The sequence below is a fragment of the Anabrus simplex genome, chromosome 8 (assembly GCF_040414725.1).
Source record: "Anabrus simplex isolate iqAnaSimp1 chromosome 8, ASM4041472v1, whole genome shotgun sequence".
NCBI classification, from domain to species: Eukaryota; Metazoa; Arthropoda; class Insecta; order Orthoptera; family Tettigoniidae; genus Anabrus; species Anabrus simplex.
In genome coordinates, this window is record NC_090272.1 from 107,132,309 (window position 1) to 107,204,397 (window position 72,089).

Genomic DNA, 72,089 nt, shown 5'->3' on the forward strand with positions numbered 1-72,089 from the left:
TTATTTATTTACTTATTTATTTATTTATTTATTTATTTATTTATTATCGTCTTGTTTTCTATGGCGTAGCTCAGGTTATAGATCCTGCTATTATGCCCAACCATAATACACTATTTAATTTATGTTAAATTCTACAACATACTAGAACTGTGCAACTTATAGACTAACTGGTAAAGCTCATGGCATAGCCCATAGATCCTACGGTTAATATTTACAGGAAGAAAGTAAATTATCTTAGATATGTTCTATAAATTATGTTCTGATATATAAGTAATGTTTGCAACAACATTCTTTTGAACAGCTGAGTACTAGGAATGTTTCTAATTTCAGCCGGCAGGGAATTCCACAGGTGGATAGTAGCGGGGAAGAATGAATCACTGTAGTGTGGTGAGTAGGAAAACTTAGCAAGGAGTTAGCTAATGACGTTGTTTGGCGATTATTTCTGGATGATAGGTACTGAAGGTCATCTCTCAAGTAAACCGGTGTATTGCTCCGTAGAACGCTATGAATAACTGTCACAGAAATAAAAGGAGTGCACGTAGGGTTATACAGTAGGTTGTTATAGGACTTGTCTTAGTTTCAGAGTCATTAATATAATATTGATAATATGATTAAATAGCTTTAAAAATATCTGTCTACCCAGTTATTTAGCTCACGCTTCGCCACTGGTTATATTAAGGAAAAGGCATGCTGACTCCTATCTAATTACCGTTGTACTGGTACTAATTCTTCCTTCCTCCCGCTAGTTTTAGCGTTTCTGGTCTGTAGCTCATTTTGCAGCTGTTCAAGACTTAAACGCTAAAAATCGTCCGTAATATACCAGGGGATATACCTATACAATTAATTAATATAGTCTTGTAGTAAAACTAGAGAAGATACAATCGGCTTTAGCTCAGAAAAGTCGGTCACATTCTATACATTATTCGCAGCTGACTGGGAGAAACATAAGACGATCGCCTTGCGCTTACCCAGTAGTACACGAGGGCTATCTGGCGCGAACTTTCTCTGCCTACATCCCTATTGTGATCAAACCCCATAGGACCGGAAAGTTTCGAAAATCACTAACGTTGTAGATGACCAGAATGTAGATGGATTGCCGCTTGCTAGTATCCGATTGAAGACTTTAATTTCACTGAGGTAAATCTAACTGTAGCTTAGTCCCTCAGCGGAGGATATGAATACCATTCTGTCCTCCCGCACATTTCTCGATTAAGGCGGTCAATAATCGTGTTCATTGATCCCTGACACCCCACATCAGCGCTATCTTGACCCTTACATCAGCATCAAACACGTGAGGGCTCTTCAACACGTGTCGAGGCATGCGTTAGTGCGAAGAGAATCCTCAGCGTAAGATTGTGATGAACAGAGAATGACGCCATAATGATAAAGATCAGTACCCAGAAGCTACCAGCGGTTAACCGACTTTGCACTCATGAGGATAAACCCTATAAGGCACTTCCAGCTCACATTCTTACGTGATTCGTAAGGTTTTGTGATAGCAGATGCAACTTTTATTTAATTGGTGAAAGTCTTTGTGCTGTACTACTAATTAACAAATTGATCGGAAATAAATGGTCGTTATGGAACTTCTCAGTAAATGAGCTCTCGTTATCTCCAGTAGATACACCAGATGTGATGCTCTACACCAGGGTTTCCCGAACTTTTTGTGACTCAGGCCTCCTTAGGATACCGCACGCATGTCAAAGGACCCTCCAGCCACAGAATATAATACTGAATTCATTAAGCAAAACACAGAATTTTCGAATGTTACCATGATTGCTTTTATTCGTATAATCATTTAGGCCTCCCCTGCGGACCATGTGACCTTGGCGCGGTGGGGAGGCTTGCGTGTCCTAATGAAGCAGATAGCCGATCCGCAGGTGCAACCATATCGGATGGGTACCTGTTGAGAGACCAGACTAACGAATGGTTCATCGAAAGGGGGGTAGCAGCCTTTCGGAAGTTGCAAGGGCGGCAGTCTAGATGATTGACTGATATGGCCTTGTAATAATACTCAACATGGCTTAGCTAAGTTGATACTGCTACACGGCTGAAAGCAACGGGAAACTACAGCCGTAACTAACTCCAGAGGACATTCAACTCTCTCAGTATGAATGATGTACTGATGATGGCTTCCTCCCGGGTAAAATATTCCGGAGGTAAACTAGTCCCCCATTTGTATCTCCGGGTGGGGACTACACGAGAGGGGGCGATAATCAGGAAGACGGATACTGACATTCTGCGAGTCGGAGCGTCGAATGTTAGAAGTTTGAATCGTTGTGGTAGGTTAGAGAATCTGAAAAGGGAGATGGATAGACTAAAGCTAGATGTAGTTGGTGTAAATGAAGTACGTTGGTAGGAAGAACAGGATTTTTGGTCAGGCGACTACCGAATCGTCAACACAAAGTACAACAGGGGAAATGTAGTAGTTGGTTTAATAATGAATAAGAAAATATGACAGCGAGTAAGCTACTACGACCAGCATAGTTGAAAGAATTATTGTCGTCAAGATAGACACCAAACCAATGCCCACCATAATAGTGCAGGTCTATATGCCTACTAGTTCAGCGGATGATGAGGAAATCGAAAGAATATATGAAGAGATAGAAGACGTAATACAATACGTAAAAGGTGACGAGAATCTAATTGTGATGGGAGACTGGAATGCAGTGGTAGGCCAAGGGAGAGAAGGTAATGCAGTAGGAGAATTCGGATTGGGACAAAGGAACGAAAGAGGAAGTCGGCTGGTTGAATTCTGCACTGATCATAATTTAGTCCTTGTCAATACTTAGTTCAAACGTGGAGGAGACCTGGAGACACTGGAAAGTATCAAATAGACTTCATTATGATTAGGCAGAGATTCAGAAACCAGGTGTTGGATTGCAAAACTTTCCCAGGAGCAGACGTGGACACTGACCACAACTTGCTGGTCATGAAATGCAATCTGAAGTTAAAGAAAATGAGGAAAGGAAAAAATGCAAGGAGATGGGATCTAGACAAGTTGAAAAAAAAGAGTGTGAGGGATCGTTTTGAGGAACATGTTGCACAAGGACTAAATGAAAAGGCTAAAGTAAACACAATAGAGGAAGAGTGGATAGTAATAAAAAATGAAGTGACCGAGCTCGATAGCTGCAGTCGTTTAAGTGAGGCCAGTATCCAGTATTCGTGAGATAGTAGGTTAGAACCCCACTGTCGGCAGCCCTGAAAATGGTTTTCCGTGGTTTCCCACTTTCACACCAGGCAAATGCTGGAGCTGTACCTTAATTAAGGCCACGGCCGCTTCCTTCCCACTCCTAGCCCTTTCCCGTCCCATCGTCGCCATAACACCTATCTGTGTCGGTGCGACGTAAAGCACTAGCAAAAAAAAAAAATGAAGTGAGTGGGACTGCTGAAGAAATGAAGGAGATCAACTAAGGATCAGTGCATAACTCAGGAGATACTAGACCTGATTGATGAACGACGAAAATGCAAGAATGCTAGAAATGAAGAGGGTAGAAAAGAATACAGATGACTAAGGAATGAAGTGGATATAAAGTGCAAGGTAGTTAAGGAAGAATGGCTGAAGGAGAAGTGCAAGGATGTCGAAGGTTGTACGGTCCTAGGAAAGGTAGATGCTGCATACAGGAAAATAAAGAAAACCTCCGGAGAAAGGAAAACTAGGTTGTTTTTTTTTTGCTAGGGGCTTTACGTCGCACCGACACAGATAGGTCTTATGGCGACGATGGGATAGGAAAGGCCTAGGATTTGGAAGGAAGCGGCCGTGGCCTTAGTTAAGGTACAGCCCCAGCATTTGCCTGGTGTGAAAATGGGAAACCACGGAAAACCATTTTCAGGGCTGCCGACAGTGGGATTCGAACCTACTATCTCCCGGATGCAAGCTCACAGCCGCGCGCCTCTACGCGCACGGCCAACTCGCCCGGTGAAATCTAGGTTTATGAATATAAAGAGCTCAGATGTATGATCATGATGATGCTTGTTGTTTAAAGGGACCTAACATCTAGGTCATCGGCCCCAGCTCAGACGGAAAGCCACTTTTAGGGAAAGGAGAAAAAAAAGCAGAAATATAGCAGGAACATATCCAACAGTTTTATCAAGGTAAAGATAAAGATGATTTGGTTCTGGAACAGGAAGTGGCTGTTAATGCTGATGAAATGGGAGACCACATTTTGAGGTAAGAGTTTGACAGAGCTGTGAGAGACGTAAATAGGAACAAGGCACCTGGAATTGATTATATTCCCTCTGAATTACTGACTGTCTTAGGAGAAACCAGCATGGCCATGTTATTCCATTTAGTGTGCAAGATGAATGAGACAGGAGAAGTGCCATCTGATTTTCGGAAGAATGTTGTTATACCTATTCCCAAGAAAGCCGGTGCTGACAAGTGTGAAAACTGCCACACCATTAGTTTAGTATCTCATGCTTGCAAAATTTTAACTCGTATTATTTGTAGAAGAATGGAAAGACAAGTTGAAGCTGAGTTGGGAGAAGATCAATTTGGCTTCAGAAGAAATGTAGGAACACGTGAAGCAATCCTGACTTTAAATCTCATCTTAGAGGGTCGAATTAAGAAGGAAAAGCCCATGTACATGGCATTCGTGGACCTAGAAAAGGCATTCGATAATGTTGATTGGTCCAAGCTATTTAACATTCTGAAGGTGATTGGGATCAGATACCGAAAACGGAGAATTATCCACAATCAGTATAAAAATCAGTCTGCAGTGATAAGAATCAAGGGCTTTGAAAAAGAAGCAGCAATCCAGAAAGGAGTGAGGCAAGGCTGCAGTTTGTCCCTCCTTCTTTTCAATATTTACAGAGAACAGGCAGTAAAGGAAATCAAAGAAGAATTTGGAAAGGGAATCACAATCCAAGGAGAGGAAATCAAAACCTTGAGATTTGCCTATGATATTGTTATTTTATCTGAGTCTGCAAAAGATCTCGAGAAGCTGCGGAATGATATGGACGAAGTCTTGGGTAAGGAGTACAAGATAAAAATAAATAAGTCCAAGTAATAAGTAATGAAGCGCAGTCGAACGAAGGCAGGTGATGCAGGAAATATTAAATTAGGAAATGAAGTCTTAAAGGAAGTAGATGAATATTGTTACTTGGGTAGTAAAATAACTAACGATGGCAGAAATAAGGAGGACATACAATGAAGACTAGCACAAGCAATGAAGATCTTTCTTAAGAGAAGGAATTTGCTCACTTCAAACATTGATACAGGAATTAGAAAGATGTTTCTGAAGACTTTCATCTGCAGCGTGGCATTGTATGGAAGTGAAACGTGGGCGATAACCAGCTCAGAAAGAAAATAGAAGCTTTTGAAATGTGGTGTTACAGAAGAATGCTGAAAGTGAGATGTTCGATGGAATCACGAATGAAGAGATACTGAATCGAATTTGTGAGAGGAGATCGATTTGGCTAAATTTGGCGAGAAGAAGAGATAGAGTGATAGAGCACATCTTAAGACACCCAGGACTTGTTCAGTTGGTTTTTGAAGGAAGTGTAGGCGGTAGGAACGGCAGGGGTCGACCGAGGTATGAATATGAGAAGCAGATTAGAGCAGATGTAGGATGCAATAGTTACGTAGAAATGTAAAGGTTAGCACAGGATAGGGTGGCATGGAAGGCTGCATCAAACCAGTCTATGGCCTGATGTCTCGAACGACACAATAATTTAGAGCTAATACTTACTTTCCTTTGAAATTAATTTACAAAAAGATACTTAATATATGCATAGAAATTATAAAACAGTGTGACACTTGGCTAACAATTAGAACAGTCTGGATATGGAAACTTACATGAGAAAAATCACTTGGTTCGGTTGTTGGATCAATGGGATGGATGGTGCAGTTTTCCAAAGACCAATCGTTTTACAAGCGCAGTCACTCGAACCGAACACCATCCTCGGCATTGGCTCTATTTCTGTGCTTGGTTTTCATTGGTGTGAGAGCAGAAAATGCACACTCACACAGGTATGTTGTCATGACATTAAAGGCAACGCAGTGTTTTCTTTCTGAAATGTAGGGTATAGGCGATGTCATGTATCCTAAAGTCGAATAGAGACGTGGAGTTGTGATACAGCGCCTTCAAAGGAGATTCACACGATACTACAATCACTTTCACAATTGTAAAGCTAGGGATGATATGAAAGTGACATTATTATTCCGGACCCCTTGGATTATAGTCGCGGCCCTCCAGAGGTCCGCAGACCACAGTTTGGGAATGAAGCTCTACACTACTTAATAGTTACAAGAAAGGTCTTGTCACTTGTAGCGGACACAACGGATAAAATGCTCTATACCACTAAATTATAAGGGAGGTCTCGTCACTTCTATCAGGAACAACGGATACAATGCTCTATATCACCAAAGATTTATAAGGGAGATCTCGTCACTTCTAGCAGACACAACGGATACAATGCTCTATACCACTAAATTATAAGGGAGGTCTCGTCACTTCTATCAGACACAACGGATACAATGCTCTATACCACCAAATATTTATAAGGGAGGTCTCGTCACTTGTAGCAGACACAACGGATACAATGCTCCATACCACTAAATTATAAGGGAGGTCTCGTCACTTCTATCAGACACAACGGATACAATGCTCTATACCACCAAATATTTATAAGGGAGGTCTCGTCACTTGTAGCAGACACAACGGATACAATGCTCTATACCACCAAAGATTTATAAGGGAGGTCTCTTCATTTCTATCAGACACAACGGATACAATGCTCTATACCACCAAATATTTATAAGGGAGGTCTCGTCACTTGTAGCAGACACAACGGATACAATGCTCCATACCACTAAATTATAAGGGAGGTCTCGTCACTTCTATCAGACACAACGGATACAATGCTCTATACCACCAGAGATTTATAAGGGAGGTCTCGTCACTTGTAGCAGACACAACGGATACAATGCTCTATACCACCAAAGATTTATAAGGGAGGTCTCGTCACTTGTAGCAGACACAACGGAAACAATGCTCTATACCACCAGAGATTTATAAGGGAGGTCTCGTCACTTGTAGCAGACACAACGGATACAATGCTCTATACCACCAAAGATTTATAAGGGAGGTCTCGTCACTTGTAGCAGACACAACGGATACAATGCTCTATACCACCAAAGATTTATAAGGGAGGTCTCTTCATTTCTATCAGACACAACGGATACAATGCTCTATACCACCAAAGATTTATAAGGGAGGTCTCGTCACTTGTAGCAGACACAACGGATACAATGCTCTATACCACTAAATTATAAGGGAGGTATCTTCATTTCTATCAGACACAACGGATACAATGCTCTATACCACCAAAGATTTATAAGGGAGGTCTCGTCACTTGTAGCAGACACAACGGATACAATGCTCTATACCACTAAATTATAAGGGAGGTATCTTCATTTCTATCAGACACAACGGATACAATGCTCTATACCACCAGAGATTTATAAGGGAGGTCTCGTCACTTGTAGCAGACACAACGGATACAATGCTCTATACCACTAAAGAAGTGAGGTCTCGTCACTTCTAGGAGACACAACGGATGCAATAAAGGATATGATTTTGCCAAATTTCAGTTTTCTGGCTCGTCTGGCAGATTGTGCCGTATCTTGATTTTGGGGTAGGGGGTAAAAATCAGGACTTTCAGGAAGCTAAAGCTAAAAAAATATGCATATGGTCATTATTACCCCTTAAATGGATAGCTGTACGAAAATTACACAAAAATAATCAATGCACAGACACATGGGCGTTAATTCTTTTATAGATGGATAAGGAATCTGCTCCACATATTACACCTTTTGGGCTATGTCCGCTGGACTCAAAACGGACCGTTCATGATATCTCTGTTATTAATCCTCCTGTCGAAATGATGCACATGAGTAAAACTGTTTTGGAAATGGATTTCCATCAAGGTTGGCCGATTTCCAGTCAGGTTGGTCTTGTATATATTGTGGGAGAGTAAAATCACTGTTGCGCTTCCCATTCCATTCCGGGAATTTGAAATAGTATGGACCTTAAAACGTACCTTTGGACAGGTGGATGCTAGATATAAAGTTTGGTTGAAATACCTTCAGTAGTTTTCAAGTTGTAAGAAATACGTTTTACATGCATCCGCTTTAAAGTTAAATCCGTTGGGACTTGTGCTGAAAAACCACCGGTTAATTATATCTCCGTTCTTAATCCTCCTATCGAAATGATGTAGCCTACATGAGAAAAAGTTCTAGAAATTGATTTTCATTAAGGATGGTAGATTTCCATTAAATTTGGCTGTACATATTTTGTGGGAGTGCAAAATCATGGTTTCGATTTCGGATTAACCCCCAGTAAATGCAGGCATTCAGAAATAATATTGGACCTAAAACCTACCCAAGGGCAGGTGGATTCTAAATATAAAATTTGGTAGAAATATATCGCGTAGTTTTCAAGTTATAAGAACTCAGACAAACAAACAAACAAACGGACACAACAGCTGAAATATATGCAGATGGTCATTATTACACCTGAAATGGATACCTGTACGGAAATTTCACCAAAATAGTCAATGTACAGACACACGGTCGTAACGATTTTATTTATATAGATATTTATAATAGGATTAATTCCATTGGTAATATGGATAATATGCATTTATGCTTGTACATTTTCCTTAAGCGAAAGATATTTCGTTCTTCTTAGTGAAATAACATTGTTCTTTAGTTAGCGATTTAACAGAGAAAACTAGATATCCCATGCCAAACAGGTAGATGTGGCCCTCAATAAGCATGCAGGCTAGTGACTGGTTGCTTAAAGTCTACACCAGTTGACAAACTCTATTGTCTTGTAGGGATTGCTCCACCTTGTATTCGAAGGAAGGTAGCTGCAGACAAGGAGAGGACTAGAGTGGAGCAACAAAAAACTCCTCCCCTGCATGGCCATACACCTCCAGCCAAGAGACTGAAGTCAAGAAAAAGTTTCCTACGAACGTCTGAGGAACTAACTGGATCACCTGACACTATAAGAGTACAGTTTTGGAAAGCCAAGGTCCGCGTCATTCCAGGGCAGATAACAGTTGCATAACGTTTGCCGCCTGTTGGAAAGACAAGGTCCCCGTCATCCCAATGCAGATGACAGTTGCATAACGTTTGCCGCCTGTTGGAAAGACAAGGTCCCCGTCATCCCAGGGCAGATGACAGTTGCAGAACGTTTGACGCCTGTTGGAAAGCCAAGGTCCCCGTCATCCCAATGCAGATGACAGTTCAGAACGTTTGCCGCCTGTTGGAAAGCCAAGGTCCCCGACATCCCAATGCAGATGACAGTTGCATAACGTTTGCCACCTGTTGGAAAGCCAAGGTCCCCGTCATCCCAGGGCAGATGACAGTTGCAGAACGTTTGACGCCTGGATGTCATGAAGATTGGTCTGTCTGGAAGTCCTTGAACAGACTGAGGTCAGGAGTGGGCAGATCCAAAGTCAACCTAGCAAAATGGGGCTACGTCGATGCTATCAACATCAAATGTGATTGTGGCGAAGAACGAACTATGAAGCATATGTTCCAGTGTTTATTGCGTCCATCTTCCTGCACTGAAGATGATCTTTTTCATGCAACACGGAATGCACTTCATGTTGCTAGATTCTGGTCGAGATTGGTGCGAAGTGCTTTGATTGTTATCTGTGCTATAGTTTGTTATGTTACGTTTGTTGTGCATAACTGAACTGTGTAAATTATATTTCTGATACCATAATCTAACTTTATTTTGCTTTTTACCAAACCTTCAATTTGACATGTTGAATTTCATTCCGTTGAACTTTAAAAACCATAATGTCATTTTGTCCTATGATATTCCGTTCAACTTTACAGAACTTTTATCCTAATTTACAGCTATATTGGAAAACCTGTTTATAGAATATTTGATCGCAGGATTTCTTTCAGTTAGAAGGGATCGTTGGCTATATCCTAAATGTTGGTACAATTCGGAATTCATTTTTAAATATAAAATATCTACCAATATTTTTAAAATGTAAGATATCTAGGACCGAGGGAGTTGACCTAGAGGTTAGGGTCGCGCAGCTGTAAGCTGGTGGGTTCGAATCCCATCGCCGGTAGTCCTGAAGATGGCTTTCCGTGGATGCCCATTTTCAAACCGGGCTGTACCTCAATTAAGGCCATGGCCGCTTCCTTCTCTGTCTCAACCCTTTCCCATCCTTGCGTCGCCGGAAACCTTCAATATGTTAGTGCGACGTTAAACCAATAGCAAAAAAGTAATAATAATAATAATAATAATAATAATAATAATACCGGGCTCGGTAGCTGCAGTCGCTTAAGTGCGGCCAGTATCCAGTATTCGGAAGATAGTGGGTTCGAACCCCACTGTCGACAGCCCTGAAGATGGTTTTGCGCGGGTTTCCCATTTTCACACCAGGCAAATGCCGAGGCCGTACCTTAATTAAGGCCACGGCCGCTTCCTTCCACTCCTAGCCCTTTCCTATCCCATCGTCGCCATAAGACCTATCTGTGTCGGTGCGACGTAAAGCAAATAGCAATAATAATAATAATAATAATAATAATAATAATAATAATAATAATAATAATAATAATAATAATAATAATAATAATAATAATAATAATAATAATAATAATAATAATCTACGAATATAAATTGAATACAGAAAAATCAATACATTTTGTTTTCAGAATGTGTTATCTACTCATAGATTTATAATTTTCAAAAGGTCGTTATTTTTCGCGGAGTACTTACAATTATTTATATGCAGTAGGTTCTACAATTACCTATCTATTATCTAGGGGCGTAACGTTACGGCCCGCAGGGCCTGCATTGCAGGTGCTCCCGGGTCTGTAACGGGCCCCACAGACTCCTCACAAAGGAAAAAATTATATACATAGGCCTATCTAGCCTAATGTCACTTTGCATGGAACTGGTCAGGGCGGTCTTGTAGATTCAGTCGAAACAGTTTGTTTTACAATTCGGAAATAGAGGAATAATTGCCGCTAGGTTGCATCTGGCAGCAGTTATTATAATATTGTACAGCTTGTAGGCAGTACTTACTCTTGCCGTCTCTCGCAACACAGCGACAGGCTCCTCAAAAAAGACCCATGCCAAATTGTTAAAAAAATAATCACAGAAATGAAAATTGATACCATAATATTACATATTAGAAAAAGACACGTATTTGATGTGATATGCATCTGAGCTCGTATTAGTATATGCCTAAATTTTGCTGAACATTTAACTTTTATCACACACATCAGTCAGTTCTTTGTGCGAAGGTAATAACAGGCTTATCATTTGTGCGGTTTTATATTTTTCCAACTTTATCTGAACAGCTTTTCATTTCATTTTATTCCTACATTTCTCTGTGTTGTCTTTATTTTTTCTTTCGTTTTTAGTCTGTTTACCCTCCAGGGTTGGTTTTTCCCTCGGACTCAGCGAGGGATCTCACCTCTACCGCCTCAAGGGCAGTGTCTTGGAGCTTCAGAATCTGGGTCGGGGGAGGAGGACCAGTACTTCGCCCAGGTGGCCTCACCCGCTATGCTGAACAGGGGCCCTGTAGGGGGATGGTAAGATTGGACGGGATAGACAAGGAAGAGGGAAGGAAGTGGCCGTGGCATTAAGTTAGGAACCATCCCGGAATTTGCCTGGAGGAGAAGTGGGAAACCACGGAAAACCACTTCCAGGATGGCTGAGGTGGGAATCGAACCCACCTCTACACAGTTGACCTCCCGAGGCTGAGTGGGCCCCGTTCCAGCCCTCGTACCACTTTTTAAATTTCGTGGCAGAGCCGGGAATCGAACCCGGGCCTCCGGGGGGTGGCAGCTAATCACGCTAACCACTACACCACAGGGGTGGACTATTCTGTGTTGTAATCGAATACATTACTATAACTAAGACTTCTGTATCCGTTACAGAGTGTAGTTTATACAGTTTTACAATACAGTATATTGCATTATTTCTAGACTACTTGCTGTAATTAAATGTTTTACTCATAGGTTTTACATTTTATTTGAGGGGGCCCGAATCTTTATTTTGGCAGGCGGGCTCGGATCACATTCGTTACGCCTATTTAGAAGACATTTTTCGAAAATTTAATAAAAATCCATACATAAAGTAAAAGTATCTGTTTATCTCCAGATGGTCCCCTTAAAACTCACTGCGACTTGCTTGTGTATTATTTACTAGGAGGAAAAACGTGCCATGTTGATCTTGTGCCAGAGAACGTGACTGACGATTAGGGTACAGTTATGATGATGGAACTCCTTCTGCACACAATCTATACTCGAAATGCGATTGGTTCGTCTACCAAGTTACGCCCTTCTCGGATACACTTTAGCACTCTGTTAGCATAGCCTTACTCACGTTTACGAATGACGCAAACCAGAGCAAGATCAAGAACGCCGTTAATTAGCGTCACTTCATACAATTTTCGCGAGCAACACCAGTAATAATTAAGAGAAAAATATTTCGCAACGTCAGTCTACGCAGTATTTTACAGAAGACACGTTAACTCACTCCATGATCTGAGCTTCCCTCTTCCGTCGATCACCGAAAAGTTTGAGAATGAATACTGTACCGTTCGCCTCTGTGCTGTAGTGGTTAGCGTGATTAGCTGCCACCTCCAGGAGCACGGTTTCGATTCCCGTTTCTGCCACGAAATTTGAAAAGTGGTATGAGGGCTGGAACGGGGTCCATTCGGCCTCGGGATGTCAATTGAGTAGAGGATGGTTCGATTCCCACTTCAGCCATCCCCGAAGTGGTTTTCCGTGGTTTCTCGCTTCTCCTCCAGGCAAACGCCGGAATGGTACCTAACTTAAGGCACGGCCGCTTTCTTCCCTCTGCCTTGTCTATCCCTTCCGATCTTCCCATCCGCCCACAGGGCCCCTGTTCAGCGGAGCAGGTGAGGCCGCCTGGGCGAGGTACTGGTCCTCCTCCCAAGCTGTATGCTCTGGCCGAAAATCACAAGCTCCATTACTCTGCCTTTGAGGTGGTAGAGGTGGGATCCCTCGCTAAGTCCGAGGGAAAAACCAACCCTGGAGGGCAAACAGATTAAGAAAGAAAGAAAGAAAGAAAGAAAGAAAGAAAGAAAGAAAGAAGAGTACTGTACCAGCACTCGACAATAAGTAGCAATATGAAGGCATGAGGACTAAATTTTATTCAAGAGCTTAACTTCGCCTTCTAAGGATTTACTGTTGGCACTAATTTTATTGTAATAAGAGACTGATCCATATCTTAACAAAATCAAAGTATATTACCCGAAATCCGTCAAAACATGGCGGTCAATAGAGTAAATATTTGGTGAAGGATTTTCATATGTAAAACATTCTTTGTTCAATTACTTTTAGACAGTACTGCAACTTTAAGGATGTCAAAAGTTCACACTCTTTACATTGTAACATATGCCATGGCTAAAAATTGGATAAGGTAAATGAAACCTGCACGTATCAGTGTTTCTCCTTGAGCTTTATTGATCGCGATAAAAAATGCCAAGCGAATTGGAAATTGGTGCCACTTAAAAGAAAATGGAAGTGTTTTATCTGATGGAGTTAAATCATCTCGAGGGATTATAGCTTTCTGTCTATATATAATGTACAGTACAGTGGGCTCCTAGTTTGCTATGAGCACAATGTCGGCCCAATCAGAACTGAAAATTGGCATATTAGCAGTTCGCTCGTAGAAAAGGTACAATTCTTTTGGTTTCCATGCCAGTAAATTATGACACGGAGGTTCAACTCACTTCCTAACTACTGGAGTGGAAGAAAATTCACAGCTTTAGTGTTAACATTACAACATGGAGATAATGACTTTTACATTTCTCCGACACCATTTCTAGCTATTCTCCAGACCACCTTTTGAGCAGACTAAAGCGGAAGTGATGTATAGACCAGGGGATGGCGCGGGCGACAGGGGCAGTGCCTTCGGTGTTGTCACACGGTAGGTGAGGGGGCAAGGGGGGTGCGCTACTCAAGGCGAGTTTTGGCAATCGTGCAGTCAATGCGGAGCTGCCATACTTACTCACTCAGTAAGAACACGTGGTTGCAGTTTCAGTCACAGTCTATTTAAAAAATTAGTGAGAGAATTTTATCAGTGTGCTTCGCTTTTACAAAAACAGTGTATGTGCGTATTGTGTGCTAATTCATAATTCTTGTAGTCTTTTGTACGTTTGTATGTTTCTTCTTACTCGTTATTGGATATTACTGTGCAATGGATCCTAAGAAAAATTCACCAGACTGTTATCAGTTGAAGAAGAAACGCAAGATTTTTACTTCCGGCGAGAGAAATATGATTCTGTCTGTTTATGAGCATTTCCGAGCGAATAGTATTGACGGCGGGATTAGTTTACCTCGTGTGCTGACCCCGGTTCTGATTCCGACTTGGGTGTGCAGCCACTCGATAGTGACACAGATTAATTACTGCGGCACAAGCTAAGCTGACGCTGAAACCTCCTGAATAATAATAATAATAATAATAATAATAATAATAATAATAATAATAATAATAATAATAATAATAATAATAATAATAATAATAATAAAAATAATAAAAATAATATGTAATAACATTTTTATAAAAATATATTTGTAATAACTAATTTATTGAAATTGTACTGGACAAAGTGGAGGTGGGACAGGTTTTCGCCTGGATCCTCAACTTCATATGTCAGTTCCAAGTTAATTCCAGTACGAGTAGGCCCATATATAATCCTCACTTTTCTCCCTTTTTCATAAATCGCCCGTGAGTAGCAGCTCATTTCAATAAGAAATCAGGTCATATATTTAGATAATAATAGTCAATAATAAATAATAAAATGTTATATATATACTGTATATTAATAATAATAATAATAATATTTTTATAGTTCGCCTCTGTGGTGTAGTGGTTAGCGTGATTCCCGGCTCTGTCACGAAATTTGAAAACTGGTACGAGGGCTGGAGCGGGATCCACTCAACCTCGGAAGGTCAACTGAGTAGAGTTGGGTTCGATTCCCACCTCAGCCATCCTCGAAGTGGTTTTCCGTGGTTTCCCACTTCTCCTCCAGGCAAATGCCGGGATAGTACCTCACTTAAGGCCACGGCAGCTTCCTTCCCTCTTCCTTGTCTGTCCCATCCAATCTTCCCATCCCTCCACAAGGCCCCTGTTCAGCATAGCAGGAGAGGCCGCCTGGGCGAGGTACTGGTCATTCTCCCCTGTTGTATCCCCCGACTCAAAGTCTGAAACTCCAGAACACTGCCCTTGAGGCGGTAGAGGTGAGATCCCTCGCTGAGTCCAAGGGAAAAGCGAACCCTGGAGGGTAAACAGATTAAGAAGAAAAATAATATTTTTATAAAAATATATTTGTAATAACTAATTTATTGAAATTGTACTGTGAAATTGTAGTTAGTATATTAAAAGCCTCTGTGGCTCAGGTGGCAGCGCGTCGGCCTCTCAATGCTGGGTTCCGTGGTTCAAATCCCGGTCACTCCATGTGAGATTTGTGCTGGACAAAACGGAGGCGGGACAGGTCTTTCTCCGGGTACTCCGGTTTTCCCTGTCATCTTTCATTCCAGCATCACTCTCCAGTATCATTTAATTTCATCTGTTATTCATTAATCATTGCCCCAGAGGAGTGAAACAGGCTTCGGCAGCCGGCTCAATTCCCGTCCTCGCTGCAAGATGGGGCTTTATTTACTCCATCCCTGACCCGGTCATTGACTGGAAAGCAGATTGTAGGTTTTCACATTAAAATGTAATTCAGTAAATTAATTGTTTAAAGATGTAAGCCGTTAAAAAACTGTATGGGATTCTAACACGCATACGTTAATGTATAAATTATTTTTAATTCATTCGATGTTCAATCCGTGAGCTGTGCTGTATTATAGTGGTGGAGTACAACTTTGAATCGCGCGCCGGCTCATTTGGCAACCACGGCGAGTGTGACGAGACAATGACGTCGCTTCCGCTTTAGTCTGCTCAAAAGGTGGTCCGCAGAATAGCAAGGTCTCGACTAAGCGACTCTCTGCAACACAATACAGACTGTGAACAAATGACCACGAAGACGCCCGGGTGCTCATGCGTGCTTGCCTCCCCTCCACCTCCCATCTCGTATGTCTCAGCGCTCAGCCCTCTCACAGTCCAGGTGTCCTTTAAGTACTGTCGAGCGCTTTGGCCAATCAGAATGCTACATTTTCTTTAATCATTTAACAATATACGTCCGCCTCTGTGGTGTAATGGTTAGTGGGATTAGCTGCCACCCCTGGAGGCACGGGTTCGATTCCAGGCTCTCCCACGAAATTTGAAAAGTGGTACGAGGGCTGGAACGGGGTCCACTCCGCCTCGAGAGGTCAACTGAGTACAGGTGGGTTCGATTCCCACCTCAGCCATCTTGGAAGTGGTTTTCCGTGGTTTTCCACTTCTCCTCTAGGCAAATGCCGGGATGGTACCTAACTTAAGGCCACGGCCGCTTCCTTCCCTCTTCCTTGTATATCCCTTACAATCTTTCCATTCCCCGCAATGCCCCTGTTCAGCATAGCAGGTGAGGCCACCTGGGCGAGGTACTGGTCATCCTCCACAGTTGTATCCCCCGACCAAGAGTCTGAAGCTCCAGGACACTGCCCTTGAAGTGGTAGAGGTGGGATCCCTCGCTGAGTCCGAGGGAAAAACCGACCCTGTAGTGTAAGCAGATTAAGAAAGAGATTTAACAATATACGCCAATGTTAAATCTTATAATGCGGGTTTGTTAACAGCTTTATCAAATCGAATTGGGGATGTGGCGTTGTTGAATTTATTTTATTCCTACTCCATTAATTACCATTAAATATTAATATGAAAGGGAGATTCGTGTATTTTGTGATACGGATCAACTTTCTTCATAGCAACATGATTTCATGGTTTACATGTATTTATTAAAACAACATTCCTTTTAACTTGTTTATTGCGAAATTTAATGTGCCATTTTTCTATTAATCATTTTGTTTCGAAGCTGCCGCATGGTATTGACACTTTGTTGACGTAGTATGATTATTCTTATATATTTCTATGTACTACCTGTAATACTAAAAAAAAAAAAATAATAAATTCAATGCACTTCTCTGCCAAGGTAGTATTAATGTTTATTATTCCAATTAAATATTATTTTGAATATTTGGTCCTTTCGTACTAAAATATTCATCCACTATAGAGAATGCAAGCTCACAGCTGCACGCCCCTAACCGCACGGCCAACTCACCCGGTAAGTAATTTCTCATAATGCCCTTGTATGTAGTTACAGGGTTAGGCAAGGCTGTAAATTTAATCAAATTCCTGGATAGTTGTTGCAATCCTTCTTGTTGCCTTGCTTGTAATTAAGTGTAATTACTGTTTTCGTCCAATCAGAAGTATCTTACATTCCATACTAATCCGCTTCTTCATTCTATCATCATCAATTCTGCGATACAAACACGTAAAATAAAATATTGTACTACATTTCTTTTATTTAGTCAATTTACCGTCCAGGTTTGGTTTCTTCCCCGGACTCAGATAGAGATCCAACCTCTACCGCCTCAAGAGCAGTGTCCTGAAGTGTTAGACATTTGGTTTGGGATACAAGTGGGGTGGAGGCCTAGAACCCCATCCCAAGCGGCCTCACCTGCTATGCTGAACAGGGCTCTTATGGAAGATGGGAAGATTGGAAGGGATATGGGCAAGGAAGATGCAAGTTAGGTACCATCCCGGCATTTGCTTGGACAAGAAGTGGGAAAACTACTTCGAGGATGGCTGACGTGGGAATTGAACACCCTCTACTCGGTTGACTTCATGAGGCTAAGTGGACCCAGTTTCAGTCCTCTAACCACTTTTCAAATTTCGTGGCAGAGCCGGGAGTTGAATCTAGGCCTCCGGAGGTGGCAGCTAATCACACTAACCTTCTTACACCACAGAGGCGGTTTACATTTTTTTTAATCCATCTCAAAACACTAATTCTTAGAAGAACGTTCACTTGTCCCAAGTATCAGCTACGACGGAATTAAGCTTTGACGATACCGTTTTACTAATATTACATAATTATTTACTTTTAAGAAAATGCTCGCGACCTCAAGAGAATGATTTTCTTTTACATTAAAAAGATTTTCAAAGTATTCCTTCCATCTGTCGAGTGATTCTCTGGAATACATTACGAGTTCACCTAATTTACCCAAAATACTATTCATTTCTTTTCCCTCCCTTTCTAAGATTCTTTATTAGGCCTACTGTCCAGAAATGTCTGACTAGGCCTTTCCAGGTTATTACCGAAAATTTCCCATGATTTCTTCCTGGACTGTACAATGATTTGTTTCGCTCTGTCTCCTTCATCTACATACTGCATCAGTTCTTGTCTGTAGTCATTTTTGATACGCCTTCTTTTTACGTTTACAAGCTGCCCTGTCTTCATCATTCCACCAAGATGTACGCTTTTTCCCGTCTTTACACCCAGTTGTTCATAGGCATTCCCTTGCTGTTTCTACTTCAGCATTCCTGTATGCTGCTCACTCTACTATTATTATTATTATTATTATTATTATTATTATTATTATTATTATTATTATTATTATTATTATTATTATTATTATTGAGCCTCCGTGGCTTAGGTGGCAGCGCGTCGGCCTCTCACCGCTGGGTTCCGTGGTTCAAATCCCGGCCACTCCTTGTGAGATTTGTGCTGGACAAAGCGGGGGCGGGATAGGTTTTAGAGGCTGCCTGGCCGAGGACGCGGGTTCGAATCCTCGTCAGGAAGTCGTACAATTTAAGAAATGAGATTTCCACTTCGGGAGGTGCATGTGGCCCTGAAGTTCACTCAGCCTATACCAAAAATGAGTACCAGGTTAATTCCTGGGGGCAAAGGCGGCCGGGCGTAGAGCTAACCACTCCACCCCACCAAGTGCCGAGGTTACGGATAGTGGAAGCCTTTACCTTCCACCCCTCCAAGGGCCTCCATAACCTGTACGGAGAAGACTTTGCTTTTACTTTGCTATTATTATTATTATTATTATTATTATTATTATTATTATTATTATTATTATTATTATTAGTGGCTTGCGGTGAACATATTCATTACCCCAGCCGCAAAAAGATTTTTTAAATATAAACAATCGTAGCTCCACTACACTCTCTAAAGTCAACATTATCATTTTATAACGCTGCACTTTTCGTGGAAAGGTCTTCCTGAGAAAGATCTTTCAAGAATATTTTCAACCACACGCTCGCACATGCTTCCAAATTGATATTCACAGCAGGGACGACACCATCATAAATTAATCTATAGCAGATTTTAAACAATGTTCTTACAGTTTCATCCGGTGACGCTTCGTGATAGTACAGTCATGGTTTTCACAAAAATACACTGGGAATATTTGTTTTTTACTTAAAAAGCCTAATCTAAATTAATCAGCAAAATTCAACTGGTATTTTACCGTCGTTGAAGTTTTATAGTTTCACTCGCATACTGAGTGTACGTGCATCAACGACAAACGGGGGAAAATATTTGTCACGACGTATAACACAAATTATATTCATGAAGAATGCCACAGAACTCGCGAAACCTTCACCTATAATCCAAGAGGAACACTACGAAAATTCGCTATATACCACCATCAGAGACAACCGTTCGCGCTTAACTCTGTGTTCATGTTGGGTCACCTGAATATTTTTCTGCGGCTATCGTAACACATACTCTACACCTGCCATCAATGAATTGCTCGAAAAAACTGTATACATGCCGAAACCCAAGACTAAAATATATTCTTCTATATTACAATTGATTTCATATAGTGGCTCTATTTGAATTAGCAAGACGATGTGCAAGTGGCTATAGTGTTAAGATGTTGATATTTTTCTTGTCGTGGTTTCCCATTTTCACACCAGGCAAATGCTGGGGCTGTACCTTAATTAAGGCCACGGCCGCTTCCTTCCAACTCCTACGCCTTTCCTATCCCATCGTCGCCATAAGACGTATCTGTGTCGGTGCGACGTAAAGCCCCTAGCAAAAAAAAAAATTCTTGCAGTCTCTAGTGTGTGGCGCTGAAGACTTTCAGCATCAAGTATTAAAACTAACACCCCTTACCTAAGCTAGCTGGCTTGTCGTCGTAAATTGCTGTCGGGGGAGGGGCCACATCTTCGCCTCGAGGAAGCTTCAAGTGCATGCGTCACCCACGCGACCTTAAATTTTGCTGGGAGTAGCTCTCTATCGCGCTGGCAAGGAAACCCAGCTCGCTGGAGAAGCTGAACTGCGGTAGTGCGAGCGAATTGTCGAGACAGCTGTACTTGGCTTAGCGTAGATGTTCGCAATTGTTTAAAAATTATAAAAAGCGTTCTAAGCAATAATTAGAAAATGTTAATAGAAAGTTCACCCCTGTGGCGATCGTTGTATTTATTAAGTCGGAAACAAATAGCTATTCCTACGAAAGAGGGGAAAGGATGACATACACTAAAGCGTATTAATAGTGCCACACAACAAGCAGAGCGCAAGGAAGTGGTATAAGATATTTGGCGTCGAATTATCGAGACCGAACAATCATGAGCTGTAAAGGTAAGATAGCAAGACCTCAACTGAGTAGCGTACAAATAATTTTTGGGCCCTATTTTCCCAGAGGATTTCCGTAGTAGGTACACGTAGTATAATGAGGGGGTATGAAAAAATGAGAACTCCCAAAACAACAGGTTTCAATAACAGATATATTGTAACGACAACAGAATGGTAACAAGAAGCATTATACAACAACGAGTAAAAATAGATATCTTTGGCTTACACAGGTACTGAAATAACCGGAGTAATATAAGTGATGATAATGGTTATCCAGTTAAATTTCAAAGGACTCGATTTGGACAGGTTTTTGCATGAATTGAAGTCATTCACACTAACGTACCAAAACTTTGAAAAGGCATACTCAATCTTTCACAAATAGAATGGAACATTCCGGAAATTAACATAAGTGCAAGTAAAAACAATGACTAATCCACCAAGGTCAACCAGGCTTGCTTCAAATAAGAAAGATGACAGAACATTTCAAAGACCAGAGAAAATACACTATTCGATTTCGCAGACCACAATTTCACAGTGATTAGTTTTCAAAATCTTCATAATTAGAGGTAGAAAGGATGGAAAGAGGAAAGGACAAGGGAAAACACGAGAAAGAAAAATATGTTAGGAAGCGAAACAAGGAGGATGAACATTTAAGTAGGGATCAGGCTGCAAGTCCCAGTTGGAAATAATGACGTTGTTTACACCACACGCAAAGTTCAAAGTCACTGATAAGGTTGGCAGTCCACCACTCCCTTCTTACACACTCGGAGAAGAAGTCTGAGAACGAAAATTTGTGCACCATAATAGTATTTTGACGTTGAGTCCTGAAGGGACTAGAGTTCAGAATCAAATAGTAGTAAAGCCTCTCAAGGCAAGGGAAAGGCAAGTATTGAAAACATAATGTAAAATACTAGTCTGCTCACCCGGTCTGAAGAGGAAGAAGAAGAAGAAAGTTAACAGCGCACGGTCCAGCCGTGCGGAATGCAGGAGCTCCCACTGCCTATTACAAAACACGAAGCACACCTGATCCCTGGTCGAAGGAAAGCGGCGAGTATATATACGCCAGGGAAGGCAAGTCTAGAAAATGCTGGAGCCAGATGACGTCAGGTGGTGGCGTGGGGAGAAGCGACAGCGCAAGCAGTAGTGAGGCAGACTAGCAAGGAGACGGACGAAAACAGAGCAGTAAAATGTGTAGCAGAACGGAGCGGAGAAATATGCTTAAGGTAAGAAAAATGTTGAGATCGGGAGCTCGTAACACCCCACGAGCGCTGGGGTAGATGGGGTTCAGTGCACGCCACTGATTTTTATTATTACTATTAATAAAACACTGTCTGTTTACCCATCTATTTTATATCTAAGATGACCCTGTCAATAGAGCGTTTCCTTACAGCTTTCCAAAAGTTTACAATTCGTAGAGGCTTCCACGCACGATTTAAAGATAATACCAAAACGTTTCCGCTTGTATGCGAAGACTTGAAGGAACTGCCTTCTGTCATTGGTTCTTCCAAGCCACACTAGTATTTTGCTATCGATGGCATCACCTAGAAATTCATTGCTCCACGGGCAGCTTGGTAGGGAAGATGGTGGGAGCGGATGGTAAGCAGAACACAACGTTGTCTAAGAACAGACATGGGGAAAAGACAAGTTGATGAAGAAGCCCTAATCACTACTTTATTTGAAATAGAATACGCAATTAATTCCCGATCGTTCATACAGAATGAAAATGGTGAAACCGAGCGAGCTGAACAAGAATTTATGGTCGCGTAGCTGTAAGCTTGCATTCGGGAGAAAGTTGGTTTGGCACCCATTGTCGGCAGACCTGAACATGGTTTTCCGTGGTTCCCCATTTTAATTAAGGCCATGGTAGCTTCCTCCCCACTCCTAGCTCTTTTCTATCCCATCGTCGCCGTAAGATTTATCTGTGTCGGCGTGACGTAAAGCAAAATTGAAAATGGTGAAAATTTGATACCAGCACATTTCCTTCATGGGACAGCTGACCACTATTTCTATTGGTCCTAGACCACACAGTATGGAAGCAGCACATAGCCTGTCAACAAATCATGCAAGATTTCTAGAAGGAATGGTCCAGAGAATATCTGCTACATCTTCGCAGCTTTCACGAGGTCCATTTGTCCCCTGGAAGAAGACGAGGGCCAAGAAATGGGGACTTAATTCTCCTTTATGAAGACATGCGTCTAAGACGTACGTGGAAACGGGCACTCGTAGATACTCTCCACCAAGGCAGTGACGGGAAGACGAGATGTTACGCTCTGCACCCCAGAAGGAAAACATCTGGCAAGACCTGTCCAACTGATCACCCCCTCGGTGAGAGACCGGGGCGGGTTGGTGAGGGTTTGGGGGGAAGGAGGATGGTATGGACCGATATATACTCTTTGCCTTGATTTAGATGCTCTTTGACTTTGCCTGATTATTTTGTTGTCAGAGTTATTGCACATAACAATCAACGTTACAGCATTAAAGTTTATGTTACGTGACCGTTTATATGTGACTTTCACTTTAAATCCCCTGCAGGCTCAATTAATACACACACATATATATATATTTATATATATTTATATATTTTATATATTTATATATTTTATATATTTACCGTATGCATAAGCTTATTTCCGAATTTGGCCAACTAAGAACGCAAGGAACTTAAGGTTCCTTGGCCTTTCTTCTCATCTCTTCCCAAAACCTCTTCATTCTTTCGCTTCTCATATTTCTTTCATCTTCGGTAGTGATCCGTTCGGGCCTCCATCTTAGTGGTTTCTCTCCAAATGATTTTAGACTGTCGACTCTTCTTCTGAACTCTCTTCTGTTGTGGATCATCTGCAGTATAATTCCAATTTCTTCTGCATCCCTCTGGCTCTCCACTATCCACCTGGAGGTGGCCTTTAACACCATGATGTATTTGAAGATAATTTTGGTCAGCCGTTTCTTACTAGCTGTCCGTAGAATTTCAGCTATCGTTTCCGCATTGTGTCCGCAATCTTTTCAGTGTACTTGTAGAGTTCCTAATTTCTACTATTCTTCCAAGTCCCTCAGTAATCTTCTGTGGTCCCAGAATTTTTCTCAGAATCTTCCTTTTCTTCTCGATTTCTTGCAGCTCCGCAACTCCCCCCCCTCCCCCCACCAATTTCATTAATAAGGCACTCTGAAGCTTACAATTATTCCGGTTTTATTACTGAGCTTTAATGTCGAATTTTGGCCTTGTAGGATATTACCCAATTGTTATACCTAGTTTGTGCTAGCTTGCCTCTTTATCCAGTCCGTTGAGTTGGATCAATACTGTATTTATATATCCACACACACAGTACGTATGACCACGCTCCACTAATTGCTATCTGTGTACAAGTCTTTCACAGCAGGACTCCAGCTTGGCATTCCTCACCTGGAACGGGCTATAATCCTTTTCGATAAGCTTCACTTTTCATTTTCACTCTGCACGCTCAGTCACTGCACACACAACAGCTGCATTTAGACAGGTCTGAACACAGGGCAAGGTTACAATTCGTACTGCGTAGCCAACTCGTTAGTTATATTATTAGCGAAATGCTTGTAGAAAAGTCAACGTCATTATTTATTTATTTATTTATTTATTTATTTATTTATTTATTTATTTATTTATTTATTTATTTATTTATTTATTTATTTATTTAGTGATTTTGCCGGGATGAGTGGCTCAGTCGGTTGATTCGCTGGCCTTCTGACCCCAACTTGGCAGTTTGATCCTGGCTCATTCCGGTGTTATTCGAAGGTGCTCAAATACGACAGCCTCTTGTCGGTAGATTTACTGACACGTAAAAAACACCTGAGGGATGAAATTCCGGCTCTTCAGCATCTCTGAAAACCGTAATTGTAATTATTGGGACGTAAAACCAACGATATGATTACAGTACTATTATTATTATTAAGTTATTATTATAGACTGCCTCTGTAGTGTAGTGGTTAGCGTGATTAGCTGCCACCCCTAGAGGCCCGGGTTCGATTCCCGGCTCTGCCATGAAATTTGGAAAGTAGTAAGAGAGCTGGAACGAGGTTCACTCAGCCTCGGGAGGTCAACTGACTAGAGGGGGCTTCGCTTCCAACCTCAGCCATCCTCGAAGTGGTTTTCCGTGGTTCGCCACTTCTCCTAACTTAAAGCCACGTCCGCTTCCTTCCCTCTTCCCTGTCTATCCCTTCCGATCTTCCCCCCCCCCCCCCAACAAGGCTGTTCAGCATAGCAGGTGAGGCCGCCTGGGCGAGGTTCTGGTACTTCTCCACAGCTGTATCCCCCCACCCAAAGTCTGTCGCTGAGTCTCAGGAAAACACCAACCCTGGAGGGTAAACGGATTAAGAAAGAATTATTATTATTATTATTATTATTATTATTATTATTATTATTATTATTATTATTATTATTATTATTTTGCTAGTTGCTTTACGTCGCACCGACACAGATAGGTCTTATGGCGACGGTGGGAAAGGGAAGGGCTGGGAGTGGGAAGGAAGCGGCCGTGGCCTTAATTAAGGTACAGCCCCAGCATTTGCCTGGTGTGAAAATGGGAAACCACGGAAAACCATCTTCAGGGCTGCCGACAGTGGGGTTCGAACATACTATCTCCCGAATACTGGATACTGGCGGCACTTAAACGACTGCAGCTATCGAGCTCGGTATTATTATTATTATTATTATTATTATTATTATTATTATTATTATTATTATTATTATTATTATTATTATTGATTTAAGCCCACTAAGGAGCGCTGATGACTAGTTCTTCCTCGATGCTCTTCTTCGTTCCCAATATCTCTTGAGCCCTGCTGATAATTTCTCCTTTCTCTCCTGTGAAAGGGGCTTCCGATTTTTAGGAACTCTAGGTGGTGGGGTCTTAGACCTTGGAACGCTCTTCTATATCAATGTCTGAAATCCCAGCCGAATCCAAGTCTCTCTGTACTTCATTAAGCCACAAGCTACCAGTCTTGTAGCTTTTAACCAAAGAAAAGATCTTCTTGGTAAGCCTGTTGCTGTCCATTCTTTGTAGGTGTCCGTAGAACTTAAGCCTCCTACGTCGCATGCTGGTATTGGCTGATTCTAACTGTCGATACAGCTCAGAGTTCGATTTAAGTCTGTAGGTTCCATCTGGGAGCAATCTCGGTCCATGAATTTTCCTGAGGATACGTCTTTCGGCTTTCTCTAGATCATCCATGGTACCTTTTTTGTTCATCAGGAGGGTCTCTGAGGCGTACAAAAACTGTGGTCTGACAACAGTTTTGTAATGACAGATCTTTGCATTTTTCGAAATGCACCTCTTATTATTATTACGCAATACGTATTAAGACGAACACAAATGCCCAGTCTCCGAGTGATAGGAATTAACCATATCGTCGTTGCCGGGACAAAACCTCCTATTTGATAATATTTTTGGAGGTATACTGACCCGCAGCACATACATTATGAGGAGCGAGAATGCCTTCACAATATTCACACATTATTGTACCTTACATCATAGAACCTTACCGGCCGAAGTTCTAAGCCAAAATATTTCACATAGGAGGTTTTGTCTGGCAGCGACGACATGCAGTTAAATTCACCGGCTCAGCCAGGAATCGAGCCTGCGGCCCTTTGAAACCAAGGCCACAACGTTGACCACTCAGGCAAGGAGGTGAATAATAATAATAATAATAATAATAATAATAATAATAATAATAATAATAATAATAATAATAATAATAATAATAATAGTTTACCAGGTGCGTAGGCTGTGCGTTTAGGGGCTCGAAGCTGTGAGCTTCCATCCGGGAGATAGTGAGTTCGAACTCCCCTGTCGGCAGCCCTGAAGATGGTTTTCCGTGGTTTCCCATTTTTACACCAGGCAAATGCTTGGGCTGTACCTTAATTATGGCCACGGCCGCTTTCTTCCCACTCGTAGCCCTTTCCTGTCCCAACGTCGCCCAAAAGACTCATCTGTGTCGGTGCGACGTAAAGCAAATTTTAAATAATAATAATAATAATAATAATAATAATAATAATAATAATAATAATAATAATAATTTAATTATAATATTGGTTTCACGTCCACCGAGCTCGATAGCTACAGTCGCTTAAGTGCGGCCAGTATCCAGTATTCGGGAGATCGTGGGTTCGAGCCCCACTGTCGGCAGCCCTGAAGATGGTTTTCCGTGGTTTCCCATTTTCACACCAGGCAAATGCTGGGGCTGTACCTTAATTAAGGCCACGGCCGCCTTCTTCCCACTCCTAGCCCTTCCCTGTCCCATCGTCGCCATAAGACCTATCTGTGTCGGCGCGACGTAAAGCAAGTAGCAAAATAGGTTTCACGTCCCACTAACTATTTTTACGTTTTTAGGAGACGCCGTTATGCTGAAATTTCGTCCTGCAGCATTTATTTTATGAGATCAAACCCAACAACTCTGAGGCTCTGAGGCTTCTACATTTGAGCTCTTCAATCCGGCCGTCTTCTTCTTCTTCTCCTTCTAATTATGTTGTTATGTAGTTATTGTCATGGTAGAAGACCTATTAAATTCTTATTGGATGCAACTCTTAATGGAGTGTATTGTTTACTCATTTCTTGCAGGAATATAAGGAGGCTATCAGTGATAGTGTATCTGACGATTATGACCTCGTTCAGTATAGCCACGAGCGACACCGCAGTCATTGATGAAATCTTTGGTGAGCTTCTGTCTGGCGCGAGACTCAAGGTTACATGGAGGTCCAAGACTTCACAAGTATTACATTCGATAATGCTGCAGCCTCTGAATCCATCCAAGGACATTCAATATTTATATTTTTGACCTAATTACCTCTTGAAAACTGGGATGCAGTGTGAAATGTTGAGCGAGACACACTTGGGTTGCCATAATTATGTCACGGATTTTACGGACAATCCGCGATTTTATAAAGAAGAACGTCTGGATAGAAAAGACAAAAGTGAGCGATATTTCATTGTTATTATTTAGGAGTCAAAAGGAAGTCTTAAAGTAAGTAGAAGAACGTTGTAATTTTTTTTTTTTTATCTATTTGCTTTACGTCATACCGGTACAGATACCTAAGTCTTATGGTGACAATGGGATTGGAAAGGCCTGGGAGTGGGAAGGAGGCGGCCGTGGCCTTAATTAAGCCCCAGCATTTGCGTGGTGTGAAAATGGGAAACCACGGAAAACCATCTTCAGGGATTCGAACCCACTATCTCCCGGATGCAAGTTCACAGCCGTGCACCCCTAGCCGCACGGCCAACTCGCCCGGTAATAATAATAATAATAATAATAATAATAATAATAATAATAATAAATAATAAATAAATTATTAAATAAGAAATATAATTCAGCTCTCAACCGATACGGCGATGAAACTCTTTCACAGTGCAAAAGAGTCAATAGCCACCGATGGTATTGAAATAATATGGGAAAAGCTGCCATTTAGTGACTTAACGGAAATTAAAAAGGTGAAGGCGTATTTCATGAAGAGAGTTATGGGTGTGAGCAAGGCTTTCCCCTATAATGTCTCCCAATTATTCCATTAGCTTTCTTCTGTTCACTTTTTTTTTTTTTTTTTTTTTTTGCTAGGGGCTTTACGTCGCGCCGACACAGATAGGTCTTATGGCGACGATGGGATAGGGAAGGCCTAGGAGTTGGAAGGAAGCGGCCGTGGCCTTAATTAAGGCACAGCCCCAGCATTTGCCTGGTGTGAAAATGGGAAACCACGGAAAACCATTTTCAGGGCTGCCGATAGTGGGATTCGAACCTACTATCTCCCGGATGCAAGCTCACAGCCGCGCGCCTCTACGCGCACGGCCAACTCGCCCGGTCTTCTGTTCACTAGGTCAAAGGATTTTCTGTAATCTACGAATACTGCATAGTACTTTCCCTTGGGATGTCGTAATGCTTCTTCTACTGTATATCCTGCATTAGAAGTTTCACGGCCTCTATTGTGCTCCTCTGCTTAATAAATAAATGATAATAAATTATTATTATTATTATTATTATTATTATTATTATTATTATTATTATTGTTACCGAGTTTTTGTGGTAGTTAAGCATGAAAGAAGGTGCTGGGTGGTGAATAGGTCTCAAACTACTAAAGAGAAATTAAATTTTAAAATTTAACAAGGTTATATTTTCTTTTCAAAATTAGGTAACAACAAATAGAACAGGTACTTAGTAGCCGAAATACAACTTGAAATGTACAATTACAGGGATTAAAGAATTTGGGCTTCGAGCCCTGAAAACACAATTCTTGAGCAACTAGCTCAACTTTACGATATACCAATTTCAACAAAAGGGGCAGAAGACCCCACTCAAACCCTGGAGCCCTTGCTCCAAATTACACAGCAAAGCCTCCTCGAGGCATACAACTCTCAGTTTTAGAAAAGAGCCACTCGCTCTTAAAGTTAAGCCTCTCCCAGGCCACACCAAACTCAACTTTCAAGTCGTCCTCAAAGGACATATACACAGGGGTAAAATACCCAACCTACTGAGGTCTATTAGGTGAGAAAAGATTAATACATGACCTCTAAAATACAACTTGAGAGGAGGCGAACTTGCACTCCTAATACACTTTGCTTTTAAAACCTAATCTGGCTCTGGGCCACTAACGCAAGGGCTAATCCCATACTACAGAGGTGACTTAGAGAAGAACACTTTACATTACATAAACGAAGAAAAGTTTGAGAAAATAAGTTCACCTCAAAACAAATGTGAGTGGGAGCTCGAGAGGGTTAGCACTCTCTATCCCAATATGTAACTTTACAAGAAAAGAAGAAAAGAGTAGTTACATTTTAGGAAAAGGTTACATGATGGAAAACGCTTCGAACCCGCCGCGAGAGTTAAACTGCCGACCTAGCAAGAAAAGAAGATATTAATAGGCCATTACCTGGTAGTAGATCGCTGCCGAGGAAAGAGGCGCTTCCCGCCTCCTGCAATGTACTTAATACACTGAAAGATGGAACAGAAGTGGCCCGGAGACCCCAAAATCAGCAGTTTATATCCTCTCGCGGAAGATTCTAGGCGTTAGGGGAAATAAAACACCCTCCCACAAAATCTTTATTGGTTCGGGAAAAGAAACCCCTACATAGAGGAAAATGAAACACATTATTGGTGGAAAATTAATTAAAGAAATTCGGGATTGGCAAGATCCAAACTAAGGGGAAAAAGAGGGGTATACAGCCAACTTAAACAATAACAGAAAGAAATTTAACAAGAAACAAACTTTTGAAATAAAAATTTCTCCAACAAAATAGTTCTTTGATTTCGCACTAGGTTGCACTATTGTAATTCTTCAGTAGTGTCCTCTAGAAGAGAAAGTTCACACTTCTTACTTCAAGCGAAACAAAAACACATCAAAAGTGACACAGTTCAAAAACTCAAAATTTTCCGCGTGGTGACATCTTCTGAGAAAGTAGAGAATTAATAGAATAGATAAAGTTCAACCTTCCTCCAGAAGAGGAGTTTCAACTGGCGCAACTTTTAAATAAACAGAGTAGAGGTGTACCGCCCGGTACAGACCTCCCCCCCCAAAAGTTCCTCCAAGGGGTAACACAGAAGAATATAAGCTTTGTTTCCAAAATAAGGTCCAAGTTTTGATGTTGATATTAAGATTAATTGCGGAAGCATTTATAAGATTTTAGTAATTTGGTTGGTTGCAATTTCAAAATTTTGTTGTTGCCGGTGCAGTAAAGTTTTTATGTTTGTAGAAGTTGAATTTCTGAAGATAAACCTTTAATGCTTAAAAGGTGAAGAAAAGTTTTGCAATGTCCACCAAATATTGTTGTTAAATTCCCAAATGTAATTATTGCTTATGGTGACTGTCCATGTAGTTGATGTAGATTGAGTCGGATGGCCAGACCGGCCGTTGCAGCTTGCGTCCAACGGAGGCCGCTCGGACCCCTCAAGTACCCTGAGATACCGCTCGCCCGCACTATGAGGGGAGCAGAGGTGTTGAAGTACGCCGCGCCCGCGGTGAACAGATACAGGCTGCGGGCATGTAGCAGGTCGTGCGCCGCACATCAGCCTTGGCCGGGAGGTGAGCTCCGGCTCGCCGTGCACATGTCGTCCTCGCTGGAGAGGAGGGGGCCCATCCCCCTCCCCAGTCGCTGCACGGCGCTGCGCGGCTGCGGGGGCGCTGAAACATTAAAGCTAGGCGGCAGAATTGTGTTGGACAATTATTTTCTTTGAGGGTACAGGCTTGTAGAGAGAGTGAGGGGCCAGCGGCGTGCAGATATTCATGGTATTCATTAAGCCACTGTGTAGAGTGGAGCAGGAGACGGGAGCGTGGTAATGGCCGTGGCAAGAACAGGATGGCAGTTTAACGGGTCGGGGCAGGTTTTACATAAGGCTTACATCTAAAACCAAAATATTACAGAAGGGGCAGAATGCCTTAAAAGTGAAACTCAAAAAAAATATAACCTTCATATCCTTTCAAAATAATATGGAGCAAGTTAACACAGAAATTACACCGGTTTCACCTGGGACAGGTGAACTCTAAATATCCTCTCGGTGGCTGGATTACTTAGCAATAAGGTAACCGGCGTAAGAAAATCGAGAATGATACAAGGCCCATGAAATCTGGGGGCAAGCTTGCCCGCGGGAACAAAATTTTTGACCATAACCTGGTCACCTACCTTCAAAGTGGTGGGTCTCCGTCCACGATCATACCTTTCCCTAACCTTTTCATGAGACACTTTAAGATTAGCTTTAGCCTTCTTCCAAAGATCTTTAATGTTGTCCGGATCTATTGTCTCGGGCAGAATGTCATTCAGAGACCAGAGGTTAGAGAGCGGCGTGTTGGGAACGAACTTAAACATCAAAGAAGCTGGAGTAAATTTGTGAGATTCATGAACCGCCGAATTCAAAGCAAAAGCTAACCAATGCAGGGACGTGTCCCACCTAGAATGATCTTCATGATGATAGGCAATAAGTGCGGACCTGAGATTGCGGTTAACCCGTTCAGCCAGAGATGGTTGAGGGTAATAAGCAGATGTAGTTACATGAGAGATGGACAAGTCAAAACAGAATTTACGAAACAGATTTGATGTAAAAGCTTTAGCATTATCAGATACCATGTATTGGCACGGACCAAAAGAAGCAAAAATAGAATTTAGGCAAGTAATGGTGGACTGAGCGGTAGCCAGCTTAGTCGGAAATAACCAGGAAAATCTTGTAAAACCATCTACACACACAAAGATGAACTTGTTGGCATTACCCTTTGACTGGGGGAATGGTCCTACATAATCAATATACAGGCGTTCCATGGGGCGCGACGCTTGATGAGAAGACAAAAGGCCTACTTTAGTGGACATGGTGGGTTTACTGATCAAACAAGATTTACAAGCTTTTACAAGTTCTCGAATTTCACCGTCCATACCTTTCCATATGAACATTTCACGAATCTTTTCACGAGTTTTAAAGATTCCAAGATGCCCCCCCAATGGGGTCTCATGATAGTATTTGAAGATCATAGGTACAAGAACCGCTGGAACAACAACTTTCATCAACTTATCATGCCTCGAAGGGCAACATAGAACACCATTCCTCAGAACATAAGGGACAACATGTTCCCCAGAAGAAAGGGTTTCCATTATAGGAGCCAGCGTCGGATCTTCACGTTGGTATTTCTCAATATCCCTAAAAAGCATGGGAGCACCTGTTAAGATGGCATTAACACCAGATATTATGGACTCGGAAGGTGATGAACTATCGACCGGTTCGTGGGTCTCGACGTCGTTATGAAACATACGGCTGAGTCCATCAGCAACAACATTTTCGGTACCTCTGATATGTCGTACATCAAATTGGAAGGCAGAAATACGGATGGCCCAACGGGCTATACGACCAGTACGACGCGGCCTACCTAAGACCCAGCTTAAGGCTTGATTATCTGTCTCCAGGTCGAATTTGACATGTTCCAGATAGAGACGGAACTTTTCTAAGGCGAATAAGACTGCCAACCCTTCGAGCTCATAGATGGAATACTTGGCTTCTTGAACCGATAGAGTCCTAGATGCATAGGCGATGGGACGCCTCCCTAGTTCAGTCTCTTGAAGAAGGACTGCAGCTACAGCTGACGACGACGCGTCCGTTTGGACGATGAATTTCTTCGAGAAATCAGGCATAGCAAGTACAGGGGCATTACAGAGAGCTAATTTAAGATCTTCGAAAGCGGCTTGTTGAGAAGGTCCCCACTCGAATTTGATGCCTTTCCTACGAAGAAGGTTTAAGGGCGCCGCTCTATTAGCGAAGTTAGGAATAAACTTCCTGAAGAAATTCACCATACCAATGAATCTAGCGATACCTTTGATGTCCTTAGGAGGTTTAAAATCACGGATGGCCTGTGTTCTAGAATGATCGACTGCTACACCATCAGGTGACACAATATGCCCTAGGAATGACATAGAGGGCTTAGCAAAGGCAACCTTGGACAACTTAACAGTTAACCCAGCCTTACGAAGGCGATTGAGAACTTCTCGCAAATGATCTAGATGTTCTTCAAAGGTTTCGGAAAATACGACGACATCATCCAAGTAGTGATATAAGTACTCAAATTTGATGTCGGAAAAGACCCTATCTAGTAGCCTAGTGAGCACAGCTGCCCCCGTGGGGAGCCCGAAAGGCACGCGGTTGTATTCATATAAATTCCAGTCCGTGGCAAACGCTGTAAGATGTTTAGACTCTTCGGCAAGGGGAATTTGATTATAGGCCTGATTCAAGTCCAAGATGGTGAAGAACTTGGCCTTACGAAACCATGAAAAGCAAGAATGAAGGTCGGGAAGGGGCACAGATTGCAACACCACCTTCCGATTGAGAGCCCTGTAATCAATGACAGGCCTGAAGCCTCCTTGGGGTTTCGGGACTAGAAAAATAGGCGAAGAATACGCTGACTTAGAGGGCCTAATAATACCATCCTTCAACATCTGATCGATGATTTCTTTCAGAGCCTTCATTTTAGGTGGAGATAGCCTATACGGTGGAAAACGGACAGGAATTGAATCCGTGACCTCAATTTTGTATTCAATAAGGTCAGTAACACCAAGAGTATCAGAGAACACCTCGGGAAACGACTGACACAGTTTCCGAATACTATCAGCCTGCTCCTCAGGTAGATGTCTAAGGTCTAACAACATCTCATCCTGGGTAGGCGAAATAGATGAACATGATACAGAATTACACTTTAACAAGGGAATTCTACAATTGGACGCAAATTTGAATATGCACGACCTACACTGGAGATCGAGCACAAGACCAGTGTGAGAAATGAAGTCCGCTCCCAATATGATGGGGCAAGACAAACGCTTGGCCACAAACAATTTGATCTTCCAAGTAAACTTAAAAACCCGAATTTTGACATGTATGGAACCTAGAATTTCTAATGGAGATGAATTAGCCGAAACATATTGAACAGGAGAAGAGACATAGTCAGGGAGTTTACAAACAGATTTCAATTTAGAATACCAATCAGCCGAAATAATGGAACAAACACTGCCTGAATCTAAGAGAGCTGTTATAGGCTCGTTATTTAACTCAATCTTAAGAAAAGGAACAGGTGCGGGGGTATCCGCCGCAATCCTAAGACACTCTTTAGGGCATTCAAAAGATGAATTTGAAGGCTGGTCGTTCTCTGCATTTACAACCTGTTTACTAGGGGCTAAGTCTCGGGAAGATGGATTAGTCGGCTCAGCCGACGCCACTAGTCACTTTTTATTATTGGAATAGCTGGAATTTGCACCAGAAGTTGAGCAGGAGGGGGTGCTATTTGAGTTTGGGCAATTCTTGGCGATATGTGAGAAGGCCCCACACTTAAAACAGCCTTGTGATGACCCTACTCCATTCCTTGTCCCACTTGACTTGATCAGAGGACACTTATTCCGCAGATGGTCAGGCGACCCACAAGCATAACATTTACGGGGATTGACTGGTCGGCGAGGTGGAGGCCGAGTGTTACTAAAGGAAGGCGGGGGTTCTTTCGCCACACGCAAGGAATCGGCATACCTAACTCCTTCCGCAGAGACGGCTAATGCTTCCAGTTCAGAGAAGGTTTGCGGGCACGCCGCGAAACACAAATATGACCTGTAGGGTGGTGAAATCCCTTCAACAATAGCTTGCACGATCTGATCCTCAGGGAAGTGGAGAGCAAACACCCTAGTATAAAACTTAATATCTTGGATGAAGTCTGCCAGGTTTTCATCCAAGCGCTGTACCCGATAATAGTATTTCTGAATAAGGGAGGACCTGGCCCTAGCCGGGATGAAGTTAGCTAGCAAATGGGCGTGGAAATCCTCAATAGAAGATTGCTCGGCAATGGCTCTAACTATTTTGTCAGATAGAACACCAATAGCATAAGGATAGATAATTTGCAAAATTTGACATGGGGAAAGAGAAAACACAAGGGCATGATCCTGAAATTCCACTAGAAATCTTAAAAATGAAATTACGTCACTGGTGGTGTTGACGGAAAACTTAGAGATACCTCTAAGCAACATTGCCAATGGATGAGGCAAGCTGCTGAACCCAGGTGTCATAGTCGTTAAAGGTTTCAAGGGCAAGGAAGTTAATTCAGAGCGGATGTTACTCAATGACGCACGGCGTTCAGATTCGTTGTTCGATGGGGCAGAGATAGTTTGAGCAGCAACGGTTATCCTATTGACTTCTCCCTGAGGAGGCTCTTCCTCGTTACCTACATTCACCGTGGCGGGTTGATCAGTTTTGGGAGGAGCTTCGCCGGTTAGCAATTGAGTGACCTTATTAGACAATTCAGAAATAGTTTCAAGGAGCGTATTAGCTTGCTTCCTCTGAACGTCATTCACCTTTAGAGACAATAGATCATTAACTCTATTTGCAAAGTGATACAGCCTGCCTTGCACACGCTTAATTTGATTAGGAGATGGATCGTTTTCATCAAAAAAGCTGACTACCGATGCTAGCCCAGTAATATTCTCGACAATCGTGGAAAGAGAGTCGTCAATTTCTTTCTCTCCCAAATTGGGGATGGAAATGGGCAAATCAAGGGACTCTCTAAGCTTGTTAGTGTCTATTGCAACCGTGCCTCCAGATTGAACGTTTCTGATAGTTAACTCATATATCAACTCCTCTTTGCGCAAGTAGTTAAGGAGGAGAACATCGCGAGGGCCGGGCATGATGACAGAACAATTTTGAAAAACTCAAAAAATTCCAGCAACTGAGAAAATTGTTAGAGTTCGAATCAAAGCAATGTTTAGCCGTCAAAAGGGGCTAAATTGAGACCCATTCAACCACGCTCTGCTACCACTTGTTACCGAGTTTTTGTGGTAGTTAAGCATGAAAGAAGGTGCTGGGTGGTGAATAGGTCTCAAGCTACTAAAGAGAAATTAAATTTTAAAATTTAACAAGGTTATATTTTCTTTTCAAAATTAGGTAACAACAAATAGAACAGGTACTTAGTAGCCGAAATACAACTTGAAATGTACAATTACAGGGATTAAAGAATTTGGGCTTCGAGCCCTGAAAACACAATTCTTGAGCAACTAGCTCAACTTTACGATATACCAATTTCAACAAAAGGGGCAGAAGACCCCACTCAAACCCTGGAGCCCTTGCTCCAAATTACACAGCAAAGCCTCCTCGAGGCATACAACTCTCAGTTTTAGAAAAGAGCCACTCGCTCTTAAAGTTAAGCCTCTCCCAGGCCACACCAAACTCAACTTTCAAGTCGTCCTCAAAGGACATATACACAGGGGTAAAATACCCAACCTACTGAGGTCTATTAGGTGAGAAAAGATTAATACATGACCTCTAAAATACAACTTGAGAGGAGGCGAACTTGCACTCCTAATACACTTTGCTTTTAAAACCTAATCTGGCTCTGGGCCACTAACGCAAGAGCTAATCCCATACTACAGAGGTGACTTAGAGAAGAACACTTTACATTACATAAACGAAGAAAAGTTTGAGAAAATAAGTTCACCTCAAAACAAATGTGAGTGGGAGCTCGAGAGGGTTAGCACTCTCTATCCCAATATGTAACTTTACAAGAAAAGAAGAAAAGAGTAGTTACATTTTAGGAAAAGGTTACATGATGGAAAACGCTTCGAACCCGCCGCGAGAGTTAAACTGCCGACCTAGCAAGAAAAGAAGATATTAATAGGCCATTACCTGGTAGTAGATCGCTGCCGAGGAAAGAGGCGCTTCCCGCCTCCTGCAATGTACTTAATACACTGAAAGATGGAACAGAAGTGGCCCGGAGACCCCAAAATCAGCAGTTTATATCCTCTCGCGGAAGATTCTAGGCGTTAGGGGAAATAAAACACCCTCCCACAAAATCTTTATTGGTTCGGGAAAAGAAACCCCTACATAGAGGAAAATGAAACACATTATTGGTGGAAAATTAATTAAAGAAATTCGGGATTGGCAAGATCCAAACTAAGGGGAAAAAGAGGGGTATACAGCCAACTTAAACAATAACAGAAAGAAATTTAACAAGAAACAAACTTTTGAAATAAAAATTTCTCCAACAAAATAGTTCTTTGATTTCGCACTAGGTTGCACTATTGTAATTCTTCAGTAGTGTCCTCTAGAAGAGAAAGTTCACACTTCTTACTTCAAGCGAAACAAAAACACATCAAAAGTGACACAGTTCAAAAACTCAAAATTTTCCACGTGGTGACATCTTCTGAGAAAGTAGAGAATTAATAGAATAGATAAAGTTCAACCTTCCTCCAGAAGAGGAGTTTCAACTGGCGCAACTTTTAAATAAACAGAGTAGAGGTGTACCGCCCGGTACAATTATTATTATTATTATTATTATTATTATTATTCAAATTGCATCTAATATTGGTTTTACATTCCACTAACAACCGTACTTCTAAAGGCCCGCTCACAGTTACTGGAAGGGAGACGCGGTGAGAAGAATTTCTCCTTGGTGCGCTCATACCTATCGGAAGCGCGCCTCGTCATTTACTGATAATAATTTATTAAGGTGTGGTCGAAAGAGCACTACTTAACCTAGTAAACAATTTTACAAATTTCCAATTTTTTATAATTCCAGTTCATAACTTTAGAGTATTCCCTAATATATTCACTAATTGATTTCACCCTTTTCGGACATTCCGTTATATGATATCGACTGCACTTTTGATCACAGAGGGAGCAAACGCACTCATTGTTTGGTTTATGAAAGATGGTATTCCTGCGAATACAGTAGTGAAAGCCATGTATGACTAGCCTGGTAACAACATGCCTTTGTTCCCTTCTTTAGTCCAGTTTCTGTCACACATAGCGCTTGTGCTGTGGAACTCTTCTATCTCTTCTCTCTTCACCTCTATTAGTCGTTGAAGCTTCTGGCTTGATCTAGTAGCAGTATGAAGAAGGTTTTCCTCATAAGAATATAAACTAGCCTTGAAGGGGATGCCTTGCTCACACCCATAACTCTCTTCATGAAATACGCCTTCACCTTTTTGATTTCCGTTAAGTCACTAAATGGCAGCTTTTCCCATATTCTTTCAATATTGACTCTTTTGCACTGTGAAAGAGTTTCATCGCCGTATCGGTTGTGAGCTGAATTATATTTCTTATTTAATAAGTGGCTCTGAAAGCCACTGCGGATTTTTCCTTAATATGTACCCTAAAGGAACTTCCTATCGATTGCATGGTGATTCCTAAGTACTTGAACGTCTTACAACTTGAAGCGGCACACCTTCGAACATTATATTGTCTGTAGCTGCTTGTTTCCCTCCTTTTCTGAACATCATTTGGACAGTTTTCTCCTTATTTATATTAAGATGATTCACCTCAGACCATTTCTCTAGTTCAGCTATTGCTGTTTGCACTTCTTCTTTGTTTGATGATCCAATCATCATGTCATCTGCATACATGATCAAAGTAGCTTTCGAATTATCGTTTATATTTCATTTGACATCTGCCATTAGTATATTAAACAGAGTAGGACTGATAGGATCACCCTGCATGACACCGTTGGTTTGCCTTATTTTACTTGATCTTATATAGTTGTTACTAATTTCAATGTAATTATATCTCATGATGTTTTGTATTATCAAGGTGAGTGGGTGGCTTTCCCCTATAATGTCTCCCAATTATTCCATTAGCTTTCTTCTGTTCACTAGGTCAAAGGATTTTCTGTAATCTACGAATACTGCATAGTACTTTCCCTTGGGATGTCGTAATGCTTCTTCTATATCCTGCATTAGAAGTTTCACGGCCTCTATTGTGCTCCTCTGCTTCCAAAAACCAAACTGGGAGTCTGGTAGATAAGGATCAGTTGGTATATTAAGCCATTCGTTAATGATACATGTGAATACCTTACAAACGACGTCCTCCAGCACAATTCCTCTGTAGGAATCTGGGTTGTCGAACGATCCTTCTCCTTTGTAAAGAATTTTCATGGTTGCTGTCCTCCATTTTCCTGGTATTTCCCCTGTTTGAAAACATTTGTTTAAGAAGGCCACTTGAAAGGATCTACAGATTTCCTGATAGACCTATGGGTCTATATAATATAACTAGCAAGATACCCGTGCTTCGCTACGGTATTATACTGAAATTTATAATTGAATGCTTATTGTTTTAGATATATAATCCGCCGAAATTCGCGTTCTGACTCGTTTTCGGCGAGAATCCACCAAAATTCCCGTTCTGACTCGTTTTCTATTAGATTTCGGCATGTTTCCTCCCATTTTTCAATCTTCCTTTCCAGCAATCGATTTCGTACTTCCCGGGCTAGGCTCAGGTATTCCTCCCGGTCAGTTGGGTCCCTAAATCTTTGCCATATTTTCCTATAATCATTTTTAATATGGATGAAATCCTTCAGGAGAACCGGCGTGGTGTCATATTGGGTGCCTTGGCGGCACTGAACCCGCGGCCGGACTGCATTCTTAGTCAATACCCGTCCAGGAGCCGTTACCAGCGCGGTCCGCACATTTGACGACGGTCCGGAACATTATTATTATTATTATTATTATTATTATTACTATTATGTGTTGCTGGAGTAGCTAATGACAGGGAAAATAGGAGTATCCGGAGAAAAACCTGTCCCGCCTCCGTTTTGTCCAGCACGAATGTCACATGGAGTGACCGGGATTTGAACCACGGAACCCAGCTGTGAGAGGCCGGCGCGCTTATAAGTACATTAATAACAGTAAAATCAATTGGTCTCACCTCCCTCTACACCCCACCGCCGTTAAGTTTACTTACCGCCAATCCCCCCCCCCCCAAAAAAAATTAAAGAAGGCTTGCTTCTTTATGTTTAAGGGAGATTCCAAACACCAATGTTCACGTCTATTACCTTCAATTTTGAGATATAAGTATCCCCATAAAAGTAATTTACTTTTTTCACTTCATTTCTCACTACTCACCCCCCCCCCCCAAGTGAACTTTCCCGCAAAAAATACTCGTGTCTTTGATAGTAAAGGATCTTCTAAATACCAGTTATCACGACTCTAACTTCGTCAGTTTTTGATTCATGTATCCTCATGAAAGGAATTCAACTCCTTTACACTCCCACCCTCCAAGATGGTTTCCCGCCCAAAACCCCGTTTTACTGTGTTTTTAAAGGAGATCCAAATGCGAATTTTCACGTCTGTAACAACTTTAGTTTTTATTAGATGTATGTATTCTCATACAATTAAGCCAATTAATTTTTCAATTCTTTCACACACACCCCCCCCCCCCCCCCGCCCGGCTTCATAGGATTTTAAGAGAATACGTGTTTCTTTACTTTTAAAGCAGATTGAAAATATCAAATTTCACGTCTGTAACATCTTCATTTTTGATATATCAGTAGCCTAATTAAAAGACTTCAACACAATTTTCAGTCACTTTTACCCCCCCCCCCGCCCCGCCTCCACCCAAGTGATATTTCCGAAAACTAAAAATACACGTTTCTTTATGTTTAATAGAGATAAAAATACCATTTTTCACTTCTGTAACATGTTAAGTTTTTTTTAGATATACTGTAAAAATTCTCATTTTAAAATTTCACCCCTTTTGAGTTCCCCTTAAGTGGAGTTTCCAAAAACAAATCACCTATGTTTCTTTACATTTACAGGAGATTCCAAACACCCACTTTTTACGTCTGTAACATTTTACGTTTCCGAGATATTCTGTAGATATAGTGTTTCAAAAAATTCACCCCAATTTGTCACTCCTGTTTAACCGCCATTAATTGGCTTTTCCAAAAACTAAAAAATACGTGTTTCTTTATTTTTAAAGGAGATCCCATATACAAATTTTCAGTTCTTTAATATCTTTCGTTTCGGACATATATGTATCCTCATTAAAGGCATGCAACCCATTTTTCACCCTTTTACACCCCTCCTATTGGGATTTACAGGAAACAAAAAAATACGTGTTCCTTTATTTTTAGAGGATATTCTAACTACCAATTTTTACATCTGTAAATTTTTTTAAGTTTTAAGATATAGACACACTCATTTTAAAAAAATTCACCCCACTTTTCACCCCCAAATATTTGGATTTTCCCAAAACGAAAAAAAACGCACTTCTTTACTTTTAAAGTAGATCCCAAATACCAATTTTCAGGTCTGTAATATGTTCAGGTTCTGAAATATAAGTAGCCTCGTTAAAAGGCATTCAACCCATTATTCACCCTTTTACACCCTTCCTATTGGGATTTTCCGAAAACAAAAAATACGTGTTTATTTTTAAAGGAGATTCTAAATACCAATTTTCACATCTATAACCTTTTAAAGTTTTGAGATATAGATACACTCGTTTTAAAATATTACCCCCTTTTCACCCCCTTCCCTTAATTGGATTTTCCACAAACAAAAAAATACGTGTTTCTTTATTTTTAAAGGAGATCCCAAACACCGATTTTCAGGTCTGTACTATCTTCATTTTCTGAGATATAAGTAGCCTCATTAAAGGCATTCAACCCTTTTTCCACCCCTTTTCACTCCTCCTATTGCGATTTTCCGAAAACAAAAAAATACGTGTTTCTTTATTTTTAATGAAGATACTAAATACCAGTTTTTACATCTGCAAACTTTAAAAGTTTGGAGATATAGATTCACTCATTTTAAAAATTCACCCCTTTTTCACCCTCCCATTCATTGGATTTTCCAAAAGCAAAAAAATACGTGTTTCTTTATTTTTAAAAGAGATCAAAAGTACCAATTTTCATGTCTGTAATATCTTCAGTTTCTGAGATGTAAGTACCGGTATCCTGATTGAAGGCATTCAACCCATTTTTCCCCATTTTCACCCTTTTTCACCCCTCCTATTGGTGTTTTCAGAAAACAAAAAAATACGTGTATCCTTATTTTAAAAGAAGATTCTAAATACCAATTTTTACATCTGTAAACTTTTAAAGTTTTGAGATATAGATACACTCTTTTTAAAATTTCAACCCCCTTTTCACCCCCTTAGCGACGGAATATCAAAAAATCCTCTCTTAGCGAGCCCCTACATCTTAATATGAATATATTCCCAAAATTTCATTTCTTTATGTCCAGTAGTTTTGGCTCGGCGATGATGAATCAGTCAGTCAGTCAGTCAGTCAGTCAGGACAAGTTATTTTATATATATAGATATAATATAATAATAATAATAATAATAATAATAATAATAATAATAATAATAATAATCTTCTTTTCCTACAACTTTTTACCACACCTGTGGGTTCGCAGGTGCGAGCTATGTGGCTCATGTGGATCTGGCCCTGTTTTACGATCGGATGCCCTTCCTGACGCCAACCCTATATGGAGGAATGAATGTAATCACTATTGCGTGTTTGTGTGGTGGTTGGTAGTGTGGTATGCTCTCTGAATATGATGAGGAGAGTGTTGGGACCGAGTCCCCGAGCCAGAAGAAGCGATTAAAATCCCCGGCCCGACCGGGAATCGAACCCGGAACCCTCTGAACCGAAGGCCAGTACGCTGACCATTCAGCGAACGAATCGGACAATAATAATAATAATAATATTAATAATAATAATAATAATAATAATAATAATAATAATATAATTGAATTTTCATTAGTCCCGTCGGATAAAAACCAAACGTCATAGGAGATGGAGTGTCGAATGGGTTTTTTAATGTTGAAAATAATTCTTAGCACAGTAGGGGTCCCCATAGTACGAAAAACGTAAAATTAAGTAATGTCCTCAATTGTGCCGAAAGTTGAAGGGCGAAAGGACCCGGAAAGGTTTCAAATTGTGAGTCTTGGATAGCTCTAGCAAACTAAAAGAACAAATTTTGCAAATCTATTCCGGCCTAAATGCAGTTCCGGAAAAACAGCCTTCAATCGCTTGTTTCTTTCCTCGTTTTCTTTGTGATTCATATCCTAGCCAAATTAACTTATTTACATAATTCTTTCTGTAATGTGTTCCTTGGTTCAATACTCTCAGGCGTTTTTTGATTAATGAAAAATGTCCACACCGAATGTATTTATAAGAGCTTAAATGATACTCTGCATTGACTCACATTAGCGCTCGTAGTGGTAGAAAAAAGCAAACTCTTAATCTAATCGACCGATCATTAAGAAAAGGATTGTAATTTTTAGGAATAAATAAAGAATATATTCTCATACTTTATTATTATTATTTTTTTTACCTAAAATTCGTAAGCTCATATCCCCAGGAAGTTTTGAACATTGAGTTGCTTGCCTGAAAGGCTAGAACTGTGGAATTTTTTTTTTCCGCTCTTCAAAATTCCGACTGCTTCGGTCAGGTTTGAACCTGTGATACTGGGTTAAGGAGGTTGACATTCTACCACTGGTCCACGGAGGGAGGTACAGTTTGTATTCGCCTAGATAATATCGGGATAGCGTACTGGAAGGAAACAATAGGAAGTTGTCTCATTTAAATGCCCTCAAATAGGTACCACGACTGAACCATCAAAGGTAAACATTTGAAAAAAGAAAACCTTGCAAAGCTAAATTATAAGGATGCAAGTAGAAAAAGATTACTTTTGAGACTTCTTTCTTTCTTAATCTGTTGCCTTCCAGGGTCGGTTCTTCCCTCGGACTCGGTGAGGGATCCCACCTCTACCGCCTCAAGGGCAGTGTCCTGGAGCTTCAGACTCTGGGTCGGGGGATACAACTGGGGAGGATGACCAGTACCTCGCCCAGGCGGCCTCACCTGCTCTGATGAACAGGGGCCTTGCGGGGGATGGGACGTTTGGAAGGGATAGACAAGGAAGAGGGAAGGAAGCGGCCGTGGCCTTAAGTTAGGTACCATCCCGGAATTCGCCTGGAGGAGAAGTAGGAAACCACGGAAAACCACTTCCAGGATGGCTGAGGTGGGAATCGAACCCACCTCTACTCAGTTGACCTCCTGATGCTGAGTGGACCCCGTTCCAGCCCTCGTACCACTTTTCAAATTTCGTGGCAGAGCCGGGAATCGAAGCCGGGCCTCCGGGGGTGGAAGCTAATCACACTAACCACTACACCATAGAGGCGGACCACTTTTGAGACACACAACGTATATGTTAGAACCGTGCTTCATCTCCTGGGTTTCCAATGTTCCGCTTGAGTACCATGGCTGATATACCGTTACGGCACAAAGTTCGTTCGATCCACGTCATGGAAACAAATGTCACGACTGTATGATCCACCAGGATAAATCAGTCCTCATACCTATGAAGCAGTGAATCAGAAGGGATTGCGCGTGCCCGGCGCATGATTAATGTATCTTCTTCTGAGAACAACACGGGAAACATTTGGAATGTAGGAAGAAAAACGCTGTTGTAATCTGTACGATAATTTCCGTCTTGCCAAATATCCTCTTTCCACCCAGTTCGTCACAAGGTGTTGATCGCATTCATTCATGTATTAAAAAGACACAATGGGTGGGGACTGCGTCGGACCCACGGCTGCAGCTGTTCTGGGTGCAGAACGCATCGCGTGGGTGTTGATTTGGTGTTAAAAATAATAAACTGCGCATAAAGTAGGTTTTTTCCCCTGAGCACTTCACGCAAATGTTGTTAAATAATTCTATTTCCAATCTATATCGATTCATTTACGTCTTACTGAGTTCTTTGGGCATATCTTCTTCCATGCGCTGGACGGGAGTAGTAGCCTATTTGGTTGCGGCTTGATACGCTCGTCCGTCTTGGCTTCCTAACTTGTCTCTAACCATTCTTTGGCTCATTCTCGGATATTTTGGACTTGTTTAATTCCTTTTGACTCATTATTTCTTCTTGTTTCGGTAAATTAAGATAACACTATCTTTCGCCAGCCTCGTGTTGCAGGAGCAGCGTGCCCCGGGTCAGCGGTTCGATTCCCAGCCAAGTCAGGGAATTTTAGCTGAACCTGCGGGGTCCACTCAGCCCCTTCTGGATTACACTTAATGAGCTATCTGGCAGTGAGATGGGGTCCCCGATGTAAAAATCTAGCTATAACGGTCGAGGTGATTCTTCACGCTGACCACGAGTCACCCGATTATCTGCAGGCCTTCGGGTTGAGCAGCGGTCTCTTGGTAGGCTAAAGGCACCTTCGGACTGGTAGCACTGGGAAGCGTGGTGTTATTGAAATATTTGGGGAATTTTTTCGAAGTTCACAACTATTTAACAATTTTTCACGTACCTAATACATTTTGTCGCAAACCTTACTATAGATATCAATAATGTCGCGTAGGAGATAAATGATATCGGATCGCGGTCTCAAGTACTCGTATTTTACATCACGCTTCAAAATCTGGTTTCACCATGATATGGTGCGCCATTTACTGTTACATCATTTGACCTTCAAACAATTCGGTAGATAGTTTAGACCTTCTTCTTTTCAAGTCAGTCTTCCCGAAACAGCTGCAGGTTCGCGTGCCACTAGGTGGCAGACGAACAGGACTTCTGTGGCACGTCGGACAACATACGAACATATTTGAATGGTTTTTTTTTTTTTTTTTTTTTTTTTTACAATTTGTTTTATGTCACACCGACACAGATAGGTCTTACGGCGACGAAGGGACAGGAAAGTGCCAGTAGTATGAAGGAAGCGGCCGTGGCCTTAATTAAGGTACAGCCCCAGCATTTGCCTGGTGTAAAAGTGAAAAACCACGGAAAACCATCTTCAGGGCTGACGACAGTGGGGTTCGATCCCACTATCTCCCATGTGTAAGTTCACAGCAGCGTAAATGCAACAAGTTCATATACAAATTCACACATACCTTAATACTACCTTAATACACATGCCTTAATACTACAATGTACAGTGGATTGAGCGTAACATTAAAATATGACACCATCACATAGAAATTTACACACAATGTACTGAGTGCTGAGGTTTATTCTTGAAGCATCTTACATTTTTTGGGAAAAGGCTCTAAGACAGCTGCAGTTAATGCATTCCAATCATCAATTCCCCGATTTACAAATGAATATTTACCATCGTCTGCTATTTGTCGAGGAGATTAGCTTTTCGGCCATTTTTTGACATGTAAACATAAACATAAACATAACCCTCTTGTTTTAAATAAGGGTACCAAACAGATCATGAAAATGATGAATGGACGGAGTATCAGTGTCTTCGACGTTATTAAATAATATGAGCTTGATATTACAACGAGTGATGATATATCTACGTAGTCAGTCTAGTATAGCTTAATGAAGTCTATTTCAAAACATTTGATAGCAATAACAGCTTCAGATAGAGACCTTCGTAGTGTAGACTATCTGCAACTTACACGGAGGCCCCGGGTTCGATTCCTGACCACTACAAGGACTTTAATTCTAAACTGAGGAGTGGAACAGGGTTCACAAGGGAGTCTATATTGTGGTGGACACTGATTTTGAAGAACTTTCGCGAAGGTAATCTACGTAGGTAAATAATGAATGTGTAATTGGAAATGTTCTTAGATGCGCTTTAATTTTCAGGATTTTAACATTTCCCTCGCTCCTTTAAAATGTTTAGGCAATCTCAGTAGTGTTCTCGGCAGTAATAGAAATATGTGTCTGAAACTCGTCTTTGTAAACGACAAAAATATTATTTATTTATTAGTGAAGCTATCTAATAAAATAATTTAAATAGTTATTAAAATAAATCAATAGAATTTAACATGGATTTAAATAAATAAAAAACTAACTTAACATTAAAAACTGATATAATTAAAGTTAAATTTAAAACTTGGCAGGATAACATGAAATAATTTATTAAGGTGATCAAAGTTGAATGATGAGAAATACTGAATTCTTTAAAAGTGAGTATAAACACCATCATGTAACTAAATATTGAAATAAATAAAAATTTGCCATGCATGATTCTAATAAATAAATATCTGAACTTGCAACATATTGCGTCAGTTCCTTCCTGTCGACTGAGTCATAACTTGTACTGTACAATGTCATTCACTGTCGCAACCCTACAATTTATTACCTAGCAAGTGGGCGTCAGAGGTCTGTCCAACCTTTAAAACGTGCTACGGAGAAATAAATAATTCAACTCCTATCTCAATTGCGACGTTTAGTCTTAATGAAATATGCAGAAGTAATTCCTAAACTTTGACAGGCATTGGTTTTGAGACCATTTTTCCTCCTAGTTTCTTCTTACCTTTCCCCTGGTCTTCAAGTTTTGCTTCATTCCTTCACCGTTTTCTTTCTATCCTTCTTCCTCCATTATTTCCTTCATGAAACTCTAATCCTACATCACAGGCAATATTTCGCAAACTTTCAGAAAAGTATACTCTAACTAGTGATACATCTGTGTTTCGCTAAATATAATATAATATAATATAATATAATATAATATAATATAATATAATATAATATAATATAATATAATATAATATAATATAATATAATATAATATAATATATTATAATTTTATTTTATTTTTATTTATTCGTGTCAATAGCACTATATAGATTACAGATGTACGTATGTATGTTTAGTACTCAGCCCGAAGGCTGGTTGGATCCTCAACAGCTCCGCCATCAGCTGTCATAGATGGCCTAGGCATCACTGAAGAGGCGTACCAGGGAAATGAGGAGTGAGGTACTTTCCCGTTGCTTTCCTCACTGAGCCAGAAGTTGCTATTACATATCAGTCTGCCAAGCCCACTGAAATGCACGCACCAACCGACCCTATGAGCAATATTTTCACACCATTCATAGTAGGGACTGGCTGCAGAAGGAATGGCATTACTAGCATCACTCATACCTCAGTCACTTTCATTTTGTCAAAGCCAAGGTTAAAGCTGAGACAGATCAATGAAAGTAACAAGATTGCTCTAGCCCATACCAGAAGACATAGTGCACTGTAAACACTAGGTCCCGCCAGCAAAGGCATGCAATACAATTATATAAAATAAAATACAATAATAAAATAAAATACATGAAATTACAATATTTACATAAAATTATACAGTTATTTACAAAATATTGGCCCAGAAATGGCCACGTTAACAGCACTGATCAAGTTCTGTGCATTTAACAGGGCATAGAGGACAATTGATAAGGTGCCTTGTCGTTTGTACCACGCCGCATTCACATAGGGTGTGATCCCCCTTCAGGAGGGCCCATTTCTTCATATTGTCCTTGGATCTTCCAACGCCTGCTCTTAATCTGTTCAGTGCCTTACATGTAGTCCAGATTTCTTCATGACCAGGGGAACTTCTCCTCCAATTTTTAGCGTTCTGGATGAAAAGGGATCTTCTGGTTCCAGAGTAAAATTCTGGTCATCTTTTCATCTGCACTCAGGGGGGGAGGGGGCGGGGGGAGGGGTGATTGGGAGTGCATTAAACTGTTCCTGGACTTCAATCGAGTTGGTGGTAGTTTGTGTTCATGTAGGGGATAGGCTGAGCTGGTAAATGTCCTTAACCTCTCCACATTTGCAGCTACTTCGCGTCTGATCTCAGGAGGGGCTATTCCTGCAAGGGAGTACAGTTTGTCTGTTGGTGTTGGTTTCAGACATCCTGTAATATGTCTGCATGTTTCATTCAGGGCGACATCGACCTTTTGGCATGTTTAGATTTATACCAAACGGGACTTGCATACTCCCCCGCTGAGTAACAAAGTCTTGAAACTGTTGTCCTTACCGTACGAGGATGGGCACCCCACTTTGAGTCCGGCTCCATGGCTAAGTGGTTAGCGTGCTAGCCTTTAGTCCAGAGGGTCCCGGGTTCGATCCCCGGCCGAGTCGGGGATTTAAACCTTAATTGCTTAATTCCAATGGCTCGGGGGCTGGGTGTGTGTGGCGTATTCAGTATTGATTCATTAGAAATCATCCTCGGTAGGGCCCTCATCTTCACAGACATGCAGGTCACCTAATAGGCCATCAACGAGAAAAAGACCCGCACCAGGCCTCACCGGAGGCCATACGCCATTATTATTACCTCACTTTGAACCTGTCACTTTACGGAGCAGGGAGTTCCGAGAGGAGAATTTTGCCTTGATGTTTGAACAGTGCCCCCGTAAGTTAGAGAACGATCCAAAGTAACATCCAAGTATTTCGGTGTGTAATTATGTTATAGAACTTTATCCTTCCACTTTACTTGCAGCTTCCTTGAGGCTTGTTATTCTTCATATGGAAAGCACATACTTGAGTTTTCGATGGGTTTGTTTTGAGATTATTGGTCTCATAGTAGTGAGACAAAATATCCAACGCTGAAATGAGATTGTTTTCTACTCTTTCAAAGCATTCGCTCTGAGTAGCCAAGGCCAGATCATCAGCGTATAGGAAGCTTTTAGTATGAGCTGGATATAGCTGGTCGTTGGTATATATAATGAAAAGTAAAGGAGTTACCATACTTCCTTGAGGAAGACCATTCTTTTGCGTTCTCCATCAACTTCGTTGACTATGAATGTCAACAAAGAATTGTCGATTTTGTAAAAGGGCAACATCACTTCTGGTAAGCCTGAAATCCTTTGTAAGGCTGTACAGTTTTTGTAACATTTGATGTTGTAAAGTGTCATAGGCACAAGAAATGTCTACAAACGCTACTCCTGCTATTTTTCGGGATTGAAAACCATCTTCTATGTACTGTGTTAGGTTTACTACTTGTACAGTGCAGTTCATGTCTGGCGTAAAACCAGCTTGCACTGGGATTAACAAAGGCTCCACAGATGGTGCAAGACGGTTAAGAAGCGTCCTTTCCAAGAGGTGCTTGTTGTTTAAAGGGGCCTAACATCTAGGTCATCGGCCCAGACACAAAAGAGAGATCGGTAGAAAGTTCTTTGGATCATTAGGGTCCTTGCCGGGTTTAAGGATAGCAACTACTCTGGCCTTCCCCCAGATTTTTGGATTTTTTTTTTGCTGGTGGTTTTACGTCACACCGACACAGATAGGTCTTATGGCGACGATGGGATAGGAAAGGCCTAGGAATGGGAAGGAAGCGTCCGTGGCCTTAATTAAGGTACAGCCCCAGCATTTGCCTGGTTTGAAAATGGGAAACCACGGAACACCATCTTCAGGGCTGGCGACAGTGGGATTCGAACCCACTATCTCCCGGGTGCAAGCTCACAGCCGCGCGCCTCTAACCGCACGGCCAACTCGGCCGGTATTTTTGGAATGCGACAGCGCTCCAAGCAGTTATTGAAGAGTTGGAGTACCCATTCTTTGGTAGCATTTCCAAAATGTTTAATTTGCTCTATAAGAATGTCGTCTAGACCAGGTGCTTTTCTGTTCTTGCATATCTTGATAGCGTTTACTAGCTCTCCATAAACAAAAGGTTTGGATATTTCACAGGTTTCATTTTCAATGTTTCTTAGAAATTTTGGTGGTCTAGCTCCGCGTTTAACTTTGCCATTCAACAAGAGCTGATGGGCGATTTCATTTGCGGATACATTATAATGAACAGATGCCTTGGTTAGGTAGTTTTTCAAACGTTTTAGTAGTCTCCAGGCTTTCATGTTGCTCTGCGACATATCCAATTCTTCCTTCATATTCATCCAACGTCCCCTTTTCAATTTACCAACAGTCTCTTTTGACGTTACCAGATGTATGCATAACTTTTTGCCGGTTTTTGTGATAAAGGAAACACTAATTATCAAGATAAATTCATTTTTTGTATTACAAAATATTAGCCATTGACTTCTACACACTTCGCCCATCTTTCAGATGAGTTATGAATACCATGCCAAAAAAAAAACTGCTTGCCTTTTGCAGCAAACCATTCGTCGAGCCATTTTCCAACTTCCTCGAAATTGCTGGAGTGCTACTCTGCGACCGCGAACCCCATTGATACGAAGAGGTGATAATCAGATGACGCCAGATCGGGGCAGTACGGCGAGTGCGGAAGGATGTCCCATCCAAACGATTTAAAGGTGCCTTTCACTGGTTTTGCTGTGTGAGACGGCGCATTGTCGTGTAACCAAATCACTTGATCATGTCTTCTGGCCCATTCCGATCGTCTTTCGATCAATGCGTGATTTAAATTAATCATTTTTTGGTGATAGCGTTGTGCATCAACAGTTTCGCCGGACTTCAAGAGTTCATAAAACACTGAGCGCGCGTTGTCTTTCACATTGAAATCACCACGTTTAAATTGTCGAAACCATGTCTCACACGTTCTAGTCAATGGAGCGTGTTCACCATACGTTTCTACCAGCAAACGATGACTTTCCGCAGCCTTTTTCCTCTGATTAAAAAAGAAAAGCAATGCGTGCTAGTTCAGAGCATCATTAGGGAAATAATGGAGGAAGAAGGAGATGAAGGACACGGTGATGGAATCGGCACAAACGTCAACATGATCACTGAACGATACAACACAGACGCTAGTGTTTGCCGCTGTGTACTGTTCGCTGGCGCCATCTCTTAGTGAATCCGGAAAAGACTTATGCATACACCTGGTAAAATATTAATAACTAAAACTTTCTTCAGCTTATCCCAGTTATTTCTGGAGTCGTTGGAGCTCATTTAGGTTTATAAAAATTAAGGAAAGTCAGCGCATTTTATGCGATAAAGATGTGGAGATGGCACGGCGAAGTTTAAAAATATCCGAACCTGAAACTGACAAAAAACAGTATCAAAATATCTGCAAGAAATATGTAGCAGAGACAAATAAGCCAATGAGTTTCAAAATATCTGAGAAGTGTAGGTAGCTTCATAGAAGACAGGGGCTTTAAAAACAATAAGATTACTAGCTGCAGTGGAGATCAATTTTTATTTTCATACATTATATTTGGAAGATTTCTTCGACTACATCGACCAATGGATGAACGATCCACTTGAGCTGTGGAATTAACATGGAAATAGACACCGGAAAAAACAATGCCGATGAAAAATTAGTTATATGTTCAACAGTCTAATAAAACGAATTGGTATTATGTCTGAAGAGAGATGCTGAAACATCTGATTTTTAAATAACCAGGATGGATATGAATTTCGAAGATTTGAAGAGAAAAAATAACCATCGAATCTTAGACGAAAGAAAGAAAAGGTTTACGGCTAAATGTGACGAAACTAATGACATAGAAAAAGTTTAAAGACAAATCTCTTACGTCATTAAAATTTCCATGAGAAAATATGAAGTCTAAAATGAATTGAACTTAATGGTATTAACAACTTGGTGTCAGTTTGAAACCTCAGTTAGTATATTTACAAACCTATAACGACTGGCTGAGCGTGCAAAGCGCACCGGTACTAGATTCGACATTAAGCAAGGGGAGTGTCAATAAATTCGATTGAAAAGGTACAGTATCTTATCAAGATTGGTTTAGCATGTTTAGAGCCATCAGAATATGCGTCGTAGCATTGACACTTTGTCGCGTGATGTACTTGTAATGAATGCTAATTAGACCGACGTATTGTTCTTAGTGAATATGTAATGAGTTGGAATTCTTCCAGCAGGTGTGTAGGCCACTTAGACTCCTACTGTAAATCAGTCATATCGGCTGATATACATGGAGAAGGTTACAGAATCAGTGTGTGGCATTGAGTGTCTATGTGTGTACCATTGTATATTTATGATCACTGAAAACTGCTATTTGTTGACAAGTACGGTGAACTCCAGATAATTCACGTGTGGTTAATTCACTGTTCCATTTGTTCCATTTGTTAAAATTATAATTTTAACAGTAAAACTTCATTGATATGAAGTAAAGTCATCATTTCCACAGTCAAGCGGAATTCTAATGCTTGGGACAAGAATATTGCGCCTCAGCTTTTCCGCTTAACCTATTCGTCTCATATTTAAATACCGCTTGTGGCTGTTCAGAAATCGGATTTGCGTTTCGTCGATAGGGAAGCAGGGTCAAAATACCAGAGCTGGATGTACCTCCAAAATGTGACGTGATGCGTTCAGCAATGACGGAGGGGTCGTGGACAGGATGGGATTGAACACGCTACGGGAAGTTCATGAAGTGAACGAACTGTGAGTGATGCTTGACAGGGGTCTTACGTTCACTTTTCACTTAAGCAAAATAAAAGCTGAGGGATACAGAGCACTTGGATTTATCATTAGAAGCTCAAAACTATTCACCAAGGTGAAATCGATCATGGCACTCTACAACGCACATGATCGTAAGAGAAAAACTAGAGTATGCGAGTGTAGTGTGGAGACTGAGGTGTGAAAAATATATCAGATTGATTGAAAGGATCCACAGGCGTTTCATAAATTTTTTGGCTGTAAAATAAATGGTGTTTATCCTTTCATGGTGTCATACAATCAGCTGTTACAGAGTATGAAAATAATGAAATGATAATGAGACGTGCAAGAAAACATAGAGGTAAAGTGTCCAACGTGTCCAAGATAGTTTAAAAGAAGTATCAATTTTATTTTCGGGGTATTTTTAGGTTTTACAAGCCGTCTATTTTCAGTTATTTTATTTGTAACTCTAATGGTTCTCCGGGAAATTCAGTGCATGTTTTATCCAACAAAATCAAAATAATGGGCAAATTATTAGTCATATCGCTAAATAAAGCCCAGTATATGCACTTAAAATTCAGTTTACTACAACAAATAGCTTGTAACCTAAAAATACTGACAGCTCGACGATAAAGAGATACTCTTTTAATCTTTGAAATGCTGTACTTGTCATTAAGTTAATATCTAATTGATTAGTACTTCCCTTGTCATCCATATCCAGTTACCCTCAGGTATTATTACGCGTTTCTTTGTAATTAGTCCACCGCGATCTTACTGTCAATTTGGGAACCACTGGTTTGTCTTCCTCATTGAACAGCTCACCATCTCCCGTGCCATGTCTCTTAACCCTTTCACTTACTTCTAATTCACTGTCTAAAACACTTTCAGTTAGAGTCGGTTACCGGTCATTATTAGGGAAAAGATTTATAGGCACTAAAATTACCCAACGCTGGCAGGCAAATATACACTAGCCACTAAAATGGCAAAAATAGGCCCTAAAAACCAACCCAATAATACCATCTCCTTCGCATTTAGAATTACTCAGCATATATGAATAATGCCACTTCGTTCTGAGCTAAAAGTTTTACGCCAAGGAACAAGCGGTCACCAAAAAGCAATAATAATAATAATAATAATAATAATAATAATAATAATAATAATAATAATAATAATAATAATAATATAATTTCGTGTGGCTATTTCTAGCCGAGTGCAGCCCTTGTAAGGCAGACCCTCCGATGAGGGCGGGCGGCATCTGCCATGTGTAGGTAACTGCGTGTTATTGTGGTGGAGGATAGTGTTATGTGTGGTGTGTGAGTTGCAGGGATGTTGGGGACAGCACAAACACCCAGCCCCCGGGCCATTGGAATTAACCAATGAAGGTTAAAATCCCCGACCCGGCCGGGAATCGAACCCAGGACCCTCTGAACCGAAGGCCAGTACGCTGACCATTCAGCCAACGAGTCGGACATAATAATAATAATAATAATAATAATAATGCAGTCCGCCTCTGCGGTGTAGTGGTTAGTGCGATCAGCTGTCACCCCCGGAGGGCCGGCTCTGCCACGAAATTTGAAAAATGGTACGAGGGCTGAAACATGGTCCAGTCAGGCTCGGGTGGTCAACTGAGTAGGGGTGGGTTCGAATCCCACTTCAGCCATCCTGGAAGTGGTTTTCCGTGGTTTCCCACTTCTCCTCCAGGCAAATGCCGGGATGGTACCTAACATAAGGCCACGGCTGCTTCCTTCCCTCTTCCTTGTCTATCCTTTCCAATCTTCCCATCCCCCATCAAGGCCCCTGTTCAGCATAGGAGGTGAGGCCGCCTGGGCGAGGTGCTGGTCATTCTCCCCATTTCTATCCCCGACCCAATGTCTCACGCTCCAGGACACTGCCCTTGAGGCGGAAGAGATGGGATCCCTCGCCGAGTCCGAGGGAAAAACTAACCCTGGAGGGTAAGCAGATTAAGCAGAAGAAGAAGATAATATAATGCAATTGAAGACACACTTATCTCTTCCAGACAATAATTACGTCAACCGGACACTTCAAAGGAATCTTAGTCAGCACACGTTACAATGGACAACCAGATATTGTCCCAAATTCTGAAGGGTAAAACTTTGTCTGTATCGACTAATATATTTTTAAATTGAAAAAAATTATATTTACACTTCACATGACATCGAGGGACAGTATGCAAGAGCAGCTGGCTCTGCTGGGGTGAAACCAGGTTGTGGTGCTACGTTTTCCTCTTCAAGAACAGCAGTAATGGCCAAAGTATGCTTCCAGCCGGGATTCCTCCGCATTTTACTCTGAAATTTGGCACTGATCTCCTTTCCTATCGCCCCCTTAAGGTTAGCAGTGGTCGCCTTCACCTCACGAACAATCCCTGCAGCCATCACAGAGGTAAATCTCTCTCTCTCTCTCTTACAGCTGCTTTATTTTGGAAGGTAACCATTCAAACTGGGAAGAAATGTATGTGAGGCCGCTGATAAATCTTGGGCTTGGCCAGTGCAGGATGAAGATTCAAGGCCAACTCGCTCCAAGCAGAATCAGAGGACAGAAAGAACGCGGTTGTCCTTTAATTACATGTAAGTTCCTGTGTTTAGTAGCTACCTGCAAAGAATGCCTGCTCTCAGCGGTTATCTAGGAAAGAAATCTAACAAAATAACTTAATACATATCCTTCTATACACCTAACATGTAAATATCTTCAATATAGACATTAATACACGAAATAGGCACTTATTGGCACTATAAAACCCATGTATTTCCTCCACAAATCGACTGAAACGGTCTACAATTCTAGGTTGAGGATAAAAATAGTCATTTATGACGAAATCCTCGCCTTAGTCAATGTGGCTGCAAATAAAAGAAATATAACACTAGTGATAAAACAAAGGGAGACAAGCCACAATTTCTTGGGCATTCGCTGAAATTAAGACAACGAAGGTATAAGGATGCAAAAATGAAAAAAATGAAAATGAAAACCTACAACCTGTTTTCCATTCATTGACCGGGTCAGGGATGTAATGAATGAAGCAGATATAGGCTGTTAGTACGATGGGGTCGCCACTCCCGAAGTGATTTATTAATGACTGATAGATGTTATGAAATGGGAATGAAGAGTGTTGCTGGAATGAAAAATGACCGGGAAAACCGGAGTACCCGGAGAAAAACCTGTCCCGCCTCCGCTTTGTCCAGCACAAATCTCACATGGAGTTACCGGGATTTGAACCACGGTATCCAGCGGTGAGAGGCCGACGCGCTGCCGTCTGAGCCACAGAGAAGGATGCAACAAATTAACACAAAAATGTAACAGCTCCAAGGGTGTGATTTCAAATCCATTTAATCATCGGTGGGTGGCATCCGTCCTCCGAGGCGAATGGGTTTATTTGAATCTTCCTTCTTCCTGGCATTTTCCCCAATAGAACGGGGCCGGTGCTTGATGTGAAATTAACCCAGTTTTGTGGTTGAATGCCCTTCCTGACACCAACCCTATAAGGAGGGCTGTATTCACTATTGCGTGTTTCTGTGGTGTGAGGTGTGTAAATGAAAACAAGTGAAGACGAACATAAACAGCCTCCGAGCCAGAGGAATTAACCATACACAGATAAAATCCTAAACCCGACCAGGTATCGGGCCCTCTGAACAGAAGACCAGTACACTGACCAACGAGGAACTGAATAATAATAATAATAATAATAATAATAATAATAATAATAATAATAATAATAATAATAATAATAATAATAACGATGCATATATTATTCTGTGCATGAAACCGAAACAAAATGGAAAAGTATTGCTGTTCACTATAGTGTGGTGAGACGGCTGACCGAGTTCTGGGCACGAATATCAATGGGCGCAGTCTTGTGATAAGACGGGAATTGAAGCCACCAGTGGCTGTTCCTTGACCACGCTGTCTTAATCGACGTCAAGCTGCTACGAAGAAAAACATTTTTCCAACGATGATGGAAACCGTTGTATCGGAATGGGTAAATAAATAAATAAATAAATAAATAAATAAAATAAATAAATAAATAAATAAATAAAATAAAATAAATCAATAAATAAATAACGATTCAATTATTGCTATATTTGATTTTCAACAGGTTTGTTATGCGATGAAATCCTCCGGTTAAAAAAAAAATCCAAGTGGTCGAACACTATACAGTATATAAATATTTGGAGTGACATGAGTATTAAATGAACTGTAACTACCTCGTCTGTTGCGGTAGCTATAAGCTTTAATAATTTATTTTGACCAACCGGTTTACGTGAGAGATTTATTCATTATTTATCAGCGATATAATATACAAGAACATGAGTTACGCAGCCAAGGTGAAAATATAACTTAACCTACAATTAATAATCCGAAATCTCGAGCCACGGTTTATTTTCAAGCAGCATCTCGGCTTCGATTTGGAAATCAAATGGTGATTCAGACGGCGCTGGCTGTTTAAAAGCCATGGATTAAAACCGTGGCCAAAACGTCTTACCAATCGATCCTACACCTTACCAGAAATTAATCTGGTCTTTCAAATGTCAGTGCAATTTTACTAATCATTGCTTTGGATGGCCTTGGTTTTTACTTTTCCATTGACAACACAGCCATTCACTCGTAGCAAATCCAAATGACCACACTCTCCTTGCAGTGAATGATCGATAATACTAACCCAGCCAGGAGCAGTTAATGTACTATCGATATCACGTATCCTTGACTCAAATCATCTCCTCCCCTTGGCTCTGGCTGTATAACTAATGTTCTTGTACATGTCGCTGATAAATAATCCGTAATTCTCACGTATAAAACGGCTGTTCAAAATAAATTACTTATTAAAGGTTATAGCTACCGTTAGAAATGACGTATTTACAGCTTAGTAAATACTCATGACACTCCAGATGATTATAAATACTGTTCGACCACTTGAAATTTGCTCTAATTGAGCTGTCTATTGAAGCAATAACACTGAGCAACAAAAGACGACATTCGGTGGATACCTTGGTATCCAACACGCTTTCTAAGTTGGTGGTGATTATTGTTTTAAGATGAAGTTCAACTAGGCAATCATCTATATATATAAAATAACACTGACTGACTGACTGATTCATCATCGCCGAACAAAAACTACTGGACATAAAAAAATTAAATTTTGGATATACATTTATATTAGAATCTAGGTTTTCACTGACGGAAGATTTTTGGATGTTCCGTCGCTAAGGGTGTGAAAAGGGAACTGAATTGTTTAAATGAGTGTATATTTTTCTCAAAAACTTAAAAGTGTACAGATGTAAAAATTGGTATTTGGACTTTCCTTTAGAAATAAAGAAACATGTATTTTTTTGTTTTCGGAAAATCCATTTACTGGGGGTGGGGGAAGGACTGATATAGGGGTTGAATTATTTATATGGGGATACTTATATCTCAAAAACTGAAGATGTTACAAACGTGGAATCTCCTTTGAAAATAAAGTTTTTTTTCTGACTTGAGGGGTGACTGTTTCTCACATGCACAGTTCAATGTCGCACGGTCATCATAGCCCCAAAAGGCAATACCACAAACGTGGTTTACAAAGAGTTTCTGGGGTAAATGAAATTCAATTTTTTGGTGAGGATTTATACTTTAGGGATTTTAGTTAATGTCTTAGTGCAGTGCCGAGGAATGATTACTTTTATCAAATTACGAAATCCTCGCGAGCGAAGACGCAGGTGACTGCTAGTCATCTATATAACAGTCTAGCTCGAGCGGTCGAGGAGAGAGGTTGCGTAGTGAAGTGCGTGCTGTAAACATGGTCGGCATTGAACAGTACCGGGCCGCTATTGGGAAATGGCAGGCAAGGCAGAAGAAGGAGACCAGGAGTGGATTGGTGATAAGTACGGACGGATTGAAAATGAGTGAAGCGGTGCTGGTGGTGACAGTGATAGCAGTGCTACTGGTTATTGGGGGGGTGGAAGTAAACCCAGGCCCAAATACCAGTGGAAAATATAGTACGGAGGATTTGGCCGCACTCAGGGTGGTTGTAAGTGAAGTTATGCAGGAAAAGTGTCAATGGGATAAGGTGCAGGAAATAAAGGACATAATGGAGGAGCAGAGAAAGGAGATAGGGAACATGAAGAAATGGCTTGAAACGAAGACAGAGGAATCGAGCAGGAGAGTGGTCAATAACGAGAAAGAAATCGAGTTATTGAGAGGGGAAGTGAAACATCTGAAAGAGGAGGTGATGAAGATGAAGAAAGAAGCGGAGGGGTACAGGCAGGAGAGATTGAAAAAAGCCATATTTATATATGGAGTTGAGGAAGGGGCGAGAGAGAGCAAGATTGAGCTGATATATAAGGTGGTGGAAGTTATACGTGATGCAATGAAGATAAACTTTAGTGAGATAGACATAGATGATGTAGAGAGAGTTGGTAAAATCAAAGGTCGGAGGCCAATTAGGGTTAAATTGTTCTCAACCTTTGTTGGAACACTACTGGCCAGCCGGACGGAACCACACCCCGGCTATCGGCAGGGGAGCGAGAGTGTGAAAAGGCACAGCACAATGCGACCCTCCAGTTTTAGTTTGTTTTCTTTCTAAGCTGAGGCACTGCCTTTCTTGCTGTCTCTGCTTTAAATGGATACTGTTGGACTTGTCTCGGAACCAAGGGTCGAGGGTAGACGGGACTTGAGCTGTTATGTTTCAGGTAGTCAGTTAGCAATGGTCGCGGCGCGCTGTTGTATGTCTGAAGTGTTTGATGTAAATATGTTTAATAAATCATTATTAATTGTCCTCCGTATATGTGTTTCAAAATGAGCTACCAGAGAGATGTTGTTTCACCAGCAAACAGACATTTTTTGGTCCTCCGGGCCGGATATCGTGAATAGTTTTCCGCCGAATGTTACGAATACTAACTTATTGTAAACTTTCGTGCACGGGTCTCTCAGTTCGTATCGTATGTTACGCTACTTTACGTACGGTAGCCAGTGCCGTGTTGTGTGCTTTTCGCCGGTCGTTTTATACAAGCCGGCTTGCTGTTGAAGAATTCCACTGGAGAGATGAGTAACCTACTGGACCTGGCGGCGCGCCCGAGTTCGACTACAGGCCGAAGCATATCTACAGGCAGATGTAAGTACCTAGACTGGCAACAACCAATCCTTTCTTACCTAATATTGTTAGTCATGTCATCCTCGCCCGTTTATTGATCCAGTGTTCCTAATTATTGTTCTTGTGCATTCCTCTTCTACGGTCCTTATCTGTCAGCATGGATGAGACTAGCAGGAAGAAATTAGTCACTACTCGCGCAGTAGCGAAAGCCAGCCTCACGCGTCTCGCGAAATTCGTACAAGAATTTCAAACGGATTCAAATAATCAGGCCATCGTAGTTCGTTTGAAGGAACTGCCTATTATTCGTGACAAATTTGAAACTGCTCAATCTCAGCTAGAAATATTTGAGGATTTCCAACAGCATGCAGAAGACAGAGATCACTTTGAAACCTTGTATTTCGACACAGAAGCAAAAATGAATAGCTTAATCGCATTGAGTACCGAAGCTGCTGGCCCCAGTAGTTCTCGTTCTAGTGACAGTCAGTCTTGTTTAAGTGAAACTAAGAAGGCAATTAAGCTCCCTACCATAAACCTACCAACCTTCAGTGGTGATGTAACTGGATTTAGACATTTTTATGACACGTTCATGAGTCTTATAGTTAACAATGAATCGCTGGACAACATTCAAAGATTTCATTACTTACTGAGTTCTCTAACGGGCGAAGCGCACGTACTAATAGCAAACCTCCCAGTCACTAGCTCCAACTTCAACGTGGCTTTCGATACGATTTGCAATCGCTATAATAATCCGAGGTTAATCGCATCCGCACATCTTAAGAATCTATTGAACTTACCTACGATGAATAAGCCATCAGCGTATGAACTCCGTGCTCTACTCAATCAAGCTTTGAGCAATTTGAACGCTCTCAAGGCCTTAGAGCTAAATGTACCTTTAGATGATTTGATTGTTTCACAGCTAATTCTTGAAAAAACGGAAGCGTCAATTCGTAGAGAGTACGAAACTACTTTGAGTCCCAAGACATTTCCTACTCTTAGAGATACCTGCGACTTCTTGGAAACGAAATGCTAGTCCATTGAGATTGTGAGTTCTACTTTGCCTGTAAAACAAACCCCTTTGAACACCGGAACGAATTACCCATCCAATCGTAAGCAGCTTCAAACCCAGAAGTCATATGTGATGACCACTCCGCAGTGCACGTACTGCAACGAAGCTCACACACTAAGTAAGTGTCGTAACTTTGCACGTATTTCTGTCAATGAGCGCAGAGACTTTGTAAGAAGCAACAATCTGTGCTTCAACTGTTTACGGGGAGATCACAAGGTACAGGCTTGTAAATCTGGTACCTGCCGCACTTGTGGTAAATGGCATCATACTCTAGTACATGCAGACACTACATCTCAGCACTTTGCTCAACAACATGGTCTGTCACGCAACATCGAGAGAGCGAGTACTTCAGCACAATCAGAGTCACGTATCAATAGCTATTATTCACAAAAGGTGGAACCAAGTAAACACATCCTTTTATCCACTGCACGCATCAGAATTAAGGATAGGAATGGAAAGTGGCAAACATGTAGAGCTCTACTAGATTCAGGCTCCCAATCATGTTTTATGTCCGAGTCCTGTGCCCAGCGATTAAGGTTGCATAGAGAGCCCAACAGAACACCTGTCCAGGGAATAGGTGATACCATTTCAGAATGCAAGTACAGTGTTTCAATAGATCTTGGCTCATGCACTAGTGACTTTACATCTTCAGCAAATTGTTTTGTACTTCCTAAGATAACAGATGACTTACCGGGTCACAGGATTGATTCTGCTACATGGAACATTCCCCAGCACATTGTTTTAGCTGATCCCGAGTTTTATAAGCCCTCCAAGATCGACATCCTTCTAGGAGCTGAGGTCGTTCCGTACATTCAGCAGACAGGCAAGCTCACCAAAGATGCTAATCACCCCATTCTTCAAGAAACCAAACTGGGATGGGTTTTAACCGGAAGATACACAAATAATGACGGTCCTTCAGGTGTCTCACGGCGGCCGGTACTGTCATGTTTTGCTAAGACAGATGTTGAAGTCCAACAGCAGCTTCGAAGGTTTTGGGAGATCGAAGAGTTGCATCAAACTCCGCGTACGAAGGAAGAAGAGCAATGTGAAGCACACTTCGTGCAACATACCAAAAAGGATTCTACAGGAAGATTTGTTGTTCGTCTGCCGTTCAGAGAAGACCCAAAAAAATTGGGTGACTCATTTCAAATGGCAGCCAGACGATTCTATCATCTAGAGAGGAGATTACGCAAACTACCCAATATGAAACGAGAATACGTGAAATTCATGACGGAATATGAAGAGTTAGGGCACATGGAACTGACACTCCCTTCTGCGATTCCTGCATATTATGTACCTCATCACGCTGTTATCAAAGAATCCAGTTCTACCACAAAGCTACGTGTTGTATTTGACTGTTCTGCTAGTTCCAGCAGTGGAATTTCCTTGAACGATTTACTTTATGTTGGGCCAACAGTCCAGCAAGATTTGTGTTCTATAATCACCAGGTTCCGGACCCACGAGATCGCGTTCACTGCTGACATAGAGAAAATGTACAGACAGGTACAGGTAGATGAAGGAGATTGCACTTACCAGCGTATTCTCTGGAGAAATGACGAATCGCAGCCCTTGCAGGAATATCAGCTCAAGACCGTTACATATGGTATGGCAAGCGCCCCGTTCCTTGCGACACGATGTCTATATCAGATTGCAATGGAAGCCGCTCATGAACTTCCTAGAGCATCTGAAACCCTATTAGACGACTTTTATGTTGATGACTGTATGTCTGGATCACAAACTGTAAATGAAGCTCTCCTCGTGCAGCAGGACTTGATACATTTGTTAAGAGAGAGTGGGTTTTCACTGCGAAAATGGTACAGTAATCATCCAGCTATTCTTGAGAATGTTCCTCCAGAGTATCGAGAGACTCAACTTCCCCTACAGCTTGACAATGATGAGAATGTAAAGACGTTAGGTTTGTTATGGCATCCAGCATCTGACAAGTTTCAGATAGTTAATAATGTTCAACCAAGTCCCCACGCTCCACCATTTTCTAAACGCAGTATTCTCGCAACAGTATCATCCATATTTGATCCTTTGGGACTCATTAGTCCAGTGGTAATTTTGGGAAAAATATTTCTACAACAGTTGTGACTAAAGGAGACGTTATGGGATGAACCTTTGGATCCAGGAATATCACATGCTTGGGAGACACTATACTATCAGTTACCTTCCATTGAAAAGATTCGAATCGATCGTCGCGTCCTGGTTAATGGCCCTATCAAGGATATTCAGCTCCATGGATTTTGTGACGCCTCTGAGAAGGCTTACGGTAGCTGTATCTACATACGATCAACTAACATCCAAGGTAATACCTCAGCCAGACTACTGTGCTCTAAATCACGCGTCGCTCCTTTGAAAAGGCTGTCACTTCCTCGGCTGGAGCTCTGTGGAGCCCTTCTTCTTGCACGGTTGGTTAAGAAGATTATCCCTGCACTGAAACTATCGGTCTCTAAAGTCGTCCTGTGGACAGATTCAACCATCGTCTTGGCATGGATAGCTGCTCCATCTACAAAATGGAAAACGTTTGTAGCAAACAGAGTATCAGAGATTCAGGACAGCGCCGAGAACAGTGAATGGAGACATGTGGCGTCTCAAGACAACCCAGCAGACATTATATCAAGAGGATGTTGCCCTGATGAGCTGGGTAAAACTCATTTATGGTGGCAAGGACCAAGCTGGCTACAGCAACACCATGATATGTGGCCTTCCTCTGCAAGTACTAGACTACCACTAGTGCTGCCTGAAGAGAGGTTCAAGGTGACATGTAATATCGCAACGATTCCTGAGGATAATATTATCAACCGCTTTTCCAAGCTTACCAAACTGCAACATGTTGTAGCATACTGTCTAAGATTTGCAAGAAATTGCAGGGCAACTCGTGGGTGCAGAGCAACAGGTGCACTATCCCTTCTAGAGCTCAACAGCGCAATTCTCCACTGCATACGAATAGCTCAGTTGACATCGTACTCTAAGGAAATACAACAGTTGCAGTCCAAGAAACCTATTCAGAGCAAGAGCAAATTAAAAACTCTAAATCCGATGTTAGACAGTACCAATATTCTGAGAGTAGGAGGAAGACTTGAACAAGCCAACATACCGTATGAACAAATGCATCAAGCTATATTGCCTGCAAATCATCACCTTACGAAGTTGATTGTTGAACAAGAGCACAGACGTATGCTGCATGCCGGCGGACAGCTTCTACTATCATCGATTAGACAGCGGTATTGGATTGTTAATGGCAAAAATGTCATCCGAAGAATTTTGCACCGTTGTTTGATTTGTCAGAAACTGAAGTCAAACACTGCTCAACAGCTGATGGGTCAGCTGCCACGCCCTCGTTTAGAAGTAGTTAGACCATTTTACAACTGTGGGATAGACTATCTAACCGATCACCACCCTCTAGGACCCCGGTAACACCCTAGCGGTGATGAGGTTAATAACCTTACCCACCAGTTGAGGGAAAAGAAGGAGATAGGAAAAGAGAGAGAGAGAGAGGGAGAGAAAAAGAGAGAAAAAGGGAGAGAGAGAGAGAGAGAGAGAGAGAGAGACTGGTGAGAAGGTTGCTATTGTGTCCGCCCCATAAGGGTAGATTAAGCGAACACAAGAGAGAACAAGGGCGAAAAAGAAGCAACAAGTAACAGTACATCAAAAAATGCCAAGGATAAAAACGGCACCAGCCAACAACATGATACTAAAATTACCCAAAAGGAAGAAAAGAGAGACACTTACCCAAAACGTGGAGGAAATGCGACTTAAGGTCCGTGGACAACCAAACAAAGAAATAGTTGCAGCGCTGCACCAAATGTGGCAAATGAAAACCAACTTTCAAGTGATATGAAAGAAAACTTTAATAGACATTTAAATGAGAGGTAACATTTCAAGATAATATCAGGAGTGGAGCTAGGTTCATTATTAATTCAGATAACACCTTGAACCATATTGTTTAAAAGAAAGTAAATACTCGATTAACAATAATTGGATTAACCTGCAAGAAATTAATGTGATTAATAAATAAATACCCAATGAGGCAGCTTTAAATAAGAAAATGCAGACTTCATTTAACAAAATAAAGGAACTAAATCGTAAAAATCAACAAGAAAAAAAACAACAGTGGCCTCCATACCGTCAAACAAGATAATTAAATATTGATTTAAATGTGATCGATCACGCGTTTAAGAGAAAAAAACAAATACCATGTTTAGAAACAAACCGTAGTTCCATGACCTTCAGGCCGGTTGCCTTTTAACTTTACCACAATTCGTTCCAATTTCTACCAAGGGCAATTTCCAAGGGCACACGAAAATAAAGGAAGAAGTTACACATTTCGCCCAGCCAAAAAAACGAGACGAAACGACCAAAGGTAGGCCGAAATAAATCACTTTATATGAAAGAAATGCCAACGATACCAGGGAACAAAAATATATTCATCCCACAAGAACACACCAACCAACAACAATCACGGTAAAACAAAAGCCACCACCATTACCCAAACACACGTTGCCATAGTAACGGACAAGCAAGCACGGTCTACAAATGAGAAGTAAAACCAACGGTTTTAAGTCAAAAATAAAACAGAGATCCCAGAAACAATGCAAAAAGAACAAAAGGAGAAATAAATCCCAGAAGGCAAGGAACCCGAAGGAAAGCTAACCCCGCTACCTTGGAAACTGCGCCTTGGTTCACACCTTATTGTACAATCAAGTGCAAAAAAAACTTTTACAGAATTTTACGATAATCATACTAATTTTTTCCACCGTGCGAACTGCATTCTAAAATGATTAATTGCCGAAACCGTTTCCTAAGGTTCACAGACGCACACGATATCCAGCACAATTTTCGAAGAGGAAGTCTTAATCCAAATATTATTATTATTATCATCGTTACAGTTATCTTGAAGTACGCCGAAACACATAAATCTTCTTGCTTCCCCAGAATTACTTTAATCCAAAACAGTTACATACCTTTGAGTCCAGAAAAATTGAGAAGTTCAAACCTTGGCCATTGTTATTGAAGACCGGCAACCACGAGGCCGTGAACTAAGGTTGTTCACCAAGGATCCTGGAGGTTTATCGTAGCAAAAACATAATCCAATGAAACAGTAGGAGGCCAGCAACTAATAGAATATGGGATAATCCCTCTTAAGTTGGTTTCATGGGGGTTTCAGCACTACCACCCGCCGCATAGCGGAACACTCACATACACGTCTATCCATGGCGGCTACAGCACGCCGACTCCCTCGGAAGTCGTTGCTAGGGGTCAAGACTAGACTCGCCTCACCACTCGCTCACGCGCAGTAGGCGCAGACCAAAACTCCGTTCAACAGCGCGCGGCATATCATAACAAAGGAGATATTGGCGGAAGCCGATTGACATAGAATTTCCAAATGGCAACACACATGCCAGTTCGAAAAGGTTATGGGGGGGGGTCACAAACTACATAATACTGTCTCAGCCCTCCCGCCCCGAAAGACGACAAATCTGAAGCATAACACGATGATGATGTGGTGGTCACATATATACTAAATTTGGGCGAAGTAGTCCAACAGGAAACGACCACCAAGATTAACTAATTTTAGTTAGGAGTTCCATGACCAGGTTAATAGTCCAATACACAGTTCCATATCACATAGTTTTTAGAAATAATTGGCGGGCTGCGATCAACATCAGTGTCCAGAAACGTTAACCGAGCACACGGAAAGCCACCAGAGTAAAGTTTGTCATCAAATAGAGAGCACAATGACCAGAGTTCGCCAAATATTCAGTTTCACCCAATACACATAGTTTCAATGCATCACACAATGATATAGTTTATGACAAATGACGCAGTTCACCTTGAGGTTTGGCAACACTCACACTAATCACAGATGTACTGACCCAAAATTAAACGAAAACCACATGATTATAAGTCCACGCATCCAGGTTATTTTCTCAAGCACGGTGGTAAATTAATTTTTTAAGCATGAATACCTTTACAAGACTCCTTTGATATTAAGGGAATGCATGATCTCGGGTTGCAAAATGGTGACAACAGGGGAAAGAAACGCACAACGGGATCAGAGGAGGACCAAAGAAAGCGCAATTGGTGAATGTAATCTTCGAAATAAGAGAACCGCCAATTTTAGATCAATACAGTTTTGTTATGCCTGATTGAGTCAGGGCCACGGTACACCACTCAAATATAGAAATGAGTAGTCAACAGGGTAAGCACCAGTTAGTACACGGAGTATCCATAATACCAGAATGGAACGAGCAACCACACCCATCACCATAGCCAAACAAGACCTCAAACTTCAACACTCGATTCGGTTAGCAATCAAATACCCAGAATTAAAAATTACCGCAAAAACAACAACCCATAATCAAGAGCATCAACCACAACATAAGGTGCCATGACCTCAGTGCCAAAAAGCAATATTCCACAGAAGTACAGATCAGAAGCTCTGAGTGAAACAACACCTACCCTACAAGTACCATCACAACAGTACAACGGCTTACCACCACTAACTAAACATAAATAAATATGACATAGGTCAAGAAGGTTTTTCATCTAGACAAAGATCATTATACAGGCGTACACCAAAGAAGGCAAGTTAAGTCCAAGATATTGAATTTAGTAGATACAGGGCTACGACACAGTGAAGAATCGACCACTAACAGATCCCAAGATCCACTGACAAGAGCATTAGGGCAAAAAAAGAATTTCAAATACAGGTTCAACTTCCCACATCAAAATACACCACCTAGTTGAATAAGAGTGAGGACAAGCAACCAAGACGCAATAAATAAATCCAGCTTCAAGAAGTCAGAGTTAGGATATTAAATATGGAAAATCCAAGGCTTAAAAGGGTAAACATGTTTAGAGCAAGGGAAGGATTGACTGGACCGGTTGGAGACTTCTTAAGGTATCCAGATGGAGGGTTCGCGAACAGTCTGTCATCGACAACCGATCAGACAAGCAACACCAAGCAACCGCACACATCATTAGTCACAAATAAGCAACCTGGACTTAACGGAACAGAAATAGGGATAGAAGAAACACAGGAGGGAACACAATCTGGAATCAGTAACCAACCTACTACACAGAACCTTAAATACACATTAATTTCACAATGGCCAGCAAATCAAATTAAAAGGCAAAATAAAACCTCAGATCGGAAAACCAAAATGGAAAATTTCGAGCAATGACGCACACAACGTACACCACCGGATACCCAATAGGGTCTCGGCATTACCCGGTCTACAAATAAGTGACTTTTCCATCACACTGTCGCTCTACAGCCAACAGGTACTTTCTCCTATCCACCAGGAGAGCAAGCAAATAAAACATAAGTGGCGGAATACGAGGCGGGTCCATGGAAAATGCTCGCAGTAGCATGAAGAAGGCAGTACTCTACAAGAAGACCCCATAATCTACTCGCAGGAAGATTCCAGTACCGACCAAGGGAGCACTACTCCGTCCCATACCAGAGCAGCAAACCCAGAGCACGGTAAGATGACAAACACCAAAGTCAACAGACACAAGAGATCCACTGTGAACAATGAAACACCATAGAGTGGTAGGTAAAATTAAAATGAGCATTACAGTAGAAGAAGTTACAAACGCGACATCAGATCAATAGGAGATGCATGGAGGACAGGGAAAGAAAACCCGAGCAAACCAAACAGACACATTACTGAAGACCAACAAGCTAATTCTGAGAGTAGTAGATTCATGTAGAAGAAAATGGCCATATCCACAGAACACGGAGGTAAATCAAAGACAGACACGAACACTGCCCATACCAAGGTGCCAACATCACCAAATAATACAACACAAAAGAATAACCCAAACCATGACCAACCACACCGGACATGTGTCAGCTCCACAAAGGGATTAAAGGAACACTAACATCCTCAACAACATGCCGTGAAGTTCTCATGCCACCCCAAAATAATTCCCCAAAAATAATCCACGGTACCGTCACAACACAACCACCTTACATATGTCCAAAGCCATCCCAATGAAGGTTCAAAAGGGCATATACCACCCCTCAGGCAGAGGATCATCAACAACACAACACAAGACCCGACAAGTAGATATGGTAAGGAATACTTGAACCTACAACTCAAAGGAATTAGATAAGGACCAATAGGTTAACAAAATTTTGACAACACATATTCCAGGCATATAATTACCACGGTAGTGCACGATACCAAAATGGAGTGAATAATCGGGCATAAGAAACACCAAATTACCAAATAACGTTTACACCGGGATGAAAACCAAAGCAGTAGTACCGGAAAGGTCAGACAGATTAATTACTACACAGCAAGGCAAGTTACGAGTAGCAAACCTTGAAGTGGCCCGGACACCAGATAAATATCCTTGAACTAATTGATAGGTTACACGAGGAAGATGGTTCACGACACACCAGAAATAGTGAAACACGCTCGACCAAAAATCAGGAAGGGAAAAACCAGTTAAAACTATAATAGCTCAGGCACAAGGCCATCCAGTTATCCCAGCCTAATACCGGCCAACATGGCCCAACCACAACTGATGACTGCCTCACGAGCAGTTGACAGAAAGATAATTCCAATCACAAACCAAGACCAGACATACATACATATTCACGGGTGGGATGATGAAATGAAAGGACACACAAACCGACAACACACAGCACTCAGGCAAAGCAGAAACACACCAAAGCTCGGTAATGATTGAGGCACATCATATAGGCAGATTTCAATATACCAAATTCCACACAAGGATGGGAACACGTCTCTATAATGACAGGTCAAATAAACCAGACATGATCTCACAAGGGTGCATATTTAACGCCACACTAAAAGCCAACTACACTTCAGATAACAGAAACTTAAACCAAATTTAAAGAAATAAACAAGTAAGGTTAAGCAATTACCAAATTAAAAACCAACCAAAGAGCACAGAAACATTACAGGCTTGATAAGTTTCAAAATACCATGATATTGTCCACTAGATTATCAGATACTAACAGCCAAGAACGGTCACTGGCATGGAAACAACAGAGGTTAGCCATAAGTTAGTAGGGGCAAATAACTTTACCCACACAGCCCCAATTAAATGAAAAGCACATACAACCATCAATGCCATAACACCAGGTCACATTTCAAAACCATGAAAGGGCATAACACATCACCGTGCACTTCAGCACATAACCGATTACACATATAAGTAGGCATATTTGGACATGCTTAGTGGCCAGGTCAATTTATAATCAGAATCACACACCAGAGTAAACGCAGTAAGAAGGTATTAAATTTAGAAGACCAATAAACGGTTAGCATGTACACCACCGAGGTACCATACAGGAAATATACTAGAAATGATAGTAACATCATTAAGTCTCGGAGCCCAAAGCAAGGCCAGAACAGGTAACACAACAAGGTGATCCCAGGACACCCTATGTCACTCTTCAAAAGCAACCGAGCAACCTTCACATAACATAATGATCAGAAAAGCTCTCCACGATTAAACCAGATTAATTCCCACCGAAATCGCAACCACAGTATGCAGGTAGGCAGCAAAAATACAAGGTTGACAGCCAGTACACATAATACAGGACATGTACCAAGCGGTAGTACACCAGTAGCCCTGAGTCAACCAAGTCATACTCCATTACAAGTTGTTCAATAATTACAACTTCCACCAACCCAGAATAATTAATTACATGCAGTCACTCACCAAATCCGCCAGGAAAAAGGAAGAAAAATTTACAGGTCACCTCGAAACAGCAAGGCAGAAGCAGAATTCACAGCACCGGTACCCAAAGGGTTTCAAAATCATAATCAGCAAGTAGATAAGTCCATACAGCTCAGCATAAACACAGTTGAAAGCAACAGGGAACTCCAAAACACAGGTACATGAAACAAATAACATAGGGAATTACACGAGATCCTTGCATTTCCTTTTACAATAGTTATTGACAACAACACCTTTAGTTTTTCAATTTTTGATTTCCATCCGCCAACATTCGCCACAGCACTGCACCGAGCAAGGGTAGGAGGGGAGGAAAGTTAGGCTGCACAAGGCAGAAACAACAGAGATTAGGCAGCAGAGCAACAACAGTGGAACAACAAACAACCACCGCTCTGATACCACTCTAACCGATCACCACCCTCTAGGACCCCGGTAACACCCTAGCGGTGATGAGGTTAATAACCTTACCCACCAGTTGAGGGAAAAGAAGGAGATAGGAAAAGAGAGAGAGAGAGAGGGAGAGAAAAAGAGAGAAAAAGGGAGAGAGAGAGAGAGAGAGAGAGAGAGACTGGTGAGAAGGTTGCTATTGTGTCCGCCCCATAAGGGTAGATTAAGCGAACACAAGAGAGAACAAGGGCGAAAAAGAAGCAACAAGTAACAGTACATCAAAAAATGCCAAGGATAAAAACGGCACCAGCCAACAACATGATACTAAAATTACCCAAAAGGAAGAAAAGAGAGACACTTACCCAAAACGTGGAGGAAATGCGACTTAAGGTCCGTGGACAACCAAACAAAGAAATAGTTGCAGCGCTGCACCAAATGTGGCAAATGAAAACCAACTTTCAAGTGATATGAAAGAAAACTTTAATAGACATTTAAATGAGAGGTAACATTTCAAGATAATATCAGGAGTGGAGCTAGGTTCATTATTAATTCAGATAACACCTTGAACCATATTGTTTAAAAGAAAGTAAATACTCGATTAACAATAATTGGATTAACCTGCAAGAAATTAATGTGATTAATAAATAAATACCCAATGAGGCAGCTTTAAATAAGAAAATGCAGACTTCATTTAACAAAATAAAGGAACTAAATCGTAAAAATCAACAAGAAAAAAAACAACAGTGGCCTCCATACCGTCAAACAAGATAATTAAATATTGATTTAAATGTGATCGATCACGCGTTTAAGAGAAAAAAACAAATACCATGTTTAGAAACAAACCGTAGTTCCATGACCTTCAGGCCGGTTGCCTTTTAACTTTACCACAATTCGTTCCAATTTCTACCAAGGGCAATTTCCAAGGGCACACGAAAATAAAGGAAGAAGTTACACATTTCGCCCAGCCAAAAAAACGAGACGAAACGACCAAAGGTAGGCCGAAATAAATCACTTTATATGAAAGAAATGCCAACGATACCAGGGAACAAAAATATATTCATCCCACAAGAACAC